This window comes from Python bivittatus, unplaced genomic scaffold, assembly GCF_059951505.1.
Source record: "Python bivittatus isolate LINGU-HERP-01145 unplaced genomic scaffold, Pbiv_v1 ctg000590_np1212, whole genome shotgun sequence".
NCBI lineage: Eukaryota > Metazoa > Chordata > Lepidosauria > Squamata > Pythonidae > Python > Python bivittatus.
In genome coordinates this window covers 21,294,027-21,354,974 of record NW_028277086.1, presented here as the reverse complement: position 1 = coordinate 21,354,974, position 60,948 = coordinate 21,294,027, and the positions used below count along the sequence as shown (strand labels likewise).

At 39.9% G+C, this 60,948-nt stretch overlaps 1 protein-coding gene and 1 long non-coding RNA gene across 4 annotated transcripts; one reads left to right on the top strand and one right to left on the bottom strand.

Annotated features, from left to right (window-relative positions):
• Positions 1–4,237: 4,237 nt before the first annotated feature.
• On the bottom strand, positions 4,238–26,941 carry YWHAZ (tyrosine 3-monooxygenase/tryptophan 5-monooxygenase activation protein zeta). Of its 2 annotated transcripts, none has more exons than XM_007436926.4 (6): positions 26,785–26,941; positions 24,092–24,395; positions 13,050–13,173; positions 5,718–5,881; positions 5,542–5,637; positions 4,238–5,280 (listed from the first exon to the last, which is right to left on the bottom strand). In XM_007436926.4, the coding sequence occupies exons 2-6, from the start codon at positions 24,383–24,385 to the stop codon at positions 5,221–5,223; spliced, it is 738 nt and encodes a 245-aa protein (XP_007436988.1). In that variant the 5' UTR covers positions 24,386–24,395; positions 26,785–26,941; the 3' UTR covers positions 4,238–5,220. The 2 variants fall into 2 exon arrangements, with proteins under 2 accessions (XP_007436988.1, XP_007436990.1); XM_007436928.4 differs by lacking the exon at positions 26,785–26,941 and adding an exon at positions 25,275–25,590.
• Positions 26,942–51,015: 24,074 nt separating this feature from the next.
• Positions 51,016–55,357, top strand: LOC148214758 (uncharacterized). 2 transcript variants are annotated; one of them, XR_015797583.1, is made up of 3 exons: positions 51,016–52,348; positions 53,833–53,925; positions 55,223–55,357. It is a non-coding gene; the product is annotated as an uncharacterized LOC148214758 (long non-coding RNA). The 2 variants fall into 2 exon arrangements; XR_015797584.1 differs by lacking the exon at positions 51,016–52,348 and adding an exon at positions 52,997–53,216.
• The last annotated feature ends 5,591 nt before the right edge of the window (positions 55,358–60,948 follow it).

Here is a 60,948-nt window from a genome sequence, read left to right as displayed (position 1 = left end):
TTAAAACGCCTCTTTATCACATGCCTACTGAGTAAGTACTCTCTTACTAATTGACCTAGAGTCTGTGGTGTCTTTGTCAAGTCAAAATTAGCACTTTCTTTGTTTAATGCCCATCAGATTCTTTTCCCCCTTGAGTTTATAGAAGTCAACTGGCAAATAACCTTTACCAGTTTAACAAATTATTTCAAATCCAATTGCAGATGTATTTAACTTTTCCCCCACCTGTCAACAGAACCCTCCCCTTCATTTCTTTAGCTCCCTATCCCAAAATGGCAACCTAAACGTCTTCAGCATTTTTTTTAGCTGTTTTTGTGCGTAGCCTACCAGCAGGAATAGTGTTTGGATCCCAGAAAAGAATACTAAGAAGTGTCTTGAAAAGATGCCTTCAGAAGACTGCTTAGGGTTTAGATGCCTTAAGAGCTTTGAGTAAAGCTTTGAGCAAAGCCATACTGTACTGTAAAAAAGTCATTTCACAACGACTTTGGTGAAAGGACTAAATTTTTATTTTGTTCTAATCTTGCAAGCCTTCCATGAGTCTCATAAATCTTATTTGTAGAGCTGCAGCAAGGTCTGGATCACTACAGGGGAGTAACCCTCTTCTTTCCAGAAGCTGATATTTGAAGCATGTAACTAAAACAAATTAGATCCAGATTGATTGGGAGGAGGAAGGCAATTCTCAGAGAAAGGTCCGGAACTCATATACATTCCAAAAGCTGTGTGGAGCCGTTAGAATTACCCTCTTTCAGAGTTCTTATCTTTTACAGAGCTTTAGGAGATAGAAATGGATTTGATTACTGAACTGATAAAGCATTAATCTCTTATAATTCTAAATGCCTTGCACTGTGGACTTCTGGGTGGAAAATTCATTATCCAGTCTGTTTAGCTGGTGATCAGAATCCTCTGAATATGCTTCAATGCAATAGGAAGCAGGTTTTCCTCCATTCCCTTCAGTTGAAAGAACTTCTTTAAGAGACCTGATATGCATGGAGAGAGATGTGGGCATGGTGGTAACCTAGTTCAGACTGTGGCATGTTGGAAACACTCCCAGGAAGAAAAGGTTTGGAGATCACTTTTAGTTAATGGATCCACTGGGTCTGCTGCTTTTTTCCATATAGAGCTACTAGCTCCTGACAGTTTACATGCAAGAGCTACTTTGGTGTGTCCTGAATGATTTAGAAATTGAACCAGGAGTGATGGAAACTAGCTAAGTGACTTTGGGCTGGGCTATACATCCAATAAATAAGTTTCAGCTACTGATCTCAGACTTTCTGTGGCATTTCCAGATGCAGAGTGAGTGATCCAGTACTGACATAACAGAGGACTTCTTTGAAAGGCTGAGATTAAACCCCCCATTCAAGGGAGTTAATGTAGATCACATAATCTGTTGCCAGATGCCAGAGATTCAGGTAATGGTGAAGTTCATTAGTTAATAGAATGAAGTTTCTGCTATTGTTCTTCTGACAGCACTGTCTCCAGACGCAGGTCAATCAATAGTATGAAGGGACTGGATGAAGTGATGGAGACATATCACAACATAGTTTTGCTTAGTAGTATTGTTCCATTGGAGTTCTGATGAAAATAATTCAAATAAGGTAAGAGATTCTTGGAGCAGAGTCAGGGCATGGGATAGGCTTCAACCGGAATTGCTTTATCCTGAACACACAATTGAGAAAGTAGCAATGTGCTGGAAGTACTTTGGAGCAGTTAAGAATCTCTGTCTCAAAAGTTCTCATTCTGAGAAAACAATTTTAAGAATTTGAGGTCTAGAATAGCACTTCATTCTATATTTTTCTTAGGCACAATAAACAATACAAAGGAAAAATTTGAGAACACTTCTGAAGGCAAGACTTTTCCACTAGCATCTGTGTTCAGGAGGGAGACTGTCATTATAAACTTGTAATGCGTTCAATACTGCATAAGAGAACAAACTGTTAGGAATAGGGCTATGAATCCCAGAGGATACCACCACACATTGCTTCCAAAATTCTTTGAGTCATTTATTCATGAAGAAAAACAAGTGCAAACAACATTTTTCTAAATCTCCCTTGCTTTGGCCAATTTAAACATTTTAGGACATTCTTTGCATCAGTGAGAACAGTCACTCCCTCTGCCCTCAAAAAATCTAATTCCATCCTGGCCACAACTAAGGCAGCCTGGAAAGAGAGGACAGGTTCATGAAGTCTACAACGTATCATCTCACATTTGTAGTTCACGGAGCTTGAGAGTACTCCTCATCCATTTTCAGTATCACCGACTTGAGTAGGCATTATTAACAAGAAGAAATTCAGGCTGCTCACTCTTAGCAGAGTACAATATTGCTCAGATTGATGAGCAATCTGGGCTGTGTTAAATTTTCCCATTTAGATTTTCTCTATAAAGCACTACAAATTTAGTTTTGTAAACTAGTCAGGTAAACTGTATAGATCTTAAGCAAATTAGCAAACATGTCATGTATGAAATACCTCAAGGGTTCCCCCAGCATTCTGTTCATTCTGCCTCTTACCAGTTTGAATTAGAAATCCTTCAAAGTCATCCTCTCCCTATCAGAATGAGGTTTCAGAAGGAGACAGGCTACAAGGGGTTCTTTAGGGTAAAAGGAAGGGAATCATCACCCACCCTTCTGTGGCCCTAAGCAAGAGGTGAGCAGTGGGTTTCCCCCCCATCCTTGGTCAGCAAAAAGCTTTCAAGCTGAAAATAAAGCAATATACAAGAGGGAGGAAGAGCATCTTATTGGCTTTCCTGCAACATCTGGGGGATAACTTCTGCCTTATCTTCCACTATTGCTGGAAACACTGTAGTACATCAGGATTGCAGCCATACTATCTCTAGTGAAGCACAGGAAGCAAGGATTTGTTTTTAATTTGCCCTGATTGTATATACAGTATATCACTTTATGCTACATCAGAAAAGATATCACAGACTCTACCTGAGATGTTGAGATATTCTCCACGTTGGGCCTACATTTCTATTCTTCAGATCTTCTTTGCTGTTTCCAGGCCAATGTGTGCATGAGAAAGGGGCAGAGTAATTTCCATAGAAATAAATTTTCTCACGATTGACAAAACCCTAATATCTGCCATTTCACAAAGAGGAATTAACCGTTGCTATCTGCTTTCTGAGACAGTGAGCTGGAGTGAGCTCAGACTGTAGTATAAAGAACTTAATGAGGGATCAGAAAACATAAAACCTTTAACAGCCACGTATGCAGCTACCACCAGAGGTGTATTTAAATTCTAAAAATGCTAACAAGTTACATAAAATTTTTTTGTATTTATCATAATTCATATATAAACTGCAATTGTCTTACTTTGATGTTGCCATAGTGAATTGGGTATTTGGGAGTTCACCATTCATTGCAATGACTAATTTGATAAACAGAAAAATTTTGCACATGCTCTCTGCCATGGCAACAGTGCCTCCCAATGAGAACTGAAATGTCCTGGTAGACAGTAACCCCTTGGGAAGCATATCTGTATCATGAGAAATAATGTCTTGCATTGGCCTTCATTAGTGGTACCTTCCCAGCAGTTTGCTTATGAGAGAATGGCAGTTGAGAAATAATATGCTGTATTTTATCTAGCCAGGTAAGGAGAGGGATTGGAATAGAAGAACCACCATCTATTCCCTTCCCCCATGCATGGTTATGGACTTGCTCCCAGAAATGCAGCAAATAGTGAAGTAAGGAAGGAGAAACCAACTCTTTGGCTGTTGGTTAAGGAAGATGTTGCCTTAGGTTCAAGCTAGCCTTAATGATGGAATAAATGTCTCTTTTGAAATGTAATTCATAACCTTACAAATCTAGCAGAGAATAAAAAAGGGACACAAATTGCAAGAATATAAATCATAGTTTGAGTACCCAGTGAATCCCTCTGCATCATAACTAGACATCTATCAATCTTCTACAAGCAATGTCTTGGTACATGATTTACTAAGCATGTGTTTGAGATAATTACAAAAACATATTTTAATAATTAGGGGCTGAATGCAGTAGCTGAAATGTGTAAGGCTTACAAACATTACCTACTACCTTATAGTTCACTCTCAAGTTTTTCTGGTAGTTCCCAGACAGAGCAGCCTCACAAAAATATGGAACGTTGTGTTACAATTTGTCAGATTCTGAATACAGACAACTTCAGAATTAGAGAGACTAAATCTTGCACTGCAGACACTACAACAGAAGATATCCTCAGCAGGAGTTCAGATGCACAGGAAAGCTACTGAGAAAGTAGTTGAAAAGTCCATTCATAAAACTTTTATTCCACTTACATCAACTTAATACACATGTTCTTAACAGTTATGTTTAGATTGTTCATGAAAATTTTCAGGAGACATTAAACAAAGCTAGCCATCATCTCAAGTTATTTCCCTGTTAACTATTTTTACAGCACATGCATGTTAGGCAAAGTATCAAAAAAAATCACAAAAGCAAAACCCTAAAAAAGTTAAATACATGGGTTTGTTTTACTGCTGTGCTCGATATACAGTGTAATTATGGATATCAAGCATTTCATTTTTTACTGCATCTTTACTTGTACATTTGTTCTTAGGTTGCCTAAACCATTTAAATACAAATAAATTGTGTAGCAAAAATAATGAAAGCAACAGCAGGTAACTTTACAAGTAATGGAATGTGAACCGTTTCTGCCCTTCTCTAGAGAAAGTTCATTTGGTTAGCAAGCCACTTTAAGGAACATCTTTCAGCTTTAATCAAAGATGCATTCTTGGATTGTAGATTCCACAGATTCACATGATTGACATGTAATATCCATGGGACATTAATTTTCCTTTGCTGCGCGTTCCAACTTTGAAGTACCCACATTCACTACACCTATGTGGTTGCAACCATCATCCCTTTTTTAAATCACTGTGACAGACCAATATGCAAGCAGTTTTTCATTGCTCAACATAGGAAGTTGTTTAACACTGGCTTTTGTGGGAAGCCACAAAGTACCAAGAGTACTATGCCAAACATGTAAAACTTTTATAAAAATTCCACATCCCTACATTGGCCACCTTGGATGAAACAAAAGTTCCCCAAATGTTAACTGGCTCTATTCCCCTAATATTAAACATAAACCACATGGGAAATATAGAAATCCAAATAGAAGTAACATAAACCTGTCATAAATCGTAAACAAAAACTATTTGTGGGACAGCATGGATGACAAATGGTCTACTGTGTAAATTTTAGAATGAGGCAGACAAAAATTGGAAGGCTGGTTAATTCTCCCCTCCTTCTCCTGCTTCAGCTTCATCTCCTTGGGTATCTGATGTCCACAACTGTTTAAAAAAATGCAGACACGTGTTACTGTTTAACATTTAGTTGCATGAAGTGTTCAGCAGGATCATCCCCTACAAAGCTATGCTTTAAGAAAAAGACACTCTTTCAAGAGTGAAACTACTAAGTAAAATAAATCTGTGCTACGTATTTTACTCATAATTAGACTTCAGTTTTTATTAACAATGGCTATCTGATAACTTAGCATTAAGGACTTCTTTATCCTTATTTGTACAAAATATTTAAAAAGTCCAAGTACTTACTGTCAAATTGTCTCTCAGTAACTGCATTATTAGTGTGCTGTCTTTGTATGACTCTTCACTTAACGTATCAAGTTCAGCAATGGCTTCATCAAAAGCCTATGGTTAAAAAAAAGTACATTTGTACATGCAAAACCTGTTAAAAATACTAAATTTAGTGTAACAGACTATCAACTCACAGTCTTTGCAAGGGAACAAGCTTTCTCCGGTGAGTTCAGGATCTCATAATAGAACACAGAGAAATTTAGAGCCAGTCCTAATCTGATAGGATGTGTTGGTTGCATCTCTTTTTTGCTGATTTCAAATGCTTCCTGGTATGCTTGTTGCGACTGCTCCACTATCCCTGAAAAAAACAAAGACCAAACACCACATTAGCAACTTTATTTGGAGTTTACAAAGCACAAGTAAACTAAATTTATTTGTCACATACACATACAAGATAGTTTGGTTTCAGAAAGTGATTATTTTTAAAGTGCATGCAATATTTACAGAAGTATGCTATTGTGTGCAGCTTTTTGTATTGTTACATTTATGTAATCTGGATGAACTAACTAATATACTTAGGTTTTCAGATTAAAATCTTAAAAGTAGAACCTGAAAAATGTGACTTTTGCAAGGTTTGTTACTTCTATAGGTTTCTTGTATGCCAGAAAAAGCTACCAGCTATTCAACTATCTCCAGATATTGTCAAAAGTAATAGTATTAGACTGAAGAACACCAAGAATCTACTCCTCCAATTTCTGGTTATACTAAGATCTCCTAGCAGGTGGTTCTTATCATCACAGCAATAGTGCTTTTTAAGTGATATATTACATTTAAATATAGAAGCCTTGGTTCTATTATGCTAGGAAATATGGTAAGTTTTAAAACTAAATTTAATGTTAAAACAAAATATAAAGCAAAAAAAAAAAAAGTCCAAGTTTTAAAAAGGGTAAACTGGTCAGCAAATAGTTTAAATGACAGCCATAACTAACATTTCACTGTACTGTAATTCATTATCAGTAAGATAGCATCCAAGCCACAAGGAATGCTAATGATTCTTTCTACTGGCAACTGTCTAGTCAAAACTGTCATATAATTATTTAATTTTTCTTACTGGCATGTTTATGCTAGTCTTTTGAAAGCTAAGGGCAGGCACCTGGACCGGATCACATATGTGGGCAGGGAGCTGGAGGAGTCTTTTGTAATTGTAATATGCCTATTTTGGGATCACACTAGTACTTTATCTGTTACTCCTTTCAAAGTGTAAATGGTGCCGAAACTTTTTGCAATCCTAATCAGTGGGGGAGGGGGCTGCAAAGGGCAAAGGAGTTGCACGCAGCTCTGGACCACCTGCTGCAAGCTGTGGACCACAAGTTAAGGAGTTTTGTGACAAGATTACTACAATTTTAACACAGCAAGGTTTTGATAAAAGAAGTATTCTAGCCCAGAAGAGGCAACCACTAGAGAGGCTAATAATACCAATTTTAAAAAATGACCTTCTGGCATAGCCAGCATGGAATGATGGAATGAATGATCTAGATCGGAACATCTATTTTTAAAACACTGACAGACACAATTTACTTCAGCCTTCCTGAGCCTGATGCCCTTCAGACTGTTGGACTACAATTCCCAGCCAGCAAAGAATACAATACAGGCCTTGTTATAAACAGGCAGCAAATGGTTAAGTACTGTTTTTTATGCTGTCAAATTCTGGTAGTCAAACATACAAAGCGTGAGGCATATTTGGGGTTGCTGTCTTACTAATACCCAGAATAAATGGTGGTAGTTATGTTTGCTACTCACATGAGGACAAGGAGCAACTACATTTTCATTTTATTATTGTTTCAAGTTATAGTCCATCTTTCCATCTCTAGCTCACTCAAGGAAATATTGCCTTGCATCCTATAACCAGAGAGCAGGGTAGGAGAAAGCCTTTTCTTGAGTAGAAGATAAATAAAGAGGCATCATGGACCTTAGTATTTAGTCACATTTATACAGAGATGAGTAGTTACTCAGACAATCAGATCCTAAGTGTTTTAACATTAAAAACCAACAGTTTGAATTGTGTTCAGGGCACCATATGAACCCACTACTTTGGGGCAGCCTAACTGGGACATTTTATACAAACTGAAGCTTCATGAATCTCCAAACCTGTTGTAACTGATTGCCCAAGTTAACATTTATTTGTTATACTGTATTTATAGCCTGCCTTTTATCCAGGAGTGTATGTTTTCTCCTGTCTGTTTTTTGGCCACTCATGTTAGGCTGATCTTAGATAATGGCTGAGGATGAACTTGAATGGGACCTCCTCAATGTCAGTCCAACATCTTAACTGCTGTAGCATACTAACTATCATAAAAATACTACAGTACTCAAGTTATTTTAAAAATCCAATGTTTAATTACTGTTGGAATTAAATTGGAACTGAAATCACGTAAGAGATATGGTATGGCACTATTCTGCTTCTGGGGCACGTTAACACTGGGCTTCATCATTTCTTCAAACTCTCCATCTCCAGAAGCAAAAGAGATTGGTAACAAAGAACTCAAATGGTCTTAATTCCTTCCACTCTTACTATGCAACTTGAAGAAACTATGTATTATCTTAATATTCTTCCTTACTCAGTACCTTGTGTCCTCTGTGTGGGGGGTATGGCTCTACCTATGCTATTAATCTCAATGCTCCTCAATGAACTGAGAACACACACAGCACAATCTAGATAATAAGTTTAGTATATGTGAACTAGGTCATACTCATTTTTGCAGGCAAGAGCCAAAAAGTATGCTGCAGAACAAAGAGAAACCACACATTAAGCTGCTTGCCACTTTGCTCTAAGGATGGATCAGTATTGCTTCAACACATTCACCATCAGCACTTGAATCCTTATAGGTAGATTTTCAACAGGAAAACCACTTTACTGCCCATTATGCATGTGTGGAGTATGTGTGTAATTGGGCTGAGGCTTCTCTAGAACACAGGAGCCAATCTGCTATACAGCTCCTAGCAGTCTTGTAAATACAGCAGCAGTTACTCCCTTTCTGCATAGCCACAGAAAAATGCCTCTGGGCCACATAGGCCTGCCAGAAGTGTTGTTTTAAAATAACAATGATACCAGCTGCAGTCCAATGCTTTGTTTTGGAGGGTGCACCCATCTGCCCTGACAACAAACAAAAGTTAATTTGAGGTTACAATGACTGGCCACTGTGGCAACCATTTTGACAGTGCCCTCAACATTCTAAATGTGCTCACTGGCCCAGAACGACCGAAGACCACTGCTCTGCAGTATGCAAATCTCATGTACAATCCTCAGCATTGGTTAGAAACCAACCTTATCAGGGGTTGCCTTCTTCTGCTTCTTAGAAGATCCTCCAGTCTCTGAAACCTATTTGGCATAGCCATGCAACAAGGTCAGCTACATTCATCACAGCAAGGCACCACAGGGGGAAACTGCACCTGTTACTTTGTCATTTGTCAAATAGTTCTCAAAATCACCAATGATGCAATTCAATAAAAGCTGATGATTTGGCCAATATTGTACTAAGGAGGCTTATCTCCCTATACTGTTATTCACTCTACCAGTATTTAGGAAGACGATATAGAGATTCCCTATCATCATATTTGATGAGTTTTTACCAACTGTTCCAGAGTAGGGCCAGTATAATACTAGCAAGAGTGACACAGCAGGTTCCAACAACTGTTAGCTGTTCTTGCTCTTTTCCCTCCTTATCTGAAAAAGAAATCTGTTATTGAAGACTTTGCTTTTCTGAAGGCGGTATTTCCATCCCCTGGGAACAGCCTTTGGTCTCTCCTCCTGTAAGCTCTGAGGCAATCATCTCAGAGAGCTCTGATTGCCCATATATTTATCAATACAGATTCTACTCATTTGACAAAATTATTTGGTTCACTTTTTTTTTTTACAAAAAGTTTGCTGAACATACATTAGATGATGCTAATAACACTGTATACACGGAAGTCCAGTCTTACATCAGAACCTAAATAATTGTTGAATATACAAGTAGTCCTTGGTTAACAATCACTTGTTCAGTGACCATTCGAAGTTATGACAGTGCTGAACAAGTGGTACTTACGGCCGGTCCTCAAGGTTCCATCCATCCCAGCACCCCTACGGTCACACAATCGCAATCCAGGCACTTGGCAACCGGCTTGCACTTACGACGGTCGTAGCATCCTGTGGTCACGTAATCACCATTTGCAACCTTCCCTACCAGCTTCCCACAAGCAAAGTCAATGGGGAAGCTGGCAGGGAAGATCACAAGTTGCTCCTGCCACTTTTTCTCCTGAAGAGCCTGGCTACAGAGTATGAGATCTCGGGGATCTCGTACACCATAGCATGCACCTACCTGCAACACCCCCTCACCTGCACTCTGCAGTGCCTGCCTAGCTGCACTTATGCCAGGCTGCAGCAGCCACCCTTTGTCCAGCTGGGCTGTGAAAGCTACCTATGCACCCTTCTGCACTCCACAGGAGCCACCTCCTGCCCGGCCATGGTTGTGCCATGGCAGCCACCCCCCACTCAGCCGCACTCCATAGAACTCACCTATCTGCAGACCTGCTTGCGAGTTGCCCAGGACCTGCAACTTCCTGCCGGCTTCCCTGCTGTTTTTGTTAGAAGCCGGCAGGAAGTTGCAAATCAAGTCACATGAGGTCCTGCTTAACGACAGCAATGGGGACTGCTGGGATTGCTGTTGCTAAGTGATGCGTTCATATGATGTTGCGCTTTATGACCGCATCACTTAATGATGGAAATTTTGGTCCCAATTACCACTGTAAAGCAAGGACTACCTGTAGCAATAGTGATGATAAAAAAAAAATCACTGATGGGTTTCAAATGAAGGTATCTGATAGAATAAGCCATCCACTAAATCTCCTGAATCAATCAATGTTTAAAGTTATGAAAAGATATATACATACATGTACATATATACCATATTAGTAGATATATTATAGTAATTCAGCAATAGAACAAACGGATTAGAATCAGTTTAACTTTTACCCAAAAAGGATGATTTAAGCTTAGGGAATTATTTCTTGTGACAAGAGTTGAATCAGATCTGCCTATCTGATTTCTGTCTCCTCTTCTGAGATAGACAGATACACATAGCTACATACACATCTCATCATGTTCATTGGCAGCACATGAAGCCAGTAATAGTCTGCAGTGGCAGGAACCAGGAAGTAAAGTCTTTATGCCCAGTATGAACAGAAGATGAAAACAGGAGCAGTAGTCATACATTTGTGCCCTGCCCCCCAATAATCTTTTTTTCCCCTTTATAAGCAATTTTATTGACTCAGCTGGGAGTTGCACCCTATCCTTAGGCCTACAAGATATAAGGAAGCAAGAATGCTATGAATCACCAGTAATTTGCTTAGTATATGACAGATAATCTTGTTCCCAAATTCCAGCTCAAGCTAGCAGTTTCTTCTTGCCCTTTTGTTCAAAAATATGAGGGGAAAAAGACAAACCTTTGGGGAAGCTTTGCTTATATATTTTGTATTTATTAGCAATATGTAAAATGGAGCAATTCATTTCCTGAATGTTCCATTTTCTCCCCCAGAATGGGTTGATCCAAGCATATGGGGATGATTAATATCTGTAGATGTATATATATTTAGAACAGGAAGTAACTTATAGTATTCTGGACAGTCTGACCCTGCAAGATACATTTCTTTAAATGCATGAACTGTTCCAGAATGCTTGGATTGGCCTATTCTGCAGAAGAAATGGAACATTCGGGGGGGGATGCCCCCAAAACAAATGGCTTTTTTTTTTAAATAGTATTTCTTAGGAAGGTGCAACACTTTGTATTTGAAGGCAAAAAGGTGCTTCAGAGCACATGATGGTGCAAACATTGCATTTAGCTTCAACTGCTTAAATCAAACATATATTTTCTCATGGGACAGGCATGCAATCCTGGGAAAAGGCACTGTTGCTTTAAGGAATACTACGTAGTTGCTACAAGTATGCCCCCAAGCATTCTGAAACTCCTTTTAGGTTTTAAATCTGAAGCATTACATGTCGTAATATTTATGTGTTTTCTCAGAATTAATTACAATGCAGATACCACTCAGTATTTGATTTTAACAAGAAGAATACCATCAATGGTTCAGCACGGCTATCAGAAAAACCCTGGAATAGAGCTTTGAAAAAAGGGTCGGTTCTCCAGTTCTGAACATCTGACATACACCTCCCTTCCCTTTCTAGAAATACTACTGATATGATTAGTGATCAGGGAAGGGTTGGCTGTGCCATTTTCAGTTCCCCTTAACATTGCTTAGTAGTGCACTTTAGTTTCATCTCTATTTGCAAAACCGATCTCTCTTCTCAACATTTTCTTCTGCATTTATACCTTCAGCTCTCATTCAGAACAAGAAATGGTCTTAACTGTATATTTCTTCCGAATACCTTCCAGCTTCTACTTTACTTCAATTGCAAGTAAATATAAGGTCAGAAAATTTTGCTTTATGAAATAACTGAAGAACAAAGCAGAAAATAATTTCATATCTCTATTTTAATCTCAGAATATTTTTTCTGTAGACTGGCTCCATTTGCAATTGTCTTCTATCACAATGTCTCTGAACTGACTCAGTTTTCTCTGGTTTCCATCTGTCATCCCTCCCCACTTTTCTGACCAGTCAGCTTTCATTCTTCCCATATCTTGCTACCCTACCACCTCAAAAATTCTGGATCACACATTAGAAATCAACCACATTCTTTCACCTGCGCTGACCAAATTGTCCCGATCACATTTGATCGATCTTCTCAAGTTCTCAGAGAACACATCTCAAGCCACAACAAGAAAGAACCCGGACCTGTAGCCATTCCAGCTTAATCTACACTCATGCCTGACATCTGAATCTGAGATATAATCAGCTGCTGCTGTAATTTTAATAAGGTATTGATAGCCATTTAAAAAATTAAATGGTATCCATTTTTATTAATACTAGGAGCCAAAGTTCTACTATAATATCACCTTATGAAATCTACCTGATATTAAAGAACATATATAGTGGAAAACAATATATATATCTTTTGTGTATGTGTGTGTGTGTATGTATGTGTGTGTGTATGTGTGTGTGTGTGTGTGTGTATATATATATATATATATATATATATATATACACACATACACACACTCATAAAGACAGTTATGCAATAGTGAGAGAGGACAATGAAGACTATGTTGCCTAAATATACTACCTCGCAACAGTTAATTGTATGTATTCAAATATTAACAAGAACATCTTTAAATCTGTGTCCTTGAAGCAATTGGTACCCTCACCTACGTGTGCTGGGAGTTGTATTCCAGTATGTCTCCAGGGCACCAGTTTGGGAAATATTACCATAAAGCAACATTCCATTGCTGCAAAATTCAGGTATATGTTGCCATTGCTGAAAATATTTAAAATACTTCCTTTATCGACTTACATCAACAACCTCACCAACAGTTCTTATTCTACTGAATATAAATCTACTGAAAATGTAATGCTAAAAAAATAACACACTGTACCTTTCTTGTCATCACCAGCAGCAACCTCAGCCAAGTAACGGTAGTAGTCCCCTTTCATTTTCAAATAGAAAACTTTGCTTTCTGCTTGGGAAGCATTAGGAATCAAAAACTTTTCCAACAGAGACTGCAATTAAGAAAAAAGTAGTCAGAAGGTTTTACATACTGAGAACTTTTAATATGTTATTGACTATTAAAATTGGCTAAACTCTTGTAAAATGTTTTCTCATTTGTGCTGCAGAGAATCAAACTACTGTATTTTATATACTGTACTAATGTTACAAATTAATTTAGAACATTTAGCCTTTTTAAAACTAGCTTATCTGAATATGCATACTTATGTTTAGTATGTGTGGCCCAAAATAAAGAAAAAAAGGTACAAGCCAATTTATGTAAAGCTTTTCTGTTTAACCATCCAGAGCCAATTCTTAGTTTCAGTAAGTAATCAAGCAAACGTATAGCAGCTTGATCTCGTTACCTGCTGTAATACACAGAAAAAGTAGAATCAAATTCATTTGCTCCATTTGAAAGTTACTGAAGGCAAATAGTTACTAGAAGATTCACTAGTTCTATATTTGTGGCATCTGAACAGGACTGTTCTAATAAGCCTTATGTAAAGTGCTTGCCAAACATTTATACAAAGCATTTAAGTGCTGCTGGTCTTTCAGCACATAAAGGTATCTTCAAAATGAGTAACAGCTATTAAATGTAGTGGTTTCAATTGCTTACTATTCTCCACATTTAGATGGATTTTCATAACCTTTTCTCTACTTTTAAAACACAGTTGCCCAAATAGCCTATGTTACTACTCTTATTTTAGAAACCTGATATGCAATCATTAATTCAGAGATTTCAGGATAGCTTATAATATTAATGTAGTAAAATAAAAAAATCTTAGACTAGGTAGAAAATGCATCAAGCTGCATCTATGCATGTATGTATCCTTTCGCTACTTCATTCTGCATTCCATATTCTTTAACTGATAACCCACTGACTTATTCCCTAAGCAAAAGAAACTATCTGAAAATGAACCTGCTCAGGAATTTTTTAAGCAACTGCTTAGCCAAATAGGAATTACTTTTCTAATAATGACTTCAATGTAAGGCTAATGATTGATTCAACCAGAGAAGCAGATCTCTGGATGCTAAATCCACAATTAGGCCTGCCTATGTGACCAAATTATTTAACGGTTACTCCATATGCAAGGGAGATACGAACAGAAAAACAGCTCTCACATGGCTACTGTAACATTTAAAACATATCAACAAATTAAGATTAAAAAGTGCAATAGTAACAGAAATATTGAGGAAAAATCACCCAATTTAACAGTTACTATAACTTCCATGTTAACTATGACAGACCAACTACAGTATATAGATTTTGCCTTAATAGTAAACAAACTATTATGCATTCTTCCAGATGTTTAGCACTACAAAAGAAGGCAAATTTACACTAATCCTGGTCATCAATGAAGGAACTTGGAAAAACGTGTTTCAATACCAAAGGCAGAATAACATCATAGTTCCAAAAGACTGTCACTGAACTACAAACTGTAAGAATTATGTTATCTCTAAACACAATTCTAACTGATATACTGGAAGTCTACTGAAACTGAAAAGTTTCTCTTCGTAGCTGCTGCAAAAGCTTCCAAGCAGTTTGGAGGATATTAAAAGGAAATTGCTGTCAGTTCAGAAAGAATTATCAGGCTATCTCTTTATCCAGAATTTTTGGCTGAAAAGGGTCACTAATTTTTTAATATAAGCACCAATATTCCATTCAGCAGTTAGTTAGATTTTAAGGTGAGAAACTCTAATCATATTCAGGTTATGTGCTCTCTTAAATTGAATTGCTGCCATTTTCATACTGAGCCAGGTGTTTGTGGCAGAAAAACATTTATTTCCTAATTATCTACCCTTTATGTATTGTTCTTTTAATACTCTGTAGGTGAGAAATTAATGACCTGCTCTTTTGCAAGAATTGCAAAGAGAGCAATACCTAATAAAACACGTGGCCTCAAAAACAAAGAGCCAGCTGCATTGGTAAAAACTGAACTTTTCTAATAAAGCATGAATAATTTCAAAGCTAGTAACTGATTCAAACAAGATCAAACAAAGATGTAAGGAGTATGCTTAAATACTGTGCAGTAGAAATGTAATCATTTAAGGTACCTTAGAAGATATTCCTTTCTTACAAGAACCTCTAGTACTAAAAGATGAAGTTAGATCAGCACTCTGGTCATTACCAAGTCAGAAGGCTATAGGAACTGAGGAAATATCCGCAGAAATATGGCAAGCAATAGGAGGATCAGTAAAGATTCTAACCAAGCTATGCTAGCAAATCTGGGGAATGACACAATCACCAACAGACTGGAAGAAATCAATCTACATTCCAATACAAAAAGAGAGAGACTTAACAGAGTGTGCAAACTATTGTATAATACCCTCTTAATGTCATATGCTAGCAAAATAATGCTTAGGATCATCCAATGCAGAGTGGAAAAAGAGATGCCAGATGTTCAAACTGGCTTTAGAAAAGGCCAAGGAACACAAGACATTATTGCTGATACATACTGGATAATTGAGAAAGGTAAAGAATACCAAAAAGGTCACTATGCCTCTATTATAGGAAGGCTTTTGACTCTGTTGACCACATCAAGTTGTGGAACGTGCTCAGAAAAATGGGAATCCCAGAATAACCTATTGTTCTCATGTGAATCCTATACAGAGGTCAGGAAGCCACAGTATGGCCAAAACATGGAGAAGCAGGCTGATCGCAGATTGGCAAAAACGTGAGGTAAGGCTGTATACTCTCCCCTTATTTAATCAACCTACATCCTGAATATATATTAAGGGAAGGTGGATTGGAAGAAGATGAACATGTTTTTAAATTGGAGAAAAAACATCAATAGCCTGTGCTATGCTGATGATAGTACTCTGATAGCTGAAAATGCAAAGGATCTGCAAACTCTAGTAATAAAAGTCAAGGAGCACAGTAAAAAAATTGGACTAAATTTAAATATAAAGAAGACCAACTAATGACAAGTACAACAAACCTTAGAATTGACAATGAAGATACTGAAGTAGTAGATAGCTTCTGCCTTTTAGGATCAACCATAAACAGTAAAAAAAACAAGCAGTCAAGAAATACACCAGACTAGCACTTGGTAAAGCAGCCATGAAAGCCTTGGAGAAGATATTTAGCTACCATGATGTGTCTATACTTACAAAGATCAGAATAGTGTAAACAAAGGTATTCCCTGTGACACTCTATGGAAGCAAAAGTTGGACTTTGAAGAAGCAGGTAAGGAAGAGTATTGATGCTTTTGAACTTTGGTATTGGAAAAGACTTCTGAGAATACTGTGGACAGCCAAGAAAACAAATCAATGGATCATCAAACAAGCCACAAATGACCAGGCTCAAAGCATCCTATTTGGATACATTATATGAAGACCTAGCTCTCCGGAGAAGGCTCTAATGCTGGGAAAGGTGGAAGGAAAACGAAGAGGTTGATCCACAAGGTGGATATATTAAGCTACAGTGGTGATGGGTGCTCCATTGAAAGACCAGGCTAGAGACAGACTGTCATGGGGTAAATAGAGTCAACACTGACCTGATGGCACATAATCAATTTCAAAGCAGTTACCTGGAAAAGTGTAATAGAAATTGCACTCCACATGGGATCATTTTGACAATTTATTTCAAAATAATAAGGAAAAAAAAGCAGACATTTGTACAGTAAATAAAGCTCTGGAGGCTGCAAATGTAAAGATAAATGACCAGAAATTTCATATAAAGGTAAAGGATAGCTGTTGCTTTCTATTCCTCTTCTGTACAAAAATTAAGCAGACTGGCAGGGAAGAGAAATCCCCATTTTACAACCATCTCAAAATAGTTTCGTGTAGCCCCAACAGACTAGCAATTAAAAAAAATAAATCGAAGTCCAATAACTTTAATATTTAAGAAAAGATTGCATTTGTTATTTAAGAAGTTAAACCAACTAGCATTTCTTAGAGGAGAGAGGATAATTTGAAGGCAATTTCACATTAAATTTGTTTTTTATAAAGACTATAAACACAAAACTGTCCTATTTTGATAACAGAATTTATTAATCCTATTAATAAATTTAAGCTTAAGCTTTATAACATCGTATCATCTGACCCCCACAGAGAAAAAGTGTTATTCAGCAGCCTGATGTTAACGAACCAATTCTGCTTGCATATGTGTGAAAGAAAAGTGTTGTTAGAATCTGGTCTATGCATATGAAAGAGGAGGAACAGCTGGCCTGGATATTGATAGAGCTAAGCTGGAAGAGAGGCCTCATGTTCAGCTTTCTTCTGGCCACCAAGATCTGTTGCCTGTATCTGTAAGAGCAGCTCTATGCACTTTCCAGTTGCAGAATCAAAACTCATTAAGTTGTAATGTACATTGATCAACTCATACATAAACAGATCAGCACTAACTATTAGTGGACAGCACTCTTTGCAGTTTGCTGCCATTGTAAAAAAAATGCCACTGTTGCCCAACATTTTCCATCTAATCACAAGTAACCACACTAAAGGACAAAATTATGTTCGGCAACAAAATTATCAAATAACGTGCCACTAATATGTGAAAGCAGGAGATAGCATTGCAGCTGTGTGCTCATCTAACGCTTCCAGTGCCTGCCATCTTTCCTCTACAACTTATTTTTCACCAAGCCTCTTTCCTTCCTGCCCATTTTTATGGGCAAACATTTACCTGGAACCTAGCTGTGGAAAAACTGCCAAGGACTGGATCAAAAAACAAAGCAATAATGTTTTATCCCTTATCTCTCCTCCATGTGCATATTTGAAATTTCTTTTGCCACCAAATGTACATTTGTTCACTATGGTATAGTCATATAAATTCAGATGAGATGCTTGTGGTACTAAGATAGATTTAGTTAATGGGCCATTTTTCTACAAATAATGTGAAAGATAGGGAGAGCATGAAATTCACAGCTGCAAATAAGCCATGAAGCTATTCCTTTTACTTGTAACTGCGACTCAAGAATCTTCTCTGTGCCATTCTCTTAGATGTTGGCAACATTAACACGTTTCTGAATTTTATACCTTCTAATGCCAACAGTGGTATTTTTAATATATCAAACTGTATTTTCACACAGTGAAGAATTTCTTTTCTGCTATTACTGTATAAATACTTATTGGTATCGACTTCTCTCAATAATTCTGTATTTTAATATCCTTCCCAAAAGCTGGCACACTGCATATTACTTTACAAATCAACTATTATATGGTCACTATAGCTACACAGATAAATCACGGTCTTACACAAAATGGCATTTTATCAGCAGCCTAACAGATTGGTTGTCCTGCCCAATCTATGTCCAAACTTCTGGCATTTTTTGAATTCTTGAACAATTAAGAATATATCCTTGATGATAGTGTAGCGCTTTTACTTTTATCACTTTACAGTATAGTGTTATAACTAGCACAAGCTCTCAGTTTTGTCCAAATCCATGTATTCACCAAACCCAAAATACAACAACTCTAGCTGAAATGCTTGCTGTCAACTCATGTTTTCTTTCCTGGAATACCATTATTTTCTCAAAAACCAATCTGAGCCACAGAAGGTAGAATATGTAGGCAGAGATGTAACACTTCCAAACCACACTGTACTGACAATTCATTTTCTATAGTTTTTAAGTTACAATATTAATGTATTGTTTCTTATTTATATTAAAAAGCAAGAGTGTATATAACCTAAATTATATAATTTAGTTATTAAATACAATTACATATTAATTATAATTACAAAATATAGAATGTGATTTACACACACACACACATACACTGACTTTAGAGATTTTATTCAGAACTGAGTTCCTATCGGTACTCAGTTGACCCATTATATAATTACATTAAAGGTTTAGATGTTTTTCCTCTCAGACAAACAAGTTGCAAATAGTGAAGAACTCTGTTCCAATAAATTAACCTTCTATTTAAGATTCTTTGCTGGCCCATTATGAAGGAGGAAGAAACCAATTTTTAGTATTCAGCTTCTTATATGCAGATGCTAATAATGAGCATTAAAATCAACTGGGATTTCAGTAATTATATTGCTGATGAATTGAACTATTAATGTTCTATTTCCCTTTTGATGAACTGAAACATTTTACTTGTCCCAAACAAATAGGACTAAGAGCAATGCAGCCATAAAGAAAAGTGCATGGTTTTTCCCCAAAAGTTATTGCCTCTTCTAAATACACCAAGCCAATTATAATCTTTATATTATTTAGAAGAATTCTTCACTGTTTTGCTTCATTTGAATTATTCTGGAGGAGTTACACCTAACTAATTAGCATTATTGATTTCTGACAGAAAATTAGAGATGAAAAAGTACATTAACTTTAGTAAAGAACTTGAAGTGTTTTGAAATGAGTCCATCACTGACAAACCCACTTCTTTTAAGAACCAGACGCAAGACTTTCCAAGCTTTAGCACTATTGATCTCCAACTCAATGAAAATGGAATGAGGGAGGGGTCTCCATACACCCTTGCATGAGACATCTCATTAATTGAGGTTTCTAGACGTCTGAAATGTTTTCACAAAGACTACACAGAACCAGTTTTTGAAGTCACACCTTATCCTTCATTCTGCTAACCATATACTTTTTAAAAATGTTTCAAATTTGGGGTGAAATTCATTCCAGTCTAAGAATGCAGTTTTTGGGATGGCAAAGCTAGCCTTACAGTAGATCTCAGCTGCCACCCTGACTTACTGGACTTATTACTGATTAGGAATATTATTTTCTAATTCATAGCAATGCTTCTCTATTGATATCTATATGAAAAACATGTTTATAAATTAGCAAATTCTATACACTGATTCCACTGGAATATTTTTCCCTGCTTTCATTTATTTGCACTTACTAAAAATGAAATTATGTTAGGTCTTAACAAAAACTGTGGCAGAAACATGCTTTTTTATATCAGTTAAGAATTTTTCATTTTGAGTTCGCTTCAAGGGAACTGTGATTCAATATTATATGGATATTGTAATGTAGACTATCCATTTTTGCTGACATTATGAATAGTATCTAGAAACCATAGTTTAATAAAAAGATAACGAACTGAAAAACTTGATTAGTTGATTTATCATACTTTAGTTCATACTGGCAATCTCACAAGCTTATTTGCAAAATTTTAGAATTTTTGCTCTCTGCATAAAGAAAGGGAATTAACCAATGCTAGTGTGAACAGAGGTGGCTCATACAATTTAACTTTTGTTTAATTTAGATGTTATTTGGTATACTTTAATCAGCAGAGCTAGGCTATCATTTTGAAATCTGGATCTAAATGCCTGAAAAAAAAATGTAAATGAAGCCATTTCAAAGAAGTTGCTTAATGATCCCAGTTTTAAAAATGAGGCACCTGAAATTTCAACATACTTATTTCTTTATATTTGTACACCGCCTGACTCCCAATGATTCTGGACGGCTCACAAGATACAAACTAGACTTTCTATTCATCTGCTCAAAATGCTTTCATTCAGAAACATTTCCAAAATCCACAATCAATAACTATTAGGATTAACCAAAAATGGACAAAACTGTAGCTGTTTTTACAATGTTCAGATCTCTTTCATCAGGCAATGTTAAAAACTCCAGACTGTGAGAAAGGGGGAGAAGAGGAAGAAAATATAAATGGCTGACAAACTGAAGAATTGTATGATCAGTATTTTAAGATCAGTCTTGTAACAAATCCAGGCTTAAAACAAGTAAGTTTTACCAGAAACTTTCCATATTAGATTTAGGATTGGTTGTGTTCCAGGATGATGGAAATTGAAGTCAAAACACCTAGAATGTAGACTAATTCCTGGTTTCTAGCCACTCCCCAAAACAGAATATGCCAAGTGGAATTAAATATATTCACATCAAGTCAAAACCCTTTACAGTGTTAGCTTAGCATGTTATAGAAGTATGACCATGTATGTATGCTTATTCAAAAATCACACACACACATATTACTTAAATCAATTTTAAGATCAATTACATGACTGGCAAGAGAGGGGGATCATTCAGTCTGGTTATTATTCTCTCTGCCAAGTTAAGGTTTTAATTAACAAGTAAATGTTACAGCTGTGTTGGGACTGTATGGAATTATTGATTAGGAACTAATGCATTTCCCCCATACTTTTGCCTAGACGTAGCCAAGGCAGTTTGTGCTCACCAGGATCCTAACTTCCTTTCAGCACAGACGTATGTATTTTACTTGAACCAAAGGGCTTCCAGATGGTAGTAAGACAAAGGCAGAAAAAGGCAAACTGAGTTACAAATGATCAAGCAAGATTCAGCGTCAATGTTGTTTTCAGGTGCCAGCCAACAGCTTGTGCTACATTCCTGACAGGTGCTACAGCACCAACATAGTAAAATGCAGCAATAAATCTCCTCATGCTGTTTAGGGGCTGGAACTTATTAACTCTTCATAAGGTTGAGGATAACCTCCATTACCCAGTCCAACCTTGAAGGGGAGGCTGGGGCTCTTCATTACTGTTGCCACGACGTTAGCAAGCATAAATATGGATCTCTAAACCTCTTAATTCCTTATCAGTTGTAATTGTGGGAACTGACCCAAGTGTAGCACCACCGTCTGTGAGATAAAAGAGGAATCCAGAATTGTGTTCAATTCATGCATAGTGACTTTAACCTCCCTGGTATCCATGATAGCTTCTATGCCACTCTCCCAGAGAGTGATCTCACTGAAAAGAGCCTCCTTATAAAATAAGGGGTGAACCATAAAATATTTTCCCTAGCCTGTTTCATCCTTGCACATGTGATTCTAAAAAGTTCTAAATGGTTTACAACCCGGGACAAAAGGAGGACAAAACACGGCACAGAGAACTTAAAGGTAATTATGTGGTTCAACCACTACAGTTAAAAGCATCTGGCTCTGAGCAATGCCTGGTCAGGAGATCATATATGCAAACCAATCTGAGTTCGTGGAAGGAAATAAGGCCATAACAAGTACAAAGCCTCATATCCTTAATACATGATTCCACCCACCCCCCACATCCAGAATAGAGCCACTCGCTTTTGAGGGAGGAAGTAAAAGTTTATACTTTAGGAACATTGCTAGAAGGATGGGAATTTCTCCCCATCTTTCAATCCCAAAAGGGATGCTCAAGTGGAAAAGGGAAGCAAGTACTCATCCTTTAGGAAGCAAAAGATTAATTACGTTCAACACTCCTTTGAGCAAATACAAAACAAAAAATCTTGACTGAAGAGACTTTCCTTATTTCACTAAAGACCAAGAAGCTACATCCAATTTAGGCGAAAAGAATGCAGAACAAGAACTGAAATTAAAAAAAAAAAACCTTCCATGGGAATGGTATTGGTGATGAATGGGAGAGTGGACAATGGGTGGGAGAGGAAAGGTCTGAATTTGCCAGGGCAAATCTGGTGAGATATATACATACATACATACATACATATATTCCCCCTTCAAGTACCCAAGAATGAAGAAATGATCTACTGCCAATGAAAAAGAAATGTGAACTTTCTGTTCAACTCCTGAGCAAATTATTTCCACTTAAATAGTGCCTATTCATATGATAATAAAAGTGCCCCAATTACACATATACACAAAAATTGCTTCTCCTAGGAAGTAATATTCACTGAAAGACCCTAAATGTGTATTAGCCATATCTACTCTCTCTTGGATCAGATCCTTTATAAAATGAGGTTACAGAAAGCTTAGAGGGCCAGTACATATTAATACTTTGCTTATGAGCTATTTTCTAGGTTTAATAATGTTCTACAAAAAAGGAATGTTTCTACTTAGTTTATACCAATTCAAATTATCCAAATACGCAGTTCCCCTCCCTGATATTTATAACTAGAAATATATAAGGTTTGCCATCATATGAAGTGTTGCAATAATTTGGGTAAGTCAATTTCTAACATCTGATGGAAACTGAGACTACAGCTTTATATTAGTGGGAAAATAATTTAAACATTCAGGTTTCTATTAGCTAACAAATATAACATCACTTGCATAGCTCTAAAAACTACTATATTAAGCAGCATTTTGAAGTGTTTTTAGAAAGGAAAATGTATTTTTGCTATAGCTAAATAAAATTCACTCGGAGACTAATTGGCCAAGATGCTATTTAACATACATTCTACATCTCTTGTGATTATCACTCTAATTTCCTCAATGTCTTTTATATGGAGAAAAACCAAGGTAAAGGAATGACCTTCAAATTAATATGCTTAAAATATGGCTTTTGGACATACCTAAACAGTATATTAAAATGCATGTTAATTATGCTAGAATGATTGATTCAATGCACTAAAGGAAAGTTCTCACTGAAATGTATCCAATTTCAAATATTTGATTTTTTTTCATGTTAATACAAAAGCTACTAAAAGAAAAATTGCTGGTTTATCAAATAAAAAATAAGACTTAAAAAACACATTTGGTATTGCTAGATTTTTTTTATTCACACAATCACGTTTCAGATCAAAAAGTGCAATTACAGATAACTTGCTTTGAATTTACAGTTTAAACTAGACTTTTAGTACTGTTGCTGCTCTCTTTCCCCTCTTTCAAAGTGTTCTATATGGGTGAGTCATTGTTAACATTACATCATCTTATTTAGGGAGGGGCCTGATTTCTGTAATGAAAATTACAACTTCTCACACAAAGCATATATCCTCTAGTTTACACAGATAATACATATCTTACAAAAGCAGATAGAAATATTTTACTTTTCCAGAGAGCTAGCTGATCACATACTTCTCATTTACCTTTAATGAACTTATTTGAACACTGACATTGTTAGCAAGACTTAATTATGTCACTGTAATATCTAAATATCATGCTAGGTTTCCAGGTATAAGTTTTTAAAAAGATGAAAGTCATCCTACTATCTGATTTTCTAAAGATGGCAGTTCAAGAAATGTATAAGAGATTTTAAAAAATGCATAAAACATGTTGGAGTTTGCCTAAACAAGAGTTTATCCACTCTTAAATGTAAGAAAAAAAATTAAAATTAATTCTTACCAACACATCATTGCAGATGTCCCTTAGTTCAGTCTCAATTTTCTCTCTGTATTCTCGAGCCATTTGCTGCTTTTTCTCAGCACCTTCTGTCTTTTGTTCAATACTTGAGACAACTCTCCAAGATGACCTTCTTGCTCCTACAACATTTTTGTAAGCGACAGAGAGAAGATTCCTCTCCTCATTGGATAATTCTGCTCCTTGTTCAGTCACAGACTTCATGCAGGCTGCCATATCATCATATCTCTCAGCCTGCTCAGCCAGTTTGGCCTTCTGCACCAGCTCGTTTTTATCCATGCTGATTTCTCTACAGAATGAAAAATATCAAAATATTATCAAATACCTACCAAACAAAAGCATTTGGCATTGAACTGTCTCTTAGCAAGGGCACGGACAGACTGTTAAGGCTCCGGATCTTGTATGTATGAAAAACCAATGTACCTGAATTTGATTATCCTCAATATAAAATGAGTATAGGATTGCAAATTGAATTCCTATAATTTTGTCAGAATAGGAAGCAAATTTATTTCCTACCCAGTGAAAATACAGAAATAATCTAGGACCTCTGCAATTCTATAAAATTTCAAAGCAAGGAGTGGAAAGCATTCCCTTGAAAGTTTCGGTCTTCAATCCCTAGATGATCCTGACTTTTTATTTCAAGCAGCTTTGCTATTTTGAGATGCCCATTTTCGAATTTTGGCAATGTTAAAAATTTCATTGGAGAATGTCTTGTGAAAGTCATTTTTTTAAAGTGCAACTTAAGTTACAGATAGTACCAGCTTCTTTATAACCCTACATCCTTATACATAACTAAGAAAAATTTGATTATTTATCACTGAGTATACCCTATAGCTAAATCAAAGAGACTCCAAACTACATGTTAAGATTATAATACAAAGCTATTACTTTGGACAAAACTTGGCTCTACTTAAATATTCTATGATCAGGATGCAGAGCTGCAATCTTTGAGCCATACGAAGGGAACTACTCAGGTTTGAAAAACTTCTGATTGTAATCTATCACAATTTTAGCCACACAAGTATTTCAAAGAATCATTATGGCTTCTGTACTTCCTGATCGATAATAAAATTTAATGCTAGAGAATTCTAAGACGACAAAATACAATTTAGGATTTAAGTGGCACTGCGCCCGCACGGTAGCTCGTTTGCAAAGGACGATAGCATACCTCTGCTGTTTAAGTGAAAGGGAACACGTTGTGAAAAAAATCCGGAATAATCCCCTGTGGGGTAAAAGCCGCGAGCTGACTGTATAAAATGGTGCTGCTCCGTGTGGCCACGCTTATGCTGCTGCATTGGCAAAGCTCGGAAGGCGACCGAACGGTGAGGCTACGCGCAGAAAACGAATCCGACTGAGATGTGGGCGAGTAGGAAGAGGACAAGATAAGCCAGGCCAGACTTTGGTCGCTCCTCCCTGCGCCGCAACCGCCCTCCCGGCTCTTAAGACGCGAAGCGCCTTGTCTGGGCTCTTTGTCATGGCGGATTCGTGTCAGAGCCCAGCCCACTTCTGTGCACGTTAATCCCCCTCACCTCCGCCCCGCGCCGGGAGGGAGATGCAGCATCTCCGCCCCTGCAAACCGAAGAAAAGGGGAAGCCCAGGCGGCGCCTAACAGCGGGAGGACGAGGAGACACGCCCGCCCACCTGCCTGCCTTCCTGCCCCGATCCTTCCCTGCCCTGCGGCGCCATCCCGCCCCGAGGGGGCCTCTGGCACCGCGGCGAAGAGCTGCTCCAGCCCACCACCTTTCTCTGGCGCTCCTTCTCCCCCGCCCAGGAGAGGCGGCGGCGGCGGCGGCTGCTCTTTTCACGGCGGCCCCGCGGATCTCCTATGCGGCGAGGAGCCGCGGACCGCACCGGTTGGATGCGCCTCGCTCCGCGGGAGGCCACACCCTAGAAGCCACCCTGCAGTCACTCCAGACCGAGAACGAGAGGGCCTTCGCCTCCCGAAGGGGAGATGGGGGAGGAATGGAGAAGCCACCCGACTCCCCAACATGGCGCCCTCACAGGGCACTCCTCGTTTTACGCCTTCCGCCGCCCTCATGGAGAGGTGGCTCGCCTCCCCCGCGCCCGGCACGGGTGAGGAAGAAGGGGGGAGCTGCGCGGGCGGAGGGGAGCGAGCGGATCGGGGGCCGCAGCTCCTTCTCCCTGCCCGCCTCCTGGGTACGCCGCCTTTCTTAGCGAAGCCTTCCCAACGCCGACACCCCCGCCCGCTCCAAAGCGATCATAACCCCGGCGCTCCGGATGCGTGGAGAAAGGGGCACCGCCCCGCGGCTTCACCTGCCACCGCCTGGCCCCGGGCAGAGGGGCTCCCTCCCGAGCCGCGCGACTTTCTCCCGCTCCCCACAGGGGGAGGCGCGGGAGGCTGCCCAGGCAGGTGGGGCCGGCCGCACCTGTGCGAGGGCTGAAGGAGGAGAGGCTCCCGCGCCGTCAGCGAATGAATGGCCCTTCCCCAGCAGGCCGCTCGGGCGAGTCCGCCCGGCGGAGGGCCGGTAGCCGCCGCCCTTCTGCTCCAGGAAGAATGGGGCCGGCGAGCCACCGCCTTGCCGCTCGTCTTCCCCTTTCCTCCTCTACGGTCTCCTGTGCCCACTCAGCGGCTCCTGCTGCCCCACCTACAGTTTCCGCAGCAAGAAAGGAGGGCGATCCCAAGGCAGGACGCGAAGGAGCGCCCCGTAGGCCGTTACCTGCGAGGTTGAGGGTACCAGAGTCTCTAGGCGGGTGGACCGGCGCCGACTGTGCCTATATCGCAGCTCGCTCCGCTGCAGCCTCACTCTCGCTCTCTCAGCGCCACACACAGGGTCTCCGCCAATCACCGCGTCGCAACGCACGGGCAACACAGAGCCATGACGTCAAACGGCGCCATGGCAACCGCGCGCGGGCACGCGCCTGCGCCTACACTTTCCATCCCTCTCTCCTCCGCCCCACCCCGCGGTTGTCTCTCCCCTCGCTTCTCGCTCCTCCCAGTGCGATGGCTGCTGTAATCTAACCGCCGCCAGCGCGCGCTCGTTCGCGCGGCCTATCGGCCACGCCTTAACCCTGCTGTTACGCTCTCCCGACGACGGGGGACGCGCGTGCGCGCGCCCTAGACCCCCCCCTCCGTCTACCGCAGAGCGTGTTCGCACGCGCATGCGAGAGGGCCGCGCCTCTTCCCAGTGCGGCCGGCAGTTCAGCTTCTGGGAGGGGGGCGGGGCGGGATGGGACGGGACGGCGGGGCCTCTCTCTGTTTTTTTCGGGGCCGGTATCTCTGCGTTAGCGGCTTTGCCTATCCCTAATGTTTTGATAGAGGGGGCGAAGTGGACCCTCGCGCCAAGCGGCGAGAGAAACGCCCGACGCCTCCTTTCAGGCGCGCGCGCGGCCGCCGCTCGACTCTTTTTCCGGGTTTCCAGCCTTGGAGGCCTTGAGCCAAGTCTCAGTCATTCAAGGCCACAGAGGAAGTTCTCTCAGGTCCCTTTTCGATGGTTTGCTACATGTTTGAAAGGAGGGGGAAAAAAGTGCGGGGTTAGCGGGAGGCCCAGGTCCAACGCTACGATTAGATTTACTTTTAAATTAAACTGTGGAGCCATCTTGGGAAATGCACAGATCCCAGGATAGTAACCAAATACAAAGGTGACCTTCCCCGCCTTCACATACTTGTTTTTAAGCCTTGTAATATGTACTGTGTATGATCTTGTTCCAAGGGGTCTGGTATTTGTCGTTGTGGTATCTGAATATTAAAGTGCCAGTTTAAATTGCAGCGTTTTAAAGAAATACTAAACTCTTCACATTACTAAAGTGCACTTTTTATGTTTCCTTTGGGGTAAATAGAGAACGAAAGGAAATAATGCTTTTGAATTGGATAAATAAATATATTTGAGAAACAACCCACACTTACACTGTACATCCTATTCCAAGATTTAAACTATAATTTATGCTGCCATGTAAATGACTAAAAAGAAATTGTATAATGCACTAACCTCAGAGGATTTAAAAATGTTTAAGTGGTGTAAATGGTAAAGGTCATAACAAAAATGGAAAAAGAAAGAAAAAATGGGCAGAAGCAAAAATTAAGTTTTTGATGTTGATTTTAACAAAGCTATACTTCATGAAGTTAGTTTAATGTTACAGCTTCCTAAGGGATTCTTGTACATTTTTCACCAATGGTGAGAAACTTCTGTTGATAAAAATGTCATAAAATTTTGAAGGCAGATAATAGTTATGCCATAATTTTCATTTGAGTGACAAAAAAAAAGTGTACGCAAGCAAGACGTAGCTGGGTTTACCAAGGGTTTAAAGTCTACCACATATAAAGGGCCCTCATTGAGAAAGGCTGCTACACATACTCTCTCAAGATAGTAATTTGAAATGATAATTACGTTTGATTTTGTGCATTTATAAAGATGGCTCTTAAAACAATGTGTACAGCAACTTCTCCAACTTGATGCTCTCCAAGTTTGTTGGAATTCAGCTCCCAGAATTCCTAGCCAACACAGCCAACATGCCTGAAGACCAACAGACTGCTCAAAATTTGGTTAAGGTGTATCTTGTAGAAAAAAAATATAATCATTTGCATTTGTAAGTTCAGCTGGCACCCAGCTAGTTTGAATACAGTAAGACTGTTTTTCTATTCAAACATGTAAATATTTGGTTTCCATTTTATCCTAGACAAATTTTTTAGAAGTAAAAAATACTGATTTAATAGAATGCCAAAAAGTGGTGGAGGGATTTTGGGACTCTCAAGCCTGATGTTGCATTTCTTATTCCATGAAGATAGTATTAAAATGATACTTGCTTAAAAGTTTCTAGAAACATTTGTTTGCTGTTCATTTTTGCCCAAGAAATGTTCTTATATTGGGTAGGCATTTAAACCTATTTTCTGTCATTCAGATGCTGCAGTAAACTAACAGAGAAAAGGAAAGAAGAAAATAATTGTATTTCATAAACAGTGTCTGAAATGATTCAGTTATAGGTCTTTATCACAGACAAATCCACGTACCTTGGCCCAAATAAGGAATTTAATCAAGAATATGCTTTTAAAATGTATTGAAAATGAAAGAATCATAAAAAGAACTCTAAGCAAAGCTATTTGAAAAATGTTGAATACTGTATATTTTTAAAATCTCAGCTTTCTAGCATCTTCCTTAGCTCCTCTGGATGTGTGAATGCCATTTATGTAAAAAGGGTTCCCTCTTTCTGCATTTCCTTAGCACCTGGCACACAAGGCTGAATTACTGAGGTAATATAGTTCTTCCCACAAATAGCAACACCATTTATTGATTCAGAGTAAATGTCACTGACCTCCATTGGATAATGTCAGTGATGTTTTGAACAACTATTCTCTACCAACCTGCACAATTTTCTCTGGAAATGTTCTTTTTTTACTCTTACTGTATGACCCGTTCCTCAGGAGTATGCTCTTCTAGTGCTACATTTGTATTAAATTATCTTTTCCCACATGCTCTTAGATGTTATTTGTAACTCAGTGTAGGGCTATTATACCCGGGCTGCACTAGTCCAGATGACCACTGGGCCGAAGCAAAGATATATAAGAAATTTGTATATAGATGTATATAGATGCTGCCATCTCGTGGTTGTCTGGATTTTTTCAATGTAGGTATGGTAGCCCTACTTAAATGTCAGCGGATGGAAAAAACCTAATCTGGCTACTTCTTTAGATGATTTATTTGCAGTTCTGCTTTCCACTGCTTCATGATAATTAGGTACACATAATGCAAATTTGAGTTAAGAGTACAGGAAACTGCCCTGTAACTGGACAAACTAGGACTCTACTTTGGGCAAAAGTTCCTGTCTGTTATTTTTTTTTAAATACCAGAAGTTAAACCTAGTGTATGAGTTTGCACTCTATCACTGATTTATACTTCCTTTATTATTCTGTCCATTTTTTTAGTGAGTAGCTGCTTGTTAATTATAGTCATCTAGTGTCAGATTGATAAAGAACTAATGCTGGCAGCTTTGCTAAAAATAACTCCAGGCATACTACTATCTTTATTGCATTTCCAGGAAGTTAGACTGGATAAGTATTTTTTTGGCTCAGTTCTTCATGCATTTATATGGGAACAATCCCACTGACATGTAAGATTGCAGGATTTTCCACCCCAGGATTGAGGTCACCATATACCAAATAGTCTACCAGAGTCTTCTGATGCACCTAGCCAATGAGCACTTTTTCTTGCCTGGTACAAGTTAGTGAAGTACATTTCATTTACTTTTCTTGAAAAAATTAAGACATTGAAATCTTGTCTTGAACATTAAAGATACCAGGCTACCATATTATAGTTGTTGCTGTTTAGTTGCTTCTGATGAATGTCCATCAGGTCTTGAAGAGATGGACATCAGCTTGCCAAAACTATCTGTCAGTAATTGCTTTGAATTCTTGTAAGCTCATGCTTGCTTCATGAGGACCACGCAATTCTCTGTAAACTTCAGTTGTAAAAAGAGGAATTGGAAAGCAAACTAAATAGACATTAGAAAAGACAAAGGCTGTAAATAACAGTTGTGCACACTCAAGCCCCATAGAAATGCAAAGAGCTTAATTGCATTGATGCAATTTTTTTCCCCAAATAAGCCATATTTCCAATTGCTAATGCTTTATCTGTTAAACTATTATTTGTAATTCATTGTTTCAAAATTTCAGTTAAACTCCTAGGATTTTAACTATGGCCGTTCACTTGCAAACTGACAACATACATATTCTTCTGTCTAAATAAAGTTGAAAATAAGAGCAGGAAATGAGGATCAAAATTTGTATAAACCTTAAGTAGTGGTTTGAAAGGGTGACTAAGATATGTCTCTAATATGTGAAGGGGAGTTAGGTGAAGTGAATTTATAAAATAGTCTACATCACTAAGAAGCTGCCTAATAATTCATAGTCAATCGTGGGTACATATGCAAAGTAAAAACAACTAATATTACAGGTAGTACTAAAGGTTAGGGAGAGATCAAAGACCAAAATTAAAAGGTGATTCCAAGAAAGGAAGAGAGCTGAGAGGTAATGATATTTGGAGTTATTGGACTACAGTGTAGATACTTTTTTATTTTTTTGAGCCCTAATTAAACTAGCAATGGGATTATAGCACATCTACACATCTATGGTGTATCCTGTCGTGCTTCTTTTTCATTAACATTTGTGCTAAAGGTAAGTCCGTTCAGAGCTTTGAAGTGGATCTAGCATTTAACATGGGAAAAGTTACTTCTTGCTTTTGAACCCCTTGCTAGCTAATAGGGCTGGTGTTACTTTTAGGCACTGCAACAGCCGCTACTCTAGACAATGCAGGCAAAATGTCTAGAACTACCTATACATGTCCTCTTTGCCTCTGACATTACTTTGCACCCTTAGCTGTAGTGGAGGGCACTGTCGTCTTATCAGTATTTAAAGAAGATGCATCTTCCAACTTCTGTCCATCAAAAATGGAAAGCCGCATTTTATTTGCATCAGAAAGCAGCATGTCTTGGGCCAGCATTTATGAAGTCTGATGCTTTATAAGGCATTTCAGTGTAACAAGTGAGTGTGAAATCTGAATGTAGAACACACAGGATTTCAACATTTTTACTGACACATCCCTGAGGAGAAGGGTATTAATGAGTTTTAGCTATTAGTTTTGTTGGCTTTACCTAAACTGATGAGAAATACAACTGGGCAGATATTACTGCAGTCATGTTCTGCTATGAAGTTTTCCCTAAGCATCTGATTGGCCAATATGGGAAGAAAATGGAGTACAAACTAGGACTTTAGTCTAATTGAATATAGCTGTTCATATGTGTACGATCAGATAATGATTTACAAAAAGTTTTCAAATTAAATTTAACATGCGAAAGAGTTCATGGATAGGTTACAGACCAAATTAAAGAGATCCTTAGGATAATAGAATGAATAGAAACCCAGATGCTTAAAAATATTTTTTGTAAAGAAAGCAAATGACAACACTTAAGCACTTTTATCTAAATCAACTAAGATGGCAGAAAATGCTTTCAATTTCCGCAGAGAAACGTTTCAATAAAGAATGTCAGTGTTTCAGCACTTTAATAGTTATCAGTATTTAACATACAGACAGACACTAGAAATTCTCAGAAAGGAATGGTGTGATTGGCAGATTTTTGTGAGAACTGAAAAAAAGAACTTGAAAAGATGACCTGACTATCATAAAACTAGCCAGTGACTGAAAGTCATTTGATTCTTCGTTTAGTTTTGTTGAGCTTTATCTATACGAAGTTTTATCCATGGGATATTTTAAATGTAATATCTGTGTGTAACTTTTATATCTAAATAGATACTGATACAGAAATTTAAAAAATGTTCTCTAATCAGGTGATACAGATTAAAAGCAGAAACAAATAAGTGGAAAATAAGTACATTCCTTTCACACCAAATTTGGGCTGCCTCCCTTTGTTTTGTCTTTGCTTCACGCATCCTGTTTTCTTGCTCATTTCCAAATCTCTTGCACAAGAAAATAACTTTGAGAATTGAATTCACTGAAATTTCTAAAAATATTAGAGGGGAAAGATTGTTTACCTAGATTCAGAATTGGAACTCAAATGAAATATGAAGTACAGGTAGAAAAAAATAGCAGAAGGATTACTTATATGGCATTAACAGAAGGGTAAAATTACATGTATTGCTTGTTTTTTAATGGCAGTGGGAGTAGATATTTGAAGTTCTTGGTGAAGTTCACTCAAGCTCTAAGTAGAAATGTTAAATAACCTAATGACAATTTCTCTTTTTCAGAATTATTTACTATTTAGGAGAGATGTGATTCTTCCAGAAACTTTCTAGATTTGGTTGTAAATGTATGTACACTTCAGAATAAATCATGGCATTCCACTGGGATGTACTTCAGAATCAACAAGTTAGGATTACTCTGACTTTGGACAAAACTATCCATTTAACTACAGGGCCAAAATCATATACAGAGCATCCTGAGCAATGAATTTTATTATGATTATGATTACCACCAGTATCATTTTTTAGATTTTTGTTTATTCCACCTTTATTATTTTTATAAATAACTCAACGTGGCGAACATACCTAATATTCCTTCCTCCTCCTATTTTCTCCACAACAACCACCTTGTGAGGTGAATTGGACTGAGAGAGAGGGACTGGCGCAAAGTCACCCAACTGGCTTTCATGGCTAAGGTGGGACTAGAACTCAGTCTCCTAGTTTCTAGCCTGGAGCTTTAAACACTAGGCCAAACTGGCTCTCACCTGATTACAGAGAACATTTTCTTAATTTCTGTATCAATATCTGTCTATTTAGATAGATCATGTACCTCTTGCGGTCTCCCCAAATAGAAAATGTTCAGAATACATTTTTAAGATATAATGTGAATAGCAGTATCATATGAGAAAGTGTTTGTTTGGCTTGCTCATGTTTATCTTTGCTGCTCCCATAACACAAAGGTTGCCATCTTGCCCATCCCATTAACAGCACAAGTCCATCTAATCTTTTTAGCTGTGCTCCATTCTTGGGAAAGTATTACTAAGGAAAGACTATAACCTTGCTTATATAAGACGAATCTCCTTACTAAATTCAATGCAGGCTGAATCTGTGCCATGTTCTAGAATCCGTGTGTCTTGTTCTAGAATACAAATGCAAAACTGAGGAATGGAATTATGCTTCTGTAACATTTCACCAATCAGTTACAGAGACATTCCACACCAAATATTTGCTAATACAAAACTGAACAAATCAATAATTCCCTATATGCCTAAGAGCAATACTTGGTAGAAGACATTCAGGAAATAAAACTGAGCAATCTTGAACTTTCTACACATCAACTCTATTTTTTAAAGCTTGAAAGCTTTTCAGAAAGTTGTTCACTCTCTCCACTGTGAAACCATAGAGATTCAGAGGCAACAGGGGTTTGCAGGAATGTAACTAATAAGTCCTTGAGGGATCATGCATGAAGATGTGAATAGTGGTAACAAATAAGAAGCAGCACTCCATAACCTAAAATGCATTAAACTGTACTTTAGATGAACAGGAAAGCAGGATCATATTTCCTTTAAGTCTTGTGAACGTAAAGGTACATTATGAATCTTGTGAGAACATAGTTCTGAAGAACTGTGTTCTTATCCTGGGGCACAGAGACACTTGCATCAATTGGCATTCCATCAATGCCCTTTTCATAGTATAAAGTGGGGTGGTGCAAACTTTTGGAGCGTGGGGGTCATATTTGGAATTTTGAGAACAGGTGTGTGCTCTCGCACAACGATTCCTGAGGGAGGGGGGATTCACTCAATGGCTGCCATCAGAGAGCAAGTCACAAAGGGCCAGTGTACCAGCACTTTTCCTTCCATCTCCTAACCCCTCCTCCAATCTGCAGGACGCACTATTCCACCCCAACTTACCTTTGGCATTTTTCTAGGCAAGCAGACACTGCCATAGAAAGCACAGGGCCCATTGTTTTTATTTTTAAAGAAAACATATATGGCCCATTTGGAGTCGAGAAGCATTTGTGGAAATTAAGGTGATGCTAGAGATGGATGTTGTGCAGAAGGCAAACTTCCCATTTAACAAGAAGTAATTAAAAATGTGTAAAAACCCAGGTGAGGCAGGCAGCCCGGAAGGTGTCAAGGGATGCATCCATCTGTTCTTGCACTGATCCCTCTGTAATATTTATGAATGAAATGGGCAAGATAGTATTTCCGTGAAATATGTTTACTGGCCTGTGTCACTAAAACGACACTGTAAGAGAAAGTCTTTTCTGAACCTCTTCAGAAGGATGATAATGTGTGTATATTTATATCTTTGTTTCACCCATGTGTTACATTGTACGTTTTCAGACAAGGGGCCTCTTTGAGGAAGAAGCACTCTGATCTAGTGGGAAAACTTGCCAGCCACTCAACCAAGGAGACCTGCTATTCAATTGCTGTATTGAGAAACGTCAGCTGGCCAGCATGCTAGGATGCCTGCCAAAACAACCTGCAGCAGCTTGTCTTGAGCTGGAACTACTCAAACTATGAGTAGGCTTTGCACTTGTTGGCCAGCCACGTGCCCCTACTTGGCTTGCGGAACACCCAAAAGGCTGTGGATAGCGGCTGCAGCTGCATTTCTGCTGCGAGGATCGTGAGGTTATGTTCAAGCAAATCTGTGACTACAATGCAGCCCAAAGCTTTTGTTTTAAATGTTGGTATACAACATTGGGCTAAGTATGGCTTAACTATGGTTTGTTGAATAAGCCACAATTGGCTGGCTGCCATAACATTATGCTTTATAAACTACAGTTGCCAGATTCATAAAACACAAACCCAAGACAAGGAAACCACATGACGTGTGAATGTAGGCTCTGGCCTACTGCTGTTTCACAATTAAAGTCACCAACTTCCTCACCAGCAAGGAGTTCCAGAGACATACGATGGAGGCTGAAGGCTTATATAGTTCTTCGATTTATATCCCACTTTTCCTCTGGGAGCTCAAGATGGCATATAGAGCACCCTCCTCCAATTGTTCCAGCAACAATAACTTGAGAAACAGGGTAGGCTGAGACTTGGTGACTAAGCTCCAAGTCACCAAGCGGGTTCCATAGCAGAGTATGGATTTGAATCTGAGTCTCCCCAGTCCTAGTCTAACACTTGAACCCCTGCGCTGGACTGGACCGGCTTAATGGGGCTTTGTAATTAATGTGCTTATTTTCAAATTGCAAGCTGAGCTTATGACCCCAAAAGGCATTTAAATCCACTGCCTTATTCAGGAAGAAAGGCAGCATTCCAAAGCAGACTTGGCTTACAGAACTCACCTCTCTGCTGCCTTTTTATTTCCTGAATCAAAACTGCAGTTTCTCTCACTCCACACAGAGAGCTAGAGAAGATTACGTCACCCTTCGCTAAGGGAGAAGGTATGTTCGCAACCCCCTTCTCTGATCAGCTTTTCCTGAGCAGAACACTGCAGAATGGTGCTCTATCCAGGAGCAATCTCCAAACAATTAGCTCTCACTGAGGGGCATAACCTTAATATCTTGGGCAATTAACATTCCTTCCTCAAGTCAGGCTCCAGTCAAGAATTACCCTGAAGGCAAATCACACTGATAATCTTTGTTAATACCGACAGCAAAGCTCAGAACAACGTATTATTGTTACAAGTGGCTACATTAGGAAGTTTGGGTGGGAAGCGTTACTTTGGAGAGTAGGACTAACTTAGTGAGTTGGTTTAAAATTTAATTCAAAACAAATCAGCAAGAACCAGTGTGATGCAGTTGGGCTGGGACCCAGGTAGCTGAGGTTCAAATCGTCATTGAGCTGTGAAGTTCACCACATTTCATGTATCCTGCTTAGCCATAAACCTCCCATTAACAAGCCATAATGTCTTTGCATACAGTGCAAAGCCAAAACCATACAAATAAGTTTTTGGCTTAGCAGCCAGTCAAATATTGTGGGTCAGTTATTATGTGAAAGAGAATGGGATGAAAGGCATTTTAAAAGGAATGTTGAAATGACCATTCAATATGGGATGTATTAATGTAATCCAGGCTTTATAAACCTACATATTTATTCCCTTGAACTCAGTGGGATTTTAATAGGCTAAATTTATGATGTACTAATTCTAAGACTTAAAAAGAAATGTGCGCTCTGTGGAGTTCTAGGCTAAATGTGCCTATTTCACTCCCTTCCCCCCGTGCAAAATATAGTGCTGTCTAAACTAAACAATTTATCACCAGCTTTCTCAGGCAAATCTTGAGGGGTTCTGGGGGAGGGAGTCATAAAAATGGGGCTGCAGACAATGTGTGGTCTGTGGGTTGCTCATCCCAGTTCAGTCCTTGAAGGAGAAGGCAAGGTAGGATTAATGCAAATAACACAACCAATGTGTAGTATTTAGTTAACAAATTATTCCAATTTGGAAGCAAAGGCTCTTTTCATGCCTCAGACTATATTTATGGAGCTGTTAATTGCTTTTAACAATGTCCACTCTCAAGATTCAGAACTGCCACAGGAATTTAACCTGAGGAATGGCAATGAGTTAGCTTATATGTGCACCACTGGTTTATCAAAAGATAGAGTTAAAACGTGACCAAGCAGAATTTCAAGCATTTTGATTATGAAGTATTCTCATCATATAGGCCATGATGGCCAAGGCAGCTGGGAGTTGTAGTTCAGCAATATCCCAAGGGCCTTACATTCCCCAGCTAGCTCTCTCATATTTCCAGGCTATGCGTGGTTTTTGATCTGAAAAATAAGAAACTTCTGCTCATTTCTCTGGAACAAAAGATGGAGAGGCTCCTGTTCAGTCAGCTAGGACATCTCTCATTCTTCTGTTTTTTTGCCCCATTATTTTGAGACAACTGAATATACCCAGTCCTCATTGGGTAGCTGGTCTCTGCTCCATTCCTTAGGATCTCCTCCCCTAAGAATTCTGTACTGTTACAAGACCTGTCCCACATGAATGCAGAAGGCAAAACACAGAATAGTGTATGTTGCAGAAAGTTATAGAAAGTTAGATTCTGGTTGAATGATAGGAGAAACTTCCTAACAAGAAGAGTAGTTCAACACTAGAGGGAGGTGGTGGCTCCCCTTCACTGGTTGTATTCAGACAGAGCCTGAATAGCTAACAATTCATGTATCATCATATTACCAACTAATGTAGTTGCATCAAGCATCACAATGCAAAGTGATACAAGTATGTAAGTCATCTCATTTGTATGAGGATGTCATGATGTATGCAATACCATTTTTATGTCATCATGGCTTGTTATAGATGTCACTATGGACATCCCCTTCTCATGGATACTTTAATTTGGATTCCTATTCAGAGAGAGATGTCTTAAATGGCCCTATCCAATTCCCTGATTCTGTGTTTTCTCAGGAAAACCACTTTGGTACAACCTTGGCAGCCCTCACCAACTGAGTTTTCAGTCAGAGGGAGTGATATAAATGTTAACATCTCTTGGGAGCACATGTAGGTTGCTAGCTAGAGAATTTTCAGAAACCAGAAAGAATCAAGCAACTTGATTGCCTTGAAATCCTGCAAAGATTTATTCTTCTAAGTGAGTCCCCTTTAGGTAGGGTGACCTTTAAGCTGTTCAGAACCTCTAGCCAGAACAGCTGGGTAATTATCAATTCTGTCTGTTGTTGATGTTCAAAATGAGAGTGTAATCTTTCAGCACTTCCCCAGATGCTGTGGCTGCTGCAGTTTAGGTTATTTTGAAGTGATTCCAGTAAAGATGAGCAGAAAAGTTTGTTTAACTGTTCTGTACCTGGGAAAGAGAATCACATTCCTTGTCCCACCACCATTATACCATATACCTGCTGATTCAATTGTTTATCTGCTTTCCTATTTAATGTTGCTGCAAATAGGAACAATGATTTTCCTCTTAGTTGCAAAAGAGATGGCACACAATGGGATTAGGGAAGGGAAAAACATAGAAGATATCCCAGATGTATCTTTTATTGCAGTACAGAAATAATACCTTTGATTACCTAAGAAATTAAGCCAACTGAAAATAGCTTTTAAGTCAGAGTTGTTCTGAAGACATGTAAAAGATTGGAACAGTTTCAAGTGCTATTTTCATACAAAGACTTTAAAATCTTATGGGAAACAAAACTTTAAAAGGACAGTTAAAATTAGGTCACATGCTCAAAATGCATTACAATTTTACTTGCTAAACTTTATCCCATGAGAACAAGACGTAAGCAATTTTGCATTCTGATTCAGCTGTAATCTTCACTTTTTCATGCTGAATTCTATTTGACACATAACAAACTAGGATAAGGAAGGTGCTGGTTATCCTGAGTGCTTCAGTTACATAGCTTACTAAATACGCTGGTCTAAGGCTACAATAAAGTTGCTTTGCTAGCTTAGTAACAAAAACAAGAGGACGAATGTTGCAGATATATAGCATAACTGGAAGGTATGAAATGAAATTACATCAAATTATATATCCCTTTGCCCTCTGCAAAGATCTACCTTTGGACACTGGGGTCAGAACACTAGGGAATGTTAATAAAAGATTCACAGCACCGTCACACAAGGGCTGCTAAGTGGTAGTACCTGGTCACAACACAGCTGACCTGAGCACTGAAAGGCCAAACATCCATTTCACAGAGAAATAAACTTGGTGAAGCTAAAAAACCTGAATACATGACAAAAACAGTAACGCAGCCTATGAATAGCAGGTGTATTCTTTGAACCTATAGATTTGTGCTCCATCTGAAATCTTGTTCTCAGAAGGCTCAGAGGTTAAGGTTGTATTCTAGTGTGTTGCACAAACCCCACTCGTGGTTAACTAAGGGTTGAAAATGTATTGAAATCAGAATATGGAATTAAGACAGTAAGTCATTTTAAAGTTAGGGTTAGGATTAAACATGTCATGTGAATGAAACTGAGTGGTAAAATAATGGCAACTGGAGCCTAGGGCAACTTTTAAATATTCCCAAAACCGATAGGCATTTTGTCAGCATAAGCACCACGGTATCTGTGAGCATCTGCTGCATATTTTAATCTACTCTGACTAGCAACACATCTACAGAATTTAAGGTTAAAGTCTTTCTAACTATCTGTTTCTTTTAATTAGTGATGCAAAAGATTCAACCTTCCTGTGACCCTTGGTTTGTCAAATGTGCATTCCATTGCTATTTTCCCCCCATTGTCCTCTGCATGTTTATCTTTTTCAGAAATCACCCCATGCTGTCTTCATATAATATGCTTTCAACCATGGTTAAACAAACCACAGGAATAGCCTTCAGTAGTAATTTCGCTTTTTGTCTCCCTGTATCCTGTACAATTATGCTGAAGTTGCCAGATGGTTTTCAACAGGCAATTTATGTTACAGGGTTTTTTTCTATTCTTAGAATATTATTGAAGTACGGGAAAATCTATACTGTACCTTCCTAACTTCTCATATTCCTTCTCTTTCAATAAGGTCCAAAGAGCCATTAATACAAGTTGTATAAAATGAATTCTTCTTTTGCTTGTTCCAAATTCAGTGCTTTGCCACCAATTAGCTCCTAAGTTTTGTGATCTGGCACACATGCCTCCTTTTCAGTTAGAGTGATGGCAGAAGATCTAATCAATGTCTGATTGATCTGGGACAGAGGTAGCTGAAGTTTGTTGTTGGTTCGGCGGATATAGCTGTAGATGGAGATTACCAGTAATTCTTGTGGCATTCTAAAGGCTTCCCACTCCAGATCTCTGAGGATCCAAGTTTCATTTCCATGCTGTAGGAGATCTGGCCAGGGGTTGTGTTTAGAAGCCAAATATAATTTCCATGCTCCCTGTCAATTTATAGGGAGTCTCAACTGTCTGTCTGTCTGTCTCTCTGCTGTTCCTAACTTCCTAATGCCCTCTAATTGTACTTTCTTACTCTTGCTTATTGCACAAACTGTTTTAATTTTTTTCCCTTCAAAAGGTTGTGTTATATGTTTTGTGTGTGTTATGTGTTTTATGTGTTCTATGGTTTTTATATTTTTAAAGCTGCACTGGGGTGGCATTTAATTTCGTTGTACAAGTAGTACAATGACAATAAAGATTTCTATTCTAAAAACACCTTTATCAGGTAGATTGGGCTAACAATGGTTGTGTTCATATATTGCACTTAACCATGGTTGGCTGAATTAGTTACAAAGAGGGGTTCACATATTGCACTAAGTAATATGCCAGAGATATGCAACTTAGGCTCCAGGGCTACATGGGGGGGTCCCAACTTCTAAAGTTATTCTAAATTGTAATTTTAACTGTGACAGGAGAGGGCTATTACTGATGGGAGAATAATCTCATCAACAGTATTCAATGGAAAATGAAATTATATCAAATTAGTTTTTGTTCTGGTCCCACCCATTAGTTTTAAAGTGCCATTCCCCAAGGACATTCAAAGCCAGGTGTGATCCTTAACCCCTTAGAAAGTGTGAACCTGTGTGGTAAATCATAGTTGGATTGGTTGTGTGAATGGCTGGATTCACACAACATTCCAAACCAAAACTTGGAAACAATTGGGCATTGTTTTCAAAGAGAGTACAGCCTTCTGCAAAACCGGATGCATGGTTATGAAGCATATCAGCTAGGAAGGACAATTGATTACTTGGGAAGGGTCCTTGTGGTCAACAGAGCAATGTCATCCTATCAAGGAACAGTATGCTCCTCTTCTACATGGATTACCCGAATACACTAGGCCAAAATCATCTGCAGCAGTACTGTAACTAGGAGTCTAAATAAATAAATAAAATAAAAAATTAGTAAATAAATAAATAAAAACCCAAGTGGAAAGGAACAGCCAGTTTAAATAATTCATTTAAATCAAGTTTTCTCTTTCCTAATTCATGCATTTCTTGAATGCATATGGGTACTAATTGGTTGCTATAACAATGAAAACATGTATATTTGTGATTTAATTGTGCCTTTATACTACCCATGTGCATAATCTAAAATCTCTGATCATCTAGCCTAAGTATCTTTTATATGGCAAAATATGAATATCTTTATTGGAGAGATGGGAGAAATTAATCATTTGTGCTTGATTATCTCTCTGAAGCAGATTTGTCAATATGATGCCCTCCAGATCTGTTGGGCTTCAACTTTCATAATTCCAGGCCAACTGATTAGGAAAGCTAAGGACTTAAGCAAAGTCATTTAGGTCATTCCATACAAAGATATAACTGGTACAAAAAGGTATGTTGCCACTCCATGGCTTTCCTTTGTTTACAAAATGTTGTATGTTGTGACATTGTGCATATGATTATCACCATGTGAAGTGTCCTATTTGGTCAATGCCCAGGATGCCTCATACTGGGTTCCACTGCTGTAGTTCAGCTTTCTCAACTTCAGATGAGTTAGACAGCAACTTCCATCACTGTCTGGGAATGATGAGAAATTTAGTCTGGAGAACGTCAGGTTGAGGAAAATCTAACTAGATGTTATAAAGGTATGATCAGTGGTCTTATGTTTCTCCTCTTCCATAGTTTGGCCTTTTCCAATATAGATGAACTTCAGCTCCCAGAATTCCCTAGGTAGCATGACCATTTTTGGAGAATTCTAGGAATTTAAATCCACACATCTAGATGGCAGCTGGATTGGGGAAAGCAGTTCTAGTTAGACTAGTTATGCAGGATCTTTTTTCTGTAGAAGTCCCCATTCCCTTGGGGCTGATCTGTTACAGCCACATGCCAATAGTGGCTGGAAGGAAGCAATCTGTGAGTGGGACTGAAGCCAAATGTGGGAGAACCGTCTGTTCTCTTTCTTTCTGACAGTCTATATTTTTTGCTTTCTGACACCTCTCTCTCTCACTCTTTCTGTAACACTCTTTTCTTTCCCTCACACCGCAGACAGCCAGAGAAGGGACAGGTCATTTTTACTAGAGATCTGAACAGCTTGCTTGCAGACAGCTTTGGAGATCAGGCTAAGGGTCTCATGTGACCTTGTCAGATGATCACTTACAGTGGCTGTTTAGATGTGGCCCTCCACATCATTAGCGTGATGCCCAGTTTCCTCTAATTGCAGAAAAGACCAATGAAAGGGTTGCAAAGTAAAATCTCAGTAACTTAGTTGTTATCTTCTACTTTTCTGTTCTTACCAGCAATCAAATGTTGCTGGAAGATGAATGAGTGGAAGAAGTAAGAGGCCTGAAGATGGCTTCTCTGAATGCCTGTGTTATTCATTCTGATAATAATGTTGGGGTTATTAAATGTTATTACAAAAACCATAAGGAGGAGAGAGGATTCATTCCTACCTCATGGAGAGCCACGAGGAGAAGAGAAAGAAAATGAGGGAAAAAGAAAAAGGCGGGCCCCAAGCCCCTCCCACACAAAGCAGCAAAGCTAGGCTGCAGCCCCTTCTTTTCAACCTTGCATGTCTCCATGTCCTACAATATTTAATTTTTCTCTTAGTTCTTGATAACTGGTTCTCAACAACGGCTTCGTGAAGATGTCCACTGTCATGTTTCCTGTGGGACAGTAGTCTAGTTGGATTAACTCTTATTGTTGCAACTCTCTCACCACATGATACTTTACATCAATGTGCTTAGTTCTCCCATCTACTTTCTCTGACTGTGAAAGTCTGATGCAACTCTGATTGTCTTCAAAGATTTGTATAGGGGTTGGTTTGTCTATACCCAAGTCCACAAGCAATAATCTAAGCCACTCAGTCTCATTACATGCGTCTGTTGCTGCCACATACTCTGCTTCTGCAGAGGACTGTGCTATTGTGCTTTGCTTGTGACTTCCCCAGCTCACTGTTCCACCCCCATAGAAAAATACATAGCCACTAGTGGACTTACCGTCAGCAATGTTTTCTGCTCAGTCTGCATCTGTGAATTCTGCTAGTCTAGGATTCTCAGTGGCTGGCAGTTTTAGTTTTAGGTGCATGGTCCCTTTTAAGTACCTTTCTACCCTCTTGACACCAGTCCAGTCTCTTTGTGTGGGCGTGCTTGTCTTTCTGCATAGAATGCCCACTGCAGCTGCAATGTCTGGTCTAGTGGTGGCGGCTAGATACAACAATTTTCCTATGGCACTTCTATATTATTGTTCTCTGGTAGGAGATCACTGGGTTCTTGTTGCTCGTGGAAAGCTGTCTCCATCAGTGTAGGCACAGGATTGGCATTTTGCAATCCTAGGCTTTTGAATAGTTCTAGAATCTTTTGGTTCTGACTTAGAAGAAAGCTCCCATCTTCTACTGTCTCAATCTGTATTCCTAAGTAGTAGCTGGCATTGCCTAGATGTTTCACTCCTACTTCTCTATTTAGTTGAGAAACAGTATCATTAAAGTCCCTCTTGTTATTGTGGCAAATCATTAAATCATCCACATAACAAAGTATATACACATCCCTCCCATTTCTGTGTCTTGTGTATAGGCAGGGATCAGCTTTTCCTTGAACGAAACCCTGGTCAAGAAGTATTTGATTTAACTTCTTGTTCCATGCTCTGGCTGCCTGCTTCAGGCCATAAATCCCCTTCTGAAGCTTGCAAACAAGATGATATTGGGTACTGGGATTAGTGAAGCCTGGAGGCTGTGTCATGTAAAGTTCTTCTTCTATCTCCCCATGTAAAAATGCAGTTTTAACATCTAAGTGTTCGACGTCCATGTTCCTGGATGCTGCTAGACTTAGAAGCATTCTAATTGTGGTGTGTTTCACAACAGGAACAAAACATTCATCATAGTCCTGTCCATATTTCTGTGAGTAGCCTTTTGCTACCAATCTGGCCTTGTACCTTTGTACTTTGCCATTCTTGTCTTGTTTTGCCTTGAACACCACTTACAAACTATGGCCTTCTTGCCTTTTGGTAGTTTAGTTAAAGTCCATGTTTTGTTTTTGTACAGAGCATCTAGCTCCTCCTATGCTGCCCTTTTCCACTTACTTGCCTCATCTGCTGGCATTTGCAGCACCTCATTCCATGATGCAGGTTCGCTTGGTAGCAATGACCTTGCGAGGTAGGTAAGTCTGTCAGTCTTCTTTGTTGGGTCGTGATGAGCGTCTCAGAGCAGGTTCAGGAGCGACAATTGATGGTTCACCCTCTTCTGTGTCCTCAGCCTCATCATCTGTCTCTGGTGGAGTCTCTTCCTGGACTTCCATCTCCCTCTGGGTTGGTGTGGTTATGTCTTCTGGTGTCAGGCTGAACATCTCAGGCTGGTAACTGCTGCTGCTGGTTTCTCCACAGTCATTATCCACCTGAGTGCAGCAGCTTCTTTCCCTCTCATCAAAGTATACCACTCTGCATATGCTTACTCTTCCTGTCTTTGGGTTCAGGATTCTGTATCCCTTGCTTCCTGGAGCGTAGCCAATCATGACCCCTTCTTCAGCTTTAGGGTCTAGTTTGGATCTCCTTTCTTTTGGTACGTGGGCATAGGCCTTAGATCCATTCTTAAATGCTTGACACTTGGTTTTCGCCCATACCAAAGCTTAAAAGGTGTTACCTTATTGGCTCTGGTTGGCCAATATTTTGCAAGTATGTAGCTGTGATAACATCTGGCCAGTATTTGTCAGGTAGATCTGCCTCTAACAGCATACATCAAACCATGTCCATCAATGATCTAGTCTTTCATTCTGCGACTTCATTACTCTTTGGCGTGTAAGAAGTGGTTAACCTGTGCTCTATGCCTAGTTATGTTAGGTATATCTGCATGGTGTTAGAAATGAACTCACTGTCTTTGTCACTTTGAAGGGCTTAAGGGGTCCGGTTGAATTTATTCCTTACCATAGCAATGTATGTCTTTAGCATATCCCTAGTTTGGGACTTTTTTTTCATCAGGTAGGTTACACAATACCTGGAAAAATCATCTATAAAACATATTATATATTTGTTTCCACCTGCTGACGTTTGAAGAGGTCCACATAAATCAATGTGGATAAGTTCAAGTGGTTTTGTTGCACGCCTTTCCCTATGTTTGGGTATAGCAGGCCTTATTGCCTTTCCTCTGATACATACTACACACTTTGACTGGTATTTTTTGCAATTGCTTAGTTCAAGGTCTCTTACCATATTTTCCTTCTTCATTCTAAAAATTGCATCAAAGTCCCTGTGTACAAACTGCTTGTGCCATATGGTGGCATTGATGTCCTTCTTTCTCTGCTGCTGTTGGCAGGTGAGGCTGACATTTGGTGATGGCTGTTCACAGTTCACCTGTTACACTCCATTTTTGTCAAAGCCTGTAACATAAATCTGCCTACCACTGGTTACTTCACATGTTCTATTGGCTTTAAACATTACATTGAAACCTTTTCTGTTTAATGATCGCACACTCAGCAAATTGGTTGTCAATCGTGGTACATAATATGCATCTGGCACTATGAGGTCTTTGTATTTTTCTCCATTAAAACATCTCAAGGGTATTTTGCCTTTTCCTCTTATTGAGATGGAATTCCCATCAGCAAGAGCAATGTTCCCTTGTGGCTATTCATTCAGTTCACTAAAGTTATCTCTGTTCCCACAAAGATGTTGGCTTGCACCTGAATCTAAGATCCATTGACTTTTGGCTTCATTAGAATTAGCTCCAAGAGCATTTTCTGCTCTGAAAACTACGCAGAGCTCATTTTTCTTTGGAATGCCTTCCTTTTGAAAAATCCTTTTTGTCTCTGTTTTTACAAAATCTAGCTATGTGTCCTGGCTTGTTGCAGGAATGACAAACAATGGGTTTATTGTTGTGCTGATGAGCAATCAATGGCTTCTGCTCACGTTTCCCTTTTTCTGCCAGGTAACCCATGTCTTTTGTTGACTTTTTATGGAAATACAAACAATTTTTCTGTCTCCTCGCTTCACTTCTAATTGCTCCAAACAACTGAGACAAATTCATACCTTGTAAATTCATTCTTGAGATTTTGAATTGTGCTCAGCCTTTCAAAGATAGACTGCATTCTCAATAAATGCTCATTAATATCTTCTAAAAAACGAGATGCAATCAGTTCCCTCAGTAACGAAATAATCTTCTGATCATCATTTTCTAAATATAACGTCCTCAGGTTCTCAATCATTTCTTTGGCAGTAGGAAGATCTTTTATTTCTGCCAGTCTGTGATCAGGTAGTGAACTAGAAATTAAAATCATGGCCCTTTTGTTTTCCTGTTCCCATAATCTCTTGGCTTCCTCAGAATCCCCTGGTTGTGGTTGTTGTTGTTTAGTCGTTAAGTCGTGTCCGACTCTTCGTGACCCCATGAACCATATTGCGCCAGGCCTTCCTGTCCTTCACTGCCTCCCTGAGTTTGCTCAGTTTCATGCTCATTGCTTCAGTGATGCTATCTAACCATCTCATCCTCTGCCATCCTCTTCTCCTTTTGCCTTCAATCTTTCCCAGCATCAGGGTCTTCTCCAAAGAGATCTCTCTTCGCATTAGGTGGCCAAAATATCTGAGCTTGAGCTTCATTATCGATCCTTCCAATGAGCAATCAGGGTTGATTTCCTTTAAGATTGACTGGTTTGACCTCCTAGCAGTCCAGGGGACTCTCAAGAGTCTTCTCCAGCACCACAGTTCAAAGGCATCAATTCTTTGGCGCTCGGCCTTTTTTATGGTCCAGCTCTCACAGCCATACATTACTACTGGAAAAACCATAGCTTTGACTATGCGGATCTTTGTCGGCAAGGTGACGTCTCTGCTTTTTAATATGCTATCTAGGCTTGCCATAGCTTTCCTCCCAAGGAGCAAGCGTCTTTTAATTTCATGGCTGCAGTCTCCGTCTGCGGTGATCTTGGAGCCCAAATAAATGAAGTCTGTTACTGCTTCCATTTCTACCCCTTCTATTTGCCAGGAATTGATGGGTCCAGATGCCATGATCTTAGTTTTTTTAATGTTGAGTTTCAAGCCAGCTTTTGCACTCTCCTCTTTCACCCTCATCAAGAGGCTCTTTAGTTCTTCTTCACTTTCTGCCATTAGGGTGGTATCGTCCGCATATCTGAGGTTGTTGATGATTCTCCCTGCAATCTTAATTCCGGCTTGTGATTCTTCCAGCCTGGCATTTCTCATGATGTACTCTGCATATAGGTTAAATAAGCAGGGTGACAGTATACAGCCTTGTCGTACACCTTTCCCTATTTTGAACCAATCGGTTGTTCCATGACTGGTTCTAACTGTTGCTTCTTGGCCCGCATACAGATTTCTCAGGAGACAGGTAAGGTGGTCTGGTATTCCCATCTTTTTAAGAATTTGCCACAGTTTGTTGTGATCCACACAATCAAAGGCTTTTGCATAGTCAATGAAGCAGAAGTAGATATTTTTCTGGAACTCTCGTGCTTTCTCCATGATCCAGCGAATGTTGGCGATTTGATCTCTAGTTCCTCTGCCTCTTCAAAACCCAGCTTGTATATCCGGTAGTTCTCGGTTCATGTATTGCTGAAGCCTAGCTTGTAGGATTTTGAGCATAACCTTGCTAGCATGTGAAATGAGTGCAATTGTGCGATAGTTTGAGCATTCTTTGGCGTTGCCCTTCTTTGGAATTGGAACGTAAACTGACCTTTTCCAATCCTGTGGCCACTGTTGCGTTTTCCAAACTTGCTGGCATATTGAGTGCAGCACTTTAACACCATCACAATCTAGGTTGTCCTGAAAGTCCAATCGTAGCCTTAGTCTGTGTAGCCAAGTTGAAAAATTATCTTCAGTCAATTTTGGGATGAGGGGAAGCCCCTCCTCCCTCTCCATTGTTAAAGGGAGAAAAAAAAAATCTGAATTGAGCCTTTTTTTTTAAATGTGCAAGCAGTTTCTTGGCTGTAAGACCAAAGAAACCTCCTGGGCTGATACGCTGGGCCCGTAATCCTATGTTGGGGTTATTAAATGTTATTACAAAAACCATGATGAGGAGAGAGGATTCATCCCTACCTCGTGCAGAGCCATGAGGAGAAGAGAGAGAAAATGAGGGAAACAGGAAAAAGGTGGGCTCCAAGGCCCTCCCACACAAAGGAGCAAAGCTAGGCTGCAGCAAAGCCACCCCTCCCTTTGTGCTCGTGTGAGACAGGCTTGGTTGAAACCCCATATTTTCCAACAAATAAGACATACCCCAAAGTCTCTTAGGATGTGGCGGGAATTTCCCGGGATCCTGTGTGAAGCAGATCTCCCTTTCTCCCTCTCTCTTTCAGAAAGAGAAGACATATGATACCTGATATTTTATTGAAGCATAAAATGAGATGCTAGACCATTTATCGGGGCTAGAAAAATAGTCTGTTGATCAGGGAACCATCTGGGAATTTCTTAGTCTTTCTTATATAGCATAAATGGCAGCTGTTGCTACTCTAATGGGGAGAGATTAGTGCTAAGTCATCACTTTGGTGTAGTGTAACTGTGGCCAAGTCAGACTAGCAATGTTTTCTGGCGTCGCGGAGCTAGAAAATCATCTTTCACTGTGCAGTAGCCAACGGGTTTTGTCAGGAGTGGCACATTTTACAAAGGTTATATTAGGCAGCCTCAGCATAGAGACATCTTCCCTTGTTTCATCTTGACTCTGAGATTCGGTCTTTCTGCTGTTCAAGCTGCTAATAGCCAAGCTGTCTGATATCCTGGCGTTAGTGAAGACAATGCAGCAATTTGCTCTTTCAAGGTTTCTGCACCGTCAGCATAGCATTCGTCATTGATTTTGCCATTCAGATTTGGCAGGTACAGTCAGCGTTTTATTTATTCTAAAACCACTACTTTTTTTCTCCAGTCGTTCCCAGAGTTCCCAGGATAACACATCTTGACACCCCCCGCAACCCCCAGCTCAGCAGAACTTGCTCTCACTGCAGCAGAGAGATAGATAGCGTTGTCTTGAAACACAGTCAGCGTTCAGCTTAATGTTGTTCTTATCCGCTCTGAAAGTAAATAGCAGGACTGAAAAGAAATATGGATTGTATACTTTTGCAGCTGCTGGAGAGGGAGAAGTCTGAAGCAGGCTGTATTCACGTGAACGTAGAGAAGGCAGGTGGTATGTATGTGTACGGGGGAAGAGGAAGAGCAGATTGTCCTCTTGTCAATTAAATGTTGCCTTGTGTTTTAAGGCAGGTTTCAGTATGTCTTTGATACATGAGTGCATGGCACCTAGTCTGTAATTGGATGCACTCCCCACATTTGCTGTGGGCGTCTGTTCCCACTATAACTCTGCATATTTATTGGACTAAGACAGTTGTCAGGCTGCAGTGACTTAATGTCATTTGTGGAATTGCTTTTCTGCAGTCAAACCTGATATAAGCAAGTAAGGGCTTTGCGCATGATCATGGCTACAGTTACCACAGTTCATAATGGCTACTGACTGGGGTTTATAAGAATTGAACCCCAACACAGCTGCAGAGTGCTATTTGCCTTTTCTTGATGTGGTGAATCTTCTATGTTGTTCTGATTATGAAAACTGGAGCACAGGGAGCCTTATAATGATTTGTTTTTGTAAATGCACATTCAGACCTATGGAGAGAAACTCTACATTGTGCATCTAGAGCAGTGTTTCTCAACCTTGGCAACTTTAAGATGTGTGGACTTCAACTCCCAGAATTCCCTAGCAGACATGCTGGTTGGAGAATTCTGGGAATTGAAGTCCACATGACTTAAAGTTGCTGAAGTGGAGAAACACTGGTCTAGGGCTTCTAGAACACAAGGTTTGCAGCAAGAGACTGATCTAGAACAGAAATAATCCATAAAAGAATTCAAGTAGGTTCATGAAATTTAGTCAACCCACTGCCTGCAGTTGCATGGGGACTCCAATAACATTTCTGTAGCCCTCAAAGCTGTACAAGATTGTACCACCTAAATTGAATGGTAAAATGCTGATTTTGATGGTGTGAATTTTGCTGAGCTTTTTTCTACTCAACTCCTTAATAAGTGTGTTAAGCCTCCACTAGATCTAACATGCCTGTTGTGCATTTAAAAGTCTGCAAACTCTTTCCCAAATTCCCCAAAATGGGCTGAAAACATTGACTTTGCCTTCACGGGTATCACTGGCTACTGTCATGCCCCTGTAATCCTTGGAGGCCCACAAAGAAAAGGGTAGCCCCTGGTTGCAAAACAATTGCCCGGGTCATTACTTCCACAAATAACAGTGCTCAAGTAAGCTTTGAAGTGACAGGGGCACCCAGAAAGGGGGGAGGGGTTAATCAAGGTGCAAAAAGCAGCGTGAATGGCGGGATATTTGCTAGAACCTTAGAGGAAAGAAGAAAGGGCTAAACTTCTCCATGGTGCTGTTGTTAACCTGAGATTCATAGATGTCTGCCTTGCTGCTGCTGGTTTAACATTGTGAAAAAAGTCACGTAAGTGGAAGTTTGGCTTTCAATAACATCAGTTACAGAGTATAAAGACTGAAAGGTACATTAGAGATCATCTAGGCCAGTGTTTCTCAACCTTGGCAACTTTAAGATGTGTGGACTTCAACTCCCGGAATTCCCCAAGCTGGCTGGGGAATTCTGGGAGTTGAAGTCCACACATCTTAAAGTTGCCAAGGTTGAGAAACACTGATCTAGGCTGACCCCTCTGTCCAGCTCTCCACCTTTCTTAAGGAGTCCTATTTTTCATCCCTTGCAGCTCACCCTCTGCCCAAATATCTGCACCTAATCTCTCCTTCCAATCTCTCCTCCAAATCCACTGTTTTCCTGAAGTCCTATTTGGTTGCATTGGGGGGTATGGAGGGGGAGAAAGGTGAGAATGGAAACCCTAAGGTGGTTGCAAAAAGGAAACTTCCCAACACACAAATACTAAGCTAACTTCTCATGGCAACACTTCATTGCAATTACCACTGGTAGAATTTTCTTCAGCAGCAGCAGCAGCAGCAACAACAGGGCCTCTGTTGCTTTGCAAACAAGTCCTGCTATCCTACCTTCTTTCAGCCACTCTGCTATCAGCTCTCCTGCTCCTATGAAACCAACTGAACCCCTTTCCTCATCCTGCAGCCACTGAAGAGGGAAATGTTGCACCAGCAGTCTACCCTGGCCCTCCACCATGATTTGGTTAGAGAAAATCAAGTCGCTTGCAGCTCCTGGGGTAAGTGGAGGCACAATGGAGATGTGCCTTCTTGAACAGTTCTCCTGCTTCAAAGCTAGGTTAGGCTGAAATCACCAGGTGGGTTGATGCCTGGGTGGGGTAAACATCTTCCAAAAGGCAGTGACTAAGGGCATCAGTGCAGAAGTTAACAGCCCACAATTGCTGTTTGCCTTTGTCTCTTTTATCAGTCAGGTAAGTTGACAAGTTGAATAGTGTTGCTTAGGACCAATAGCAAGCAAATGCTTCTAGGTCTTCCCAGGGGCATCTGGGTTTAGCCTTCTGCCTGAACCTGATCTGTGGTGTGGATAAGGACTTTTTGCATCGCCTGCTTTTCCTAGAAGCCTCCACTTGCTCTTGGGATCAGGTGCTGCAGCCCATACCCACCCAGCAGAAGATCCACAGAATATCTGTCCCTCTTACTCTCACACTGTCTCTTGCTTGCTCAGACTATTCTCTCTTGGATCAGATAAAAATGAAGCTCAGGTATGAGCTGGGGGTTGAGATGAAGGAGGCATCATGGGGACACGTCCTTAAAGAATGATCAACAAGCCATCTTTGAGGCATAGATAGGGGGACGTAGGGATGAGCCTTAAGTCAGGGCAGTGGTAATCCAGTAGTAAGGATAGAATTCATTAAAATTCCGGCAGATCATTCAGTAATTACACACTTGCAGTTGGTGTGGGGGAGGCATAAAACTGTTAACATGGAAGAAAGTTAGTTTAACTGCAAATTGCTTTCAAAGTCTAATAAAATGCACAGATGACCCTTTTCTCTTCCTTTGGTATGTACCACATGTGAGTTACATTAAGAGCTCCTGTTCTCTTATTGCCTGAGACAAATAGAGAAGAAAGGATCCTGGAATCTAACAACATATTATGGGGCTTGATAGTCTATAAATCATCTTCTCATATTCAGGTAATTTCACAGCATTTGCATGAATGAAATAGAAATTGCTAGAGGCCTTACAGGCAAATGCAGCCTGGCAGGGGTTGTGTTATTTCTTTTCTTTCATTCAGACTTCTTCTGTGCCAGTTCCTTTGACAACCCCAGGGGCTGTCAGGTAACTGGTTTTAAATTAGCTATAATTCAGGTCAAGCTTGTTCATTGAAATCCCAGTCTGTTCAAAGAGATGTGTGAAGGAACCGGGGTCCCCAGTACAGCATCCAGAAGCACCAATGTGCCTAGAACTCTCATGGGTCCTATCAAGCTGATGTTCTTCTTTTTTAAAAAATAGGAAACTGGCCTGATGCAAAGCAAAGTGCCAGCATTCAGAATTACTTTTATTTCCACAAATGTACCTGGGGCCCAAATGGGTTCTGTAACTATCTGAGATTCAAAATGACGGGCAGCAACAACCTAGTGATTTGCTTGGACGTCCACCTGCCCAGAAAAAGAATAAAGGGCACTATGGGGTAGTCTGAAGAAGGGGAGATTAGAGGAGATACCAGTGTTTTGTAACTGGTTCTGATCCCCCTTGCAAGCATTTTATGATTGTGCATATAATATGTTCTCCAAAAAGGCTGGGATCCCCTGGATTACAGCATAGGAGACTGGTGGGTTAAAGTTGCTAACCATGCCTTGCACGTCACCTCTGTACTTTTATTCCAAGTCTGTTTTGCTCTTTGCTCTTAGGGAGGGCCCCAGAACAAATTCATTTGCTGAAGGGGAAAGTGTGCAAGCAAGGTGCCTGGAGCATTTGCCTTGCTCCGTGTCTTTTCTTAGAGCAGGAGATTCAGCCCAGAAGATTGCACAGTCTCCCACTCCTCCAGATACATTGGCCAAGGTGATGGTCCTGCTTTTCCTAAAAGAAGAGCTGGCTTTGCCTGGTGATGTATTGCATTCATATTTAAATTATACTGTAATAGTTCCCAGTCCAGAGGTAACATTGAGCCTTCAAGACTAATGGTACTTGATAGACCTGTCCTTCATGAATGTGTATCCAATCCCCCTTTAAGCTGTCCAGTACGTGGTATATTTGTGACAATTATTTCCCAAAATTGCAAAGCTATTTTGTGTCAGTTTAAGTAGAGCAACCAGATCTGTGCTAAAAAAATCCAGGCGGCCACTACATGGTAACAAAAAGATACAGAAATCTGAAACTACTGGTCTGGATTGCTGCAACCCAGACTTGGCATACATAGTAATGAATTCCATCCTTTATTGAGGTCCTTTGTCTATTCTAAATCTCTTTATAATCAGTTTTTTTGGATGACCCCTGATCCTCTTTTGTTGAGAGAGGAGAAAAACTTTTCTCTGTCCATTTTCTCCATCCCATGAGTGATTTTATGCACCTTAATCAAGTTCTCCATCACAAGGAGTCATAATCATCCAGCTTTTTCTCTTGAGGAATGTCTTTGAGCCCTAATAATTTTGATTGACCTCTTCTGCATTTTTTTCAGCTGTATAACATCCTTTTTCAAATGAGGTGACTAAAGCCATTCACAATATTACAGGCATGGATATGCCATACATTTGTACAATGGCATTCTAATGTGAGTAGTTCTATATTCATGTTAAATACATATTGCTATGGTTTGGCAAGATATTGAATGCTTTTTATGCCTGCATAAATTATCTTGAAAATGTGCCCTAGATCAGCCCTCCAGCTGTCTTGAGCTGTAAGTCCACAATGCCCGAGATATGCTGTCATATAATTCCCAAAATGCTCAGATAGTTTGGAATTCTGGGATTTTAATCTAAAACATCTGTCAGGCAGTAGTTGACGCAGGAAGTTGTAGGTAAAAGACACTGCCTAGTTTTTCTCTCTTCTCCCTATCCAATGTACATAAAATATTGCCCTGTTTACAAATTATATGGACAAAGCCATTGCAATTGAAGGAATCATCCATCTGTGCTTATTCTGGAATCATTTTTCCTAACCAGATGTTCTTCTGTGCCCAATTCAAAGTAATGATGATCACCTATAAAGCCCTACAGAGCATACCATTGGGGTATATCAGGGAATGCCTTGCAAAGCATATTTCTGCCCAACTGGTTTGAACACTGAAAGAAGGCCAGCTCTTGACATCCCCACTATTGGGGGGTGGGATCAAGGGGACTTGGACCAGGAGACAGATGTTTGTGGTATAGTCCCTACTTTACAGAGGCTAGTCTCCTGGAAGTGCAAATAGCTTCTACTTTCCTTGCATCCAGGAAGGCCCTCAAAACCATTTTATTTCAGAGGACTTTGGGGCCTTAAAATGTTTTTGGCCCACACCTGCTTTTTCTTGTTTGCACCTGTTTTTTCTTATAATTATGTTGAGTGTGGGCCATTTGATCTTCACTGTTTAGATTCCTCATCAACACTGCATCGGGTTATTCAGTTTCAGGTGTTGGTCTATAAGTATTGTCAATCAATCAATCAATCCAAGAAAAAAGGGAATAATTTCCCCTTTATTTAAAAAAAAGTAGCCAGGGAGCACCGAGAGCAATTGCAAGCACTTAGTGATCGTGGCTTATAAAGGCTTGATAAGCTTCGGGTAGAGCTTTAGATATACCCTAGCATGAACCCAAAAGACAATGTCCAATCAATCAATCAATCAATCAATGAATCCCCTGTTTAAAATCTCCATGTAGTTATTCACCCAATGTGTTTATAGACCATTCAGAATCTAGATTTGAAACATGACTCCAGAATGGGTACTTTGCAAAGTGAGGCATTTACAGGCCTTCAGTGATTATTCCCCTCTTCCCCCTATTAAATCTCACCCAGTTGCCGAATATGATGAATGAGCAAATGATCCCCCTCTTTCTTCCTGTAGATGAACACCTACTGTATTGTCTTGACAGGCAGCCTGGCAAAGCTGGAAAGCAAGTCATTGATTAACTATGATATTGGGAACCAGAAGCAACATCCTAAACTTGTTGATCCTAAAGGAAAAATCTGTGCTGCACTTACAAAACCTGCCTGCCTGAAAAAAGGACCATTCCACTGCTCATTTCCAGGTGTGAATGAGAAAGAAGATATGGATTTTCCATTTTTGTGTGGTTCTTGTGTGTTCAAATCCTTTCAATTTAAGAAAGCAAATTGGGTACCCAGGTAGTGTTAGAAAAAGCATTTCTGGTGGAGAAATATAAATGTACAGGTAGTCCTTGACTTATGACCACAATTGGGACTAGAACTTCTGTTGCTAAGTGATGTAGTCATTAAGTGAGCCTCACCTGATTTTATGACCTTTTTTCCTGTGGTTGTTAAGTGAATCTGGCCTCCCCCATTGACATTTGCTTGTCGGAATTCCCCTGGGAAGGTCGCAAATGGCAATCACATGACTCCAGGACACTGCCACTATAGTAAATACATGCTGGTTGCCAAGCACCTGAATTTTGATCATGTAACTGCATGGATGCCGCAACGGACATAAGTACAAGGACTGGTCATAAGTCACTTTTTCAATGCCATCATAACTTCAAATGGTTATTAAATGAATGGTCATAAGTTGAGGACTGCTTGTATTTGGTGGCATAATCAGAGCTGAGGGGGGCTGGGGGTAAGATGCCCTTCCCCCTCCCACTTAGTCCCTTTCCAATTTTCTCCCCCCAGGGAACATTTTCTTTCTCTGTCCTTGACCATCAGCACATCAGGCAGGAATATGACACCTTCATCTCCTTTGTTCACTTTCTGAGCCCTTCTTTACTTCATGTCCCTGTGGCACAAATGTGCTCCAGCATCCTCATTTTTTCCACAGTGTCCTCAACAAGGATGTTTAGGGGGTCCAAAAAGTCAAGACGGCAGCCACAACCATGTGATTGAAGCCCCTCCTTTTTTACATGCATGTAAAAAAGGACAGGGCTTTCCTTGCGTGGTTTTGGCCGCCATCTTGGCTTTTTGGATTCCCCTCCCCTCCAGACACCCCTGGTCCTCAGGAACATGCCTTCCTTTGATTCCCAGCCGATCTCTGAGGCAGCCTTAGATGAACTGATATTAGTGTGTTCTTCCTTATCCTAACATAGGTTTTGCCATGGATATAAACTTCAGGTTGGTCATAAGACAGAACTCCTGCAAAAAAAATAAAAATAAAAATTGAAGGTATGTTTGGTCCTGAATTTTGGAGGCATTTTATGCTTGGTCCAACAGCTGAACTATCATACGACGTTGGCACTTCCATAATCTTGTAGAAGTCTGATTGCTGTGAAGTCCAATGACATGGCAGGGTATGAGAAATGGAAGCATTTCCTTCCATCAAAAATTCTCCCAAACACGTATAATCTTATAAAGCTGTCTTGCCTCCATTAGTTGAGGACCCAAATGGTTCAGTCCATTAATTAGTTGCCCTTATTTGTACATTTCTAGCACCATAATACATTGTTATCCTCTGATTTAGTGACTTCTTTCCATATGGATTTAAAACTGAAAAATACCTACCACCTAAAAAGCTTCTTTCCTCTGAAATGCAATGCAGTGTTCTTCTAGCAATAGCAGCAGAACTGGTGCATGGCAACGGGGTTACAGCTATTTTATGAAAGTTCATTTTTGTTCCTTTTACTTCTTTGCCATGATTGCTAGCATTTAGAGAATCATCTGAGAATGTACATTGTCCTGTTCAGGCATGAATGGAATGTTTAATTACACATAAGAGGTATGGAGCCATGCACACTGGCCCTGATCCTGATCTCTCTGTGTAAGCCATTCCTGCACACTCAGTCCCTAGCCTTGCCATCCTGAATGATAACTTCTGACTGGGGTTCTACAAATAGTTGCTTGAGCATCAATAGAATTCTTTGGTTCCCTGATTACATAGAACATAGATTTCCATCTATTACCCTCTAAAAGGCACACTGACAAATCTGAGAACGTGTTATGAGCACTCTGACAATATGAGTGCCTTGGTGGTCATAGACATTCACAAAACATCCATTTACTGGAAAGCAACCTGATGAGATTGCTCCCTGTCTCCCTCTGACCATTCAAGAAGCTCTCTACCATCCCACTATGGTTTTGCTTTTCTTCTGGGCAGGTGGGCACACTTCTAGTCAAAGCCCTGGGCTGCAGCCACCCATCCTTTTAATGTGCTGAGAAGACCTCTGATGTCTATGTGGGGCCTGGAGGCATTGCTGGCAATACAACTAAAATAACGTGTGAAGCTTGTGTTTTTCTTTCCAACATACTATCTTCATATTGATTTTATAATTAAAATAATTTTTAATAAGTAAAATCAGGTGGGGAGGTTAGCTTGGTAGCTGTCAGGAGAGGTGTTACTAGGACACTGATGTACATAGACATCATGTTAGGGACTTAGGCCTCGAAGAGTTGAATATGCACACAGCTGAACTGAAATATAGTGGCTTTCAGACTTTAGTTCTCAACTCGGCAAGGCCAGGAACTGAGAAGGTGGGGAGTCAGTGTGCTTGGCCCTTTCCCTTTTTGCCTAATGCCCAAGGAGAGCCATTGAGTGTGTAGCAGTGTTTCTCAACCTTGGCAGCTTGAAGATGTGTGGACTTCAACTCCCAGAATTCCCCAGCCAGCCTTCCCCAGCCAGCCACTCAAGTTGTCAGGGTTGAGAAACACTGGTGTGTAGGAAAGGGCTCCAAGCAAGGTTTTGCTCATAACAGAATGATGGACTAAAAGGTGTTTGATCAGATCTCTCAAGACTAGGCTTGTGTTCTCATGGCAGGCATGAGCAGATGTTAGGCTTGCAGGATCTACTGTCTTTTTTACTAGAACCCTGAGGTTTAATAACCTGAGCCAGATGCCAAATGATTGCTTTAGGTAGGGTAAATCCATTTACTCTCTGCACTGAATGAGCCATATGCTGGGAAAATTTGCATGTATAAATTCAAATTATGTCTGACTTCTACCAGATAAGGAATTCTGTTAGCTTAATCTACTATTGACAATTAAAGTACCGGAAATCATTCAGCAATCTTCTCTTAGATCCTTATCTTTATTTAGCTTACTCCAATAATAAGGAATAGATTTCCAACTTCTATTTTTATTTGGTTAAGAGAAAAACTGTATAGATGTTTTATTCTGATTGACTGGGTTCACACACTGCATTAGATCATTGTTTATCTGATCTTCGTTTGTTGAATGAGCCCTGGCTGGCTGAGTTGACAACATGCTAAGCCCTAAACCATGGTTTATATACAATAATGGCTGTGTTCATATAACATTCTAAACAAAACCCAGACAAATCATGTTATGGCTTAGTATAATATGCAAACTGGTTTGTAAGAATTTCTTTAAATATCAAAAGAGGGTTGACATATCTTAAAATGCATGTACATATATCAGGTCTGGACCATGAGCATTTCATCTAGTTCAGAAATCTGTTATGTCTTATTGTAAAATTAGGTTTAGATAGAGGAAGGTTAATGAGCAAGATGAAGTGTTTTAAACCTATTTGTTAGGTAAATGGCAGCAATATGTTGCCATGTGAACCAAAAATCTAAGTGATGATTAGATGAGATGAATTAGTCTGATTCCTCCAGCCCTACAGGGGAAAAGGGTAATGTACCTTTAGATGAAAGGAACAACTGAGTTCCAGTTTGGAATTAGTCACACAGACACAGAGAACTGGATTTTAGCCCAATAAGCTAAAAAAAACCTGTGAGTATCAGATGTTTCTCTGGAGTTCAGATGTGGTAACAATGGATTTTGGACTATTGGAATGTTGAATCTATGCTTCCATCTTTGATGAACCTGTGTATTTGCAATGAGAAACCAGACTTGTGGGTGGTCTTTTACTATAGGGAAGCAAAACCTCTTGAGTTAGCTCAGGATCCCCTGGAACTTTACCATTCAGAGAAGTGGGATATATAGAACAGTATTGTTCAGAAAGTGGTCTCACTCTCATGTATTCATGTAAATATCAAGGAGGGGCAATGAGGGGTCTAAGGCTGCAACTCTGCCCCTTGATTTCTCAGAGGCATGCAGGAGGGCTGTGATGATGTCATCAGAAGGAATAAGACCTAACTTTTCTGACCTGCCTTCTGTGCATTGGGGTGGTTAAGGGTGAGAATTTGGGGGTGCAGAGAAGGTGGTGGCGTTGCAGCTTCAGAGGATCCTGGATGAATGGATTATCTGGACCCTTCCCAGTCGGGTTTCAGGCCCGGATTTGGGACTGAAACAGCATTGGTCACACTCTTGGATGATCTCTGGTGGGAGCGGGATGGGGGTAGTGCATCCATCCTTGCTTTTCTTGACCTCTCAGTGGCTTTCGATAGCATTGACCATGGTATCTTTTTGGGTTGGCTTGGGGAGTTGGGGGTGGGTGGCACAGTTTTGTGCTGGTTCACCTCCTTCCTCCAAGGCCGGTCCCAATTGGTGTTGATAGGGAGGGAGAGGTCCGGCCCGCGGCCCCTCCTTTGTGGGGTGCCACAGGGTTCGGTACTTTCCCCGCTCCTTTTTAACATCTACATGAAACCGCTGGGTGAGATCATCTGCCACCATGGGATGAGGTATCATCAATATGCAGATGATACCCAGTTATATATCTCCCTCCCAGGTGATTTGAGTGATGCTGTGGCTACCCTTTCACGGTGCCTGGAGGCTGTGGGGGTCTGGATGGGGAACAACAGGCTTCAGCTGAACCCTGGTAAGGTGGAGTGACTGTGGGTTGGGGACTCCTCTGTATCTGGAAGTTTACCATCTTTGGTTCTGGATGGGGCTGCACTACCCCAGACAGAGCTGGTGTGTAACCTGGGAGTCCTCCTGGACTCACAACTCCTGCTCAAAGAGCAGGTGGCAGTCGGGCCAGGAGGGCCTTTGCTCAACTACGTGTTGTGCACCAGTTACACCCTTTTCTGGATCGGGAGTCCCTCCAGTCAGTCACTCAGGCCCTAGTCATCTCCCATATAGACTATTGGAATGCACTCTACATGGGGCTACCCTTGAAAAGTATCCAGAAGCTTCAGCTGGTTCAAAACGCAGCTGCGCGGGGAATTTTAGGTGCCCCAAGGATGGCACATGTTACACCTTTGCTACGTGAGCTGCATTAGGTCCCAGTTTGCTTCCGGGTCCAATTCAAGATGTTGGTTATCACTTTTAAAGCCCCACATGGCATGGGACCGGGTTACCTGAGGGACCATCTCACCCCCATTATATCTACTTGTCCCACCTGGTCAGGCAGGGAGGGTATGCTGTGGACCCCGTCGATGAAAGAATGTCGACTGGCGGGGTCCAGAAAGAGAGCCTTCTCTGCCGTGGCCCCTGCCCTATGGAATACTCTCCCCCCAGAGGGGAGGCAGGCCCCAACTCTCTTGTCCTTCTGGAAAGCAGTCAAGACCTGGCTCTGCCAACTGGCACGGGGTGCAAAAAAGGGCAACCAACTCTGGGGGTGGCTAGCACCTTGAAGATGCACCCATGTGTTAACATCTTACTGACCATCAACATCTTGGAAGATATCATTTGTATATGTGTTTGGTTTTATTGTATTTTTACTGTATTTTTATACTGTTTTTATTGTATTTTAATTAATATTTATTGCTGTTTTATTGTGAACCACCCAGAGTCACTTTTTGTGAGATGGGCGGTATCTAAATTTGAAATATATAATAAATAAATAAAAAATACCTTG

Excerpts from the sequence above, each read along its gene's own strand:
- YWHAZ (XM_007436926.4), bottom strand. The coding sequence starts at position 24,385 with ATGGATAAAAACGAGCTGGTGCAGAAGGCCAAACTGGCTGAGCAGGCT. Across the intron at positions 5,882-13,049 it reads TGCTGGTGATGACAAGAAAG|GGATAGTGGAGCAGTCGCAA; the intron begins GTACAGTGTGTT and ends TGTTTTTTTCAG. Across the intron at positions 5,281-5,541 it reads TACTGAGAGACAATTTGACA|TTGTGGACATCAGATACCCA; the intron begins GTAAGTACTTGG and ends TTTTTTAAACAG.